The sequence below is a fragment of the Nicotiana tabacum genome, chromosome 13, assembly GCF_000715075.1.
Source record: "Nicotiana tabacum cultivar K326 chromosome 13, ASM71507v2, whole genome shotgun sequence".
Taxonomy (NCBI): domain Eukaryota; kingdom Viridiplantae; phylum Streptophyta; class Magnoliopsida; order Solanales; family Solanaceae; genus Nicotiana; species Nicotiana tabacum.
This window is the reverse complement of record NC_134092.1, coordinates 39,190,016-39,262,104: the sequence shown is the minus strand read 5'-3', so window position 1 is coordinate 39,262,104 and position 72,089 is coordinate 39,190,016. Positions and strand designations below refer to the sequence as shown.

The window sequence follows — 72,089 nt, the reverse complement described above, 5'->3', positions numbered from 1 at the left end:
AAAGAATATCATGATAACAAAAAAGTTATCACTTGTTGTGCAACAATTTTCTTCATAGATGATGACTTGCTGCTGGGGTCTAAGCCACATAACAGACCTTTGTTTGTTGTAGGGGATATTCAAGAACAACATCTCAATTGCATACGTATTGATGATGGATCGGTCGTCAATATCATGCCAAAGATGGTGATAAAAAAAAGCTTGAGATCTCTATCAATGAGCTATCCAAAAGTAACCTAACAATCCAAGGTTTAAACAAAGGAGGACAACGAGCCATAGGTATGATCCGCATGGGATTATCCATTGTTGATATGAATTCAAACACCCTGATTCACATCATAGATGCTAAATTATCATACAACTTGTTGCTTGGACGTCCTTGGATTCATGAAAATGGAGCGATATCGTCTACTTTGCATCGTCTGAAGTACAGAAGGGATGGAGAAATAGAAAAATTGATGCAGACATCAATTCTTTCGTTGAGACAGAGTCATACTTTGAATATGCAAAATTCTACCTAGAGTCTTGTGAATGGAGAGTGGAGAAACCATCATCAGTCGACAAAGCTGGTTTCAATTCAAATGAAGAAAGTGAGGCTCAATGGACTACCACCAAGTTGTCTAAGAAGACAACTGAAAAAGTCTTTGTTAAACTATCATCATCTGAAGGTGACATCCAGACAAAGACTGATAAAGAGCATCCAGTTTTGCGCTATGTTCCACGTGAGCGTCGAAAGAAAAGGCAACCTTTGTTAGATGAATGTACTCCAAAAAGGCAAATGAGCCATGAAGCTCTCCAAGATTTGAAGAAGCATATGACTGTCCCAGTTGTACAAATCCCATCTGTGACTTGTAAGTCTACTAAAGAAAATCGCCAAGCTGATAAAATAAAAGGGCACTTTTATCCTAAGGCCTTCATACTGCTGGAAAAGTCTAGTTACGACTTCTCCAATCCATCAAATTAGGATAACTCAAAGATGAAGTCATTCGTGTATAGATACATGGGTTTACTGAGTCCCAAATAAGGTTGAGAAAGCAAGGGCACTACGTCGCCACTCTTAAGTTTGGGTTAGGATTTAGTTTGGTAGAGCCTCTTCGAATTTTATCTATGAGAGGAAAAGAGATAGCTTCATCACAACACACCTCGGTGAGATGAAGGAAGTTAAAGAGAAGAAAATAAAACAACGGGCTTCAGTGTTTGATCACATAGGAGGCACTACACCTCGTGTCTCGGTATTTGAAAGGCTAGGTCACAAAAGTGAACGTGTATCTTCTAAACATCTAAAGTGAGTGACCGCTATCTCAAAGACCTTTGTTTTTTGTCGCCTAGGAACTACAAGGAAGTCACCATCTAGAAATATGTTGTCGAAACATGAGGAGCAAGATAATTGTGAAGTTGTTGCTGACAAGGAAATCTGTAGTGCTTACCCATCATGTATGAAGAGGAAGTCCATTTTATCAATATCTACAGATGGTTCGCTGAAGGTGAAAAGGAGTACCATCAGTTACGCTTTCCATCCTCATAGAGAAACAAAGAAAGAGGAAGAAACCATGTCGACCATCCAAGAAAGTCAAAGAGAAAAGTCAGAATTTGTGGAAACTTCCCATCACATAACAGTAGAAGATAGCCCATGCCTTGACATTGACGATGGAGACCAAGAGGCTCCCTCTCAACTAGAAGATGGCGGGAAATGAATTGTAGATGAGCTTATAGAACTCAATTTAGTCACTCTGGAAGATCTACGTCCAACCTTCATTAGTACGCTTCTTACGCCTCAATAGGAGGAGGAATACTTCAAGTTGTTGAATGAGTACAAAGATGTCTTCGCTTGTTCATATAAATAAATGTCTGGCCTTAGTCTTAAGGTAGTCGTTCATCATTTGGGAATCAACAGTGGAGCATGCCCTATGAAGCAGTCACAATGCATGTTTCGACCCGAGTTAGTACCACAAATTGAAGCTGAAGTCAACAAGCTCATCGAGGCGGGATTTATTCGAGAAGTGAAATACCCATCATGGATCTCGAATATTGTACCAGTCAAGAAGAAGAATGGTCAAATACATGTTTGTGTTGACTTTCATGGCCTAAATAAGGAATGTCCGAAAGATGAATTTCCGCTACCAATTATTAAACTCATGGTTGATGCTACAATAGTGCATGAAGCTATGCCATTCATGGATGGGTCCTCTGAATACAATCAAATCAAAATGCCTCCAAAAGATAAAGAGTGTACTACTTTTCGAACTCCAAAAGGGATATACTGCTACAAAATGATGCCCTTCGGTCTGAAGAATGCTAGTTCCACTGACCAACGCACAATGAAAAATACGTTTGATGACATGCTTCATAGGAGAGTAGAATGCTACATCGATGATTTGGTGGTAAAGATAAAGCATAGGCGCTACCACCTTGAACACCTTCAAATTATTTTAGAAAGGTTATGAAAATTCGACCTGAAGATGAATCCACTTAAATGTGCATTTTGAGTTACCTCAGGAAAGTTGATCCCACAAATATTGACGCCATTCAAAAAATGCCCGAGCCAAAGAACTTGAGGGAGCTTCGTAGTCTCCAATGAAACTTAGCATTCATCCGGAGGTTCATCTCTAATCTGGTCGTACGGTGGCAATCCTTCAATCATCTATGGAGGAAGGATATCCCTTTTCACTGGGATAAGTCATGTCAAAATGATTTTGAAAGGATTAAAAGGTACTTGCTAAATCCACCTGTGTTAGGGGCGTCAATGCTTGGGAAGCCATTGATACTCTACATTGCGGTACAAGAACGTTCACTTGGGGCACTACTTGCTCAAGAGAATGTGGAAGGAAAGGAACAAGCCTTGTACTACCTCAGTCAAACTCTAATAGGAGCTGAGTTGAACTACATGCCTGTTAAGAAAATATGCTTAGCGTTACTTTATGCAATAAAGAAGCTAAAGAATTATTTTAAAGCATACACTATCAAACTCATCTCTCGAGCAGATCACGTGAAGTTCATGATGACTCGACATGTTCTTTATGGACGCCTAGCAAGATGGTCCATATTGTTTAACCAATATGAGATCACATACACACCTCAAAAGGCTGTGAAAAGACAAGCACTTGCCGATTTTCTAGCTGATAACCCTCTTCGGGAGGAATGGGAGCTTTCTGATGAGTTTCCAGATGAAGACGTCTTTTCATTGAAGAATTGACACCATGGACAATGTTCTTTGATGGATCTGCACATCGTAACGGTGCAGGAGCAGGTGTTGTGTTGATCTCTCCAGAAATACAAGTCTTGCCATTGTCCTTTGTTTTAGGTTAAACATGCTCCAACAATGACGTAGAGTACTAAGCTTTGATCATCGGTCTCAAAATGGCATTAGACATGAAGATTTTACAATTGGATATCTACGACGACTCTAAGTTGATCATCAACCAACTCTTAGGGAGTTACGAGGTAAAGAAGGAAAATCTTTTGCCATACCACCCATATGCTTCTTGTTTACTTGAAAGATTTGGCCAAGTGTTCTTAAACCATGTCCCAAGGGAAGCAAATTGCATGGCTAACTTGGCCACGATGATGGCACTTGGAGAGAATGAGTCAACAAAGGTACATGTGTGTCATTGATGGGTCATTCCCAGACTTCTTGATCTTCAATTCAACGAAAGCCATCAGACATCCATTCGGGTGATTGAAGAAGAATATTGGAGGCAACCACTAATAGAATACCTTCAACATGGAAAGTTACTTGAGGATTCGCGACAAAGAACTTACATCAAACGAAGGGAACCACGATTCATTTTCTATACGGGCACATTATTTCACCACTCTTTTGAAGAACTATTCTTGCGATGTCTTAACAAAGAAGAAGCCCGCCAAGCAATAGAGAAAGCACATTCTAGCTCATGTGGAGCACACCAATCTGGTGCCAAGCTCCATTTTCGCATCAAGAGGATGGGCTACTATTGGCCGACAATGGTGAAGGATTGCATGGAACATGCCAAAAGATGTCAAGTGTGTCAATTCCATGCCAACTACATCCACCTATCTCCAGAGCCTCTTCATCCAACTATAGCTCCATGGCCTTTTGATGCATAGGAAATTGACGTTGTTTGACCGCTTCCAAAGTCATCAAAGGGACATATATACATATTGGCTGCTACGGACTACTTCTCTAGATGGCTGAAGATGTTCCACTCAAAGAGGTGAAAAAGGAAACTGTTGTCAATTTTATCAAGTCAAATATAATTTTTAGGTACGGCATGCCAAGATACATAATCATTGATAATGGAATGCCATTTGACAACAAGCTCGTTAAGAGTCTGTGCGAGAAGTTTTGTTTCAAGCAACATAAGTCTTTAATGTATAATGCACCCGCCAGCGGCCTTGCTGAAGCTTCTAACAAGACGCTTAGTAACCTTTTGAGGAAAGTTGTTGCAAATAACAAGAGAGACTAGCATGAGAAAATTGGTGAAGCTTTGTGGGCATACCGGACAACCTTCAGAACTGCTACATAAGCAACTTCTTACACTTTGGTGTATGGTGTAAAAGCAGTCATTCCACTGGAGAAACATATTCCATCATTGCGGATTGCAATCCAAGAGTGACTCACGCTCGAAGAGAATGCTCAACTTCGCCTAGCAGAGTTAGAGGCATTGGATGAGAAAATATTGGAAGTGCAACAAAAAATGGAGTGCTATCAAGCTCGACTAGCTAGAGCCTTCAACATGAAAGTTCGGCCATGATCATTCCAAGCGGTTGACTTGGTCCTAGCTGTTCAAAGACACATAATCCTAAAAAAGGCATAGGCGACAAGTTTACTTCAAAATAGGATAGGCCATATATTGTGAAAGAAGCATATTCAAGTGGCGCATACAAAATTATTGATGAGGATGGTCTCAGAGTTGGTCCAATCAACGGCAAATTTCTGAAGCAGTACTTCCCATAAAAGTCACCTATGCTTCTTGATGTATGAGCCTAAAATACATGTTGTTATACTCCTGGCCCGCATGAGTCTAAAGTATAAACCGCCAAAAAATAAAAGTCCGCTAGGTTGAAAACCTCGAAAGAGGCGGCCTAGGCAAAAGTTAGGATAAAAAAACAATCCGCTAAATTGAAAACCTCACGAGAGGCTGTCTAGGCAAAAATTAGGACATTTAAAAAAACTCCATCCCTCTGAACTACATTATTAGTTGATTCTCTTCACCGAGGTACGTAGGCATCTTAGAATTTCAGTCTAAGTTCAGTCACATGAGTTTCAAAAAAAATACATTTGGTGTTATGGGATCATCACATTAACTCTTCCAAGTGTAGAGGTATATATCTATGAGGAAAAGAAGATGATTTGCATTGAAGTATAAACGATGTTTTATTGCTTCAATATTACAAAAGTTGGTACATCCAAAAAATGTAGAGACGAAAGGGACTAGCCATTTTCGTATACAAAAACCTAAGTTATGAAAATGATCGTAACTAGGCTTTTTGTCAACTTGTCTTGAATGTTTCTTCCAAGTCCATATGAAGTCTCCACATTTAATACATTATCCTCAATGTACGTGTATCGTGCTTACTAGTTGTGATGATCTCTTAACCATCTATCTTGTTGTTAGGCCACGAGCATGATAGTTTGCTTTTCCTGTGCAAGTGTTGGTTGAAGGTCCCATATGTGAGAAGTCTTCTCTATTGAAAAACAAATTCAATCACCATGGGAGCCGCCATTGATGAACTTTAAGACTATAAATAAATCAAGTATAACAGTTGGTCAAAGTGTGGCTTCGCATGACGATTTATTAAAGTAATTCTTTCTTTCTCATAGAGATTTTGCGTGCTCAAAATTTCAATATATACGCATCTTATATGACACCTCAGTCTAATATCTAGACCTTTTGATCTTCTTTGCGAGCCTACAAAGGAAATAAATAAAGAGATAAGATTTATGAAGCATGATAGCTAAAGTTACTACATGCAACACAATAGAGCTAATTTCAAGAAAAAAACGACATTCACAGGACAACTCAGAGAGCATGGAGATGAAAAGCGAGCTCAACAGACGATAAGATCAACTTTGGAAAACTACTGCGATCCATCTAGAAGACATTCTGCCCCTAACATTTTTTTATGTTGTAGATTTGTATGTTTAGCTTACAATAATACAAACCGTTTGCGATTTGGAGGCTCCTAGCTCAAGATACATTTTTTTCGCCGGAACTACACGAATCTGAAAGTTTACTGCAACTAGGTTGACTTTGATAATTATCTGTTTCCAGCTCGAAAGGAGTATTGGCGTCGGAATTTCCCAAGCTCACCAACTGTGTACAGAGGATTTTGGTGAAGAAGATGACTCAAAGTCAAATGTCGATATGTCCAAAGACCGGAGCATTTTATCTTCAAAAGACCAAGTTAATCTTGTTCGTTTATTTGCTTCAATAGAAAGCACATCTAGGTCGTCCATTTGAGTAAAGAATGAAATAGAGTATTGAAAATCTAGAAGCTTCTTTTACCGTGTGTAGTGTATAGGTAAAATGTGTGCATATTAATTGCTTTGTATTCTTTCTTAAGATTCTATTACGTAGTTACACATAGACAAATAGTAGGACACTTGTACCTAGCATAACAGATTTTTATTCCTTTTGCCCTGTATAAATACTTGTACACAAAATGAATAAAATTGAAGAATATTCTCCATTTACATTCTCGTTTCTGTTAAGGAGTTATGCCATAAAATTCATGCTATTTTAGTTCTCCATTTTACTTTCTAACGGTACAAACGGATCGCAATTTGGAGATTCCCAGCTCGAGATATGAATTCTTCGACGGGAGTGCGCATAGATAAAAAAAAATGAGTATGGCAGACGTCTAGATCAATTTCAAGAAATTGTTGTGGCCATTATGGAAGGAATACTTCTATGATATTTTGAGAATTTTCTTATTGCTAAGTCTTATTTCTATAGCATAGACGGCTCGCATTTTTTGACGTTCCTATCCCAAGATATAATATTTTTATCTAAAGTGCAAAAATCCGAAAATTGAGTGCGGCAGATGTCTGTAGCAATTTCAAAATATTATTGTGGACGTTCTGAAGGGATTTATACTGTGGTATTTATAGATATTTTGGGTTTCCGAATTTTCTTTCCAATAGTATAAATGGCTCACGATTCTGACACTTGTAGCTTGAGATATGAGTTTTTCCACAAAAGTGCGCAAAGATAGATCGATTGATAGTGTATACGGTTAAAACCGGGCCCATACGATTTTGATGTTTGACCGAGACCGGGAGTTTGCATCGAAGTACGACTCCAAAGTGGATCGGATCGAGGCATGAAGATAAGGTACCGAGATCGAGATTAGAGGCACCTGCCAAGATCGAGGCCGACAACAATCGAGACCAAACGAGATAGGCATCGAGCAATACCGAAGAGAGTGTAATAACGGAAAAGTGAGATATCCGTGACTGGTCGAAGATCATGACGGAAATATCTGAACGAATCAAATCAATAACGGTTGTTTAGTTAATCATGGGATTTTCTTCTGTAATTAGAAATTGTACCATATATAGAATTTCTCTACTATATAAAGGGAGGTTCTAACCATTTGTAGGGACGACTGATAAAAAAGACATATAATTTTCTTTCTCGCTCACGCTCTTATTTTTCAGCTTATCGTATTTTTATTGTCCTTGCATCAACCAGTTCGAGGGCACTCTAATTCAACAGCTGAGTTCTATTCAAACACTGGTTTGATTTGCCTTATAGTTCAATTATGTCTTTAATCTTCATATTTATAAATTAATATTAAGTGAAATCACATATCCTTAAATCCACATTATAAGTTTAGTTATTATCCACTTTTGAGGGTAAACAGTTTGGCGCCCACCGTGGGGTTAAGGATAATAGTGATTGCTTAATACTGATTCTGATAACACATACTACTTTACGCTTGTTCTTGTAAGTGTTTTTGTTTTCAGAATAAAACATGTCAAACTCACAAACAACACCCGCACATGGTGACGACGGTTACGGATTTCACGGGGAGAACGATAATATAGCCGCCCCAGGAATCGAGGTGCCTCAGGCTGATCTCGATGGAGTACTAATTGCAAACCCCATCAGCGTCAGTTCATATATCGCCATAAATACAAATTTGGGCGTTGATCCCGAAGGTAGCGTACGTAAGGAAGGTCGATCAGGTGGTCGAGGTACGCAGGGCGGAGGAGATAGTGGAGTCAGCCTCCAATTGATATTTGAAATGTTACAGGCTCAACAAGCCACTATAGCCCAACTACAAAATCAACATCGAGTGCCGAGTGGGGTAGAACCAGAAGTCGTCCACAGGACAGAGCTAGTGCCAAAAAGGTCGAATGTCAATGAATCGGGGACTGACCCCGTCATTATGAAAATGCTCGAGGAGCTCACTAAACGAATTGAAACTGGAGAAAAGAAAATCGAGGCAAATGACAAGAAAGTAGAAACATATAACTCATGGGTTGACCAAATACCGGGGGCACCACCAATTTTAAAAGGTATGGACTCGAAGAAGTTCGTGCAGAAGACGTTCTCCCCAAGTGCGGCTCCGAAGCCCATTCCGAAGAAATTCCGCATACCGTAAATCCCCAAGTACAATGGGACTACCAATCTAAATGAGCATGTCACCTCCTATACATGTCTGATAAAAGATAATGATTTAGAAGATGATGAGATCGAATCAGTTCTACTAAAGAAATTTGGAGAAACTCTATCGAAGGGGGCAATGATATGGTATCACAATCTGCCACCTAATTCCATCAATTCCTTCGCCATGCTTGCAGACTCTTTCGTAAAGGCACACGCTAGAGCAATAAAGGTTGCGACTAGGAAGTCAGACCTCTTCAAGGTAAAACAGAAAGATAACGAAATGTTGAGGGAGTTCGTATCTCGATTCCATATGGAACGCATGGAACTACCACCAGTCACAGACGATTCGGTTGTTCAAGCTTTTACTCAAGGTTTGAACGATCGGAGTTCGGTGGCCTCATGACAGCTAAAACAGAATTTAATTGAATACCCAGCGGTAACCTGGGCTGATGTACATAATCGATACCAGTCGAAGATCAGAGTCGAGGATGATCAATTAGGGACCCCTTTCGGTTCCGCTTATCCGATCAGGCCCGTTGAGAGAACTCAGAGAGATATCGACAGAGAACCTCGGTCGAACAGAGACCGATATCAACCATACAAAGCAGATCATAGAAACAGCGGCCCAGGACGCAATCCCATCCGAAATAATCGAAGGAACGATTGAGGACAGAGCTCTCGAGGGCTCATGAGCAAAAATAATTTTGATAAACATGTCGATCCCACAGAGGCACCACGATTATCAGAATACAACTTCAGCATCGACGCATCAGGTTTTGTGTCAGCCATTGGGAGAATCAAATATACTAGATAGCCCAGGCCCGTACAGACCGATTCATCCCAAAGGAACCCCAATCAAATATGTAAATACCATGGTACGCATGGTCACAGAACCGAAGACTGCAGATAACTAAGGGAGGAGGTGGCCCGTCTATCCAACGAGGGTCACCTTCGAGAGTTCTTGAGCGACCAAGCTAAAATTCATTTTAGAAATAGGGATGCAAACAGGAAGAACGAGCAGGAAAAACCATAGCACGTGATTCACATGTTCGTTAGTGGGATTGATATTCCACAAGGGCCCGTTTTCAAACGCACTAAGGTATCGACTACCAGGGAAAAATGAACTTGAGACTATATACCATAAGACACTTTATTATTCAATGATGAGGAAGCAGAAGGGATCTCACAACCCAATAATGATGCATTGGTAATCTCTATCCTTGTGAATAAAATTCAGGTTAAACGTGTTTTAATTGATCTAGGAAACTCGGGCAATATTATTCGACTGAGGGTTGTGGAGCAGCTCGGCCTACAAGATCAGATCGTGCCCGCAGCTCGGGTTTTCAATAGTTTCAACATGGCAAGAGAAACGACTAAAGGAGAAATCATTTTACCAGTAAATATAGATGGGACTATTCAAGAAACCAAGTTCCATGTGCTCGAAGGCGATATGAGATACAACGCCCTGTTCGGAAGACCCTGGATTCACAATATGAGGGCATTCCTTTCAACACTTCACCAAATACTGAATTTTCGAACACCGAATGGAGTAAAAACGATGTACGGGAAATAGCACGCTGCCAAAGAGATGTTCGCGGTCGACGAAGTGATACCGATATTGGCACTTTCGTCAACAAAAGGATCAGAGGTATACCTGGGAACGGGGTTAACCCCCTAGGATTCCGATGCCACTAAATTGACGGTCGAGGAGCTGGAACAGGTCGTACTAATCAGGCATCTACCCGATAGAAAGGTATACCTGGGAACGGGGTTAACCCCCGAGCTCAGGGAAAAACTCATTAAATTTCTTATCAATAATATGGATTGTTTTGCTTGGTCCCATTTATATATGACAGGGATCCCGCCAGAAATTGCTACACATCGACTGAGCTGGACCCGAAGTTTTGCCCGGTAAAACAAAAGAGAAGACCCCAGTCCGAGGTAAAACATGCATTCATCAAGGACGAGGTAACCAAACCTTTCAAAATAGGATCCATTCGGGAGGTAAAATATCCCAAATGGTTAGCAAACGTAGTCGTAGTCCCTAAAAAGGGAAATATACTTAGGATGTGCATAGATTATAAAGATTTAAACAAAGCATGTCCTAAAGACTCTTTTCCTCTGCCGAATATCGATCGCATGATCGATACCATGGCCGGCCATGAGATCCTTAGTTTTCTCGATACCTACTCCGGGTACAATCAAATACAAATGAACCTGGAGGATCAGGAAAAGACTTCGTTTATCACTAAGTACGGTACCTATTGTTATAATGTAATGTCGTTTGGACTAAAAAATGCTGGTGCCTCTTATCAACGCTTAGTAAATCGAATGTTCGAAGAACAAATAGGTAAATCAATGGAGGTTTATATTGACGATATGCTAGTTAAGTCCCTGCGAGCAGAGAACCATTTGACACATTTGCAGGAGACCTTCGATATACTAAGGAAATACTACATGAAACTCAACTCGGAGAAATGTGCATTCGGGGTCGGCTCGGGCAAGTTCCTCGGCTTTATGATATCAAATCGGGGTATCAAAATCAACCCCGATAAGATCAAGGCGATCGAAGACACAACCATCGTGGATAATGTTAAGGCTGTACAAAGATTAACAGGGTGCATAGCCGCCCTAGGCCGATTCATCTCAAAGTCTTCAGATAGAAGTCACAAGTTCTTCTCGCTGCTCAAAAAGAAGAACAATTTTGCATGGACCCCGGAATGCCAACGAGCATTGGAAGAGTTAAAGCGGTACTTCTCGAGCCCGCCACTGCTTCATACTCCAAAAGCAGACGAGCAACTCTACTTGTACTTAGCAGTCTCGGAAATCGCGGTAAGTGGAGTCCTAGTTCGAGAAGAGCAAGGTACGCAATTTCCTGTTTACTATGTTAGTCGAACTCTAGGCGAGGCCGAGACCCGGTACCCATACTTAGAAAAATTGGCGCTTGCCCTAATAAGCACCTCTAGGAAATTAAAATCATATTTTCAATATCACCCAATTTGTGTGGTGACCACTTATCCTCTTCGCAATATTTTGCATAATCCCGAACTCTCGAGTCGATTGGCCAAATAGGCCGTCGAAATCAGCGAGTCGATATCGAGTATCAAACTCAAACGGCCATCAAGTCTCAAATCTTAGAAGACTTCGTGGCCGACTTTACGCCAGCCCCCGTACCTGAGGTCGAAAAAGAACTATTATTAAAATTGGGTACAGCATAGGGGGTATGGCCCCTATTCACAAACGGCGCTTCAAACGTGAAGGGGTCCGGGCTAGGCATCGTTTTGAAGCCGCCCACAGGTAATACAATTAGACAGTTTATCAAAACTTCCAAATTAACTAACAACGAGGCCGAGTATGAGGCCATGATTGCAGGTCTCGAGCTAGCTAAGAGTTTGGGAGCAGAGGTCATCGAAGCCAAATATGACTCCTTTCTTGTGGTAAACTAAGTCAACGGAACCTTCGAGGTTCGAGATGATCGAATGCAAAGATACTTGGATAAACTACATATGACACTACATCGGTTTCAAGAATGGACCCTATGGCATGTACCTCGAGAGAAAAATAGTGAAGCCGATGCCCTTGCAAATTTGGGGTCGTCGGTCGAAGACGACGAAATTAGCGCGGGTACTATCGTGCAACTTTCGAGGTCAGTGATCAAAGAAGGCCACGCCAAAATAAACTTCATAAGTCTGACCTGGGATTGGAGGAATAAATATATCAAGTACCTAAAGAACGGAAAGCTTCCATCGAATCCTAAGAAATCGAGGACTCAAGATGGAACACTATATAGAAGGATGTTCGATGGACCATTGGCAATATGTTTGGGTCCCGGAGACACCGACTACGTCCTACGAGAAATTCACGAGGGAACTTGCAAAAATCATTCCGGTGCCGAATCATTGGTTCACAAAGTCATCAGAGCAAGATACTACTGGGCCAATATGGAAAAAGATACGAAGGAATTCGTTTGAAAGTGCAAAACGTGTCAAAGATATGCACCGAGTATCCACCAACCCGTGGAGCAACTCCATTCGGTCCTATCCCCATGGTCGTTCATGAAATGCGGAATGGATATCATCGGCCCTCTACCATCGGCCCCAGGTAAAGATAAATTCATTTTATTTATGACTAACTATTTCTCTAAATGGGTTGAAGCACAGGCCTTCGAAAAAGTCAGGGAAAAAGAAGTTATCGACTTCGTCTGGGATCACATTATATGTCGATTCGGAATATCTGCCGAGATCGTATGCAACAACGGAAAGCAATTCATCGGCAGCAAAGTAATAAAGTTTCTTAAAGACCATAAAATCAAAAGGATCTTGGCAATGCCATATCACCCCAGTGGGAACGGACAGGCAGAATCAATGAACAAAACCATCATTCAAAATCTAAAGAAAAGGTCGAACGACCTAACGGAAAATGGAGAGAAATGTTGCCCGAGGTCCTTTGGGCGTATCAAACAACGTCAAAATCCAGTACAGGGTCAACATCATTCTCTTTAGTATATGGCGTGAAGCTCTAATCCCGGTCGAAGTTGGGGAACCTAGCGTCAGGTTTCGATATGTAACGAAAGATTCGAATCACGAGGCTAAGAATACAAGTCTCGAATTATTAGATGAAAAATGAGAAAGCGCCCTCGTTTGAATGGCCGCACAGAAGCAACGGATCGAAAGGTACTACAACCGAAGAGCTAATTTTTGACATTTTAGAACCGGGGACTTAGTACTGAGAAAAGTCACCCTCAATACTCGAGACCCAAACGAAGGAAAACTCGGCCCAAATTGGGAGGGACCGTATTAGATCCTCGATATCATCGGAAAAGGATCTTACAAACTCGGCACGATGAACGGCGAACAATTGTCAAATAATTGCCACGTGTCACTCCTCAAACGATATTATTGCTAGGTATGACCTTCTCTGTTTTCATTAAAATTTTATGCTAACCAATTACAGGCGTTCTATCGGAGACATCGGAGCATCCTTCAACATGAATCCCTTAGGTCTGAAAGCACGCGTTGCACTCTTTTTCCCTTCGACCGGTTTTTGTCCCAAATGGGTTTTTCCAGCAAGGTTTTTAACGAGGCAACCATTGTTCGTGCTAACTTAGAGCAATTCAACAGTATCTGAGGCTCCTTTACAATCAACCTCGAATACTGGGGGGCATCACCCTCGAATAGCTAAAAGAAAAATACTTCATGTCAATAGGGTCTCGATAGGTAAATATTGTAGAGGACCAAATGGTCAAATGAACCGTGTCCATGTAGATTACTCGATCCCTAAATGGCAAAACATGTACGTATGTATAATCTATTGGAAGAAGTATTTTTTAGTTACCAGATGCTCCATGCTTTAGAAAAATTTATACTTTACAATTTCATACATGATCTATGGTGGAAACTGGCTCAAGGGCATCACAATCCTCAATTTTATAGGCCACGGCCACCCCACTCGGGGACTGATACTTCAAACAAGTTCGAAATATAATAGGGGAACAAGCCTAAAAGGCGAATCCCAAGTTAAAGGCTACGGCCAAATCAACATAGTTTGGAGACGTCTAGTTTTCGTTATTAAACAGGCTTTCGAATATTTTCACAAACCGGTTAAAAAGAAAACCCTCGGCTAACTTTCTAAGGGTCTCGATAATATTGAACCTCGAAAACCTTAATGGATACAAAGGCGTTTGAACTCTCGAACAAATCCTTTATTTTATGCTAAGGCATTACGAAACAAAAGGTCTCGATAATATCGACCCTTGAAAATCCTAATGGGTACGGAACCGTTCGAATTCTCAAGCAAATCCTTTATTTCTTGTTAAGGCACGACAGAATTCATATGATTAAATGATAAACTTTTCAAGCCGAAAAGGGAAGAAAGCCATTCTTTTTGCCATGGCCATATCGGCCTAATTCAAGAGCCTAAAGGACCAGTTTATTTTTGAGTTCGAAGAAATCATCCAAACTCAATTAAAACCTAAGGGTCACCCTATTCCGAGTTCGAGCAAGTACTCACTCGATTATAAAAACTACACTAGTTCGGTTTCGATCAAAATGCCTAAGCCTCGAACTTATGAACAAAACTTTCACAAGGCATAAAATAAATAAAGACAGGTCGGAATCGGAAATAAAGACAAGTCAGAAAAGAAAGAGATCTTTATATATATGAATATTTACAAGGTCCGATCAGGATCCTATACAAAAGATCAAAAATGAACAATCCTAAGGTTCCCAATCTCCTCCAGGGGCAACTTCTTCTACATCGAGGTCCTCCCCATTCTCGAACCCGCTCTTGCTTCCATCATCATTATCATCGTTGGAAGTGGCCAGCGCTCCAGCTTCAGCTTCATGCTCTCTAGTCTTTGCTATCACGTTGGTAAGATCGAAACCTCGGGCGTGAATCTCCTCGAGGGTTTCCCTCCGAGATTAGCATTTGGTGAGTTCAGCAATCCAATATGCTCGAGTTTGAGTGGTCTCGGATGCCTCTCTTGCTTGGACTTGAGCGGCTTCAGCATCGGCCAGATAGACGGCCACGATCGCATCTGCCTCGTCCTTTGCATTTTCGGCTTCAGATTTGGCCTTGGCAAGTTCGGAAGCCAACTGAGCCTGGAGCTCCTCTATTTTCCTTGCTTGGGCCGAGCTCTTCTCCTTCATGCCTTGAAGTTGACTTTCGACCAATGATAATTGGGCTCGAGCAGTCTCTTTTTCTACAGCAAAACGGTTCATACCTTCTTTCCACCCCAAGGACTCCGCCTTTATCGTGTCGACCTCCTCATGGAACTTCTCGATCCTCTCGATCTTCTGCTGCAGATGTGAGATTGAAATGTTAGCCCACCGTTCCCGAATCGAGCCCATGAGCTTTTAAGATTTTCATTACCTTCTCGATCAGGTTTGTATGATCTTGGTGAGCCTTGGCCAGCTCGGCTCGAAGATCTTTGATCTCTTCCTCTTTGTGCCTACTAAGAAGTTTGAGGGCATTTCTCTCCTCCAAAATCCCTCGGAAGTCAGCCTCACATCGGCTCAGCTCTGCTCGAGACTTGGAAAATGCCTCCTGATGAAGAGCTAAAGCCTATATGAAAAAGATAAAAAGTTAGGCAGAAAATGGAAGAATATGACATCAACAAAAGGAATCGAGACTTACCCGATTCAAGGCTCATTGATCATCGAAGAAAAGACCCGATGCTTCACTCGGGTTGGCAGCATCCTCGATATCTATAAACAAATCACGGAAGGGGTCCTCTCCCTCATGAGCTCCGTCTACCTCGAGGGTCCCCAAAGCTTGGGCTTCCCTAATCATCCCTTCGGAAAAAGCAGGGAGAGTGGGTGAGTCTTCGATTACTATTTCCCCAAGTGAGTCACTTGGGGCGTTCTCCTCAATTCGAAGAGCTTGAGTGCCTGTCCCTTCAGATATACCCACCGTTTGTTCACTTTGGTGGGAGGCATCCTCGATCTCCAGCGACTCGGGGACTTTGCCCTAGTCCTTCTCCGATACCCCCTCAGTTTGAGGCGGAGCCTCATCAACCACCATCGATCCGGTTGTCTTTGGGGCACCGATGGTTTTCTTCACTCGGGCCACCAGTATGGAACCGTCATTTTCTTCTTCTTTATCTTCATCCCTTAGACACCGAACCAATTCTTCGGTTAGAAGGATGGTGTTCTTCCTCGGCTTACGATCCGTCCTTGCCTTAAGTTCTGGGTCCTAGGAAGCCGAGGCCCTTTTTCTCTTGTTGTCCTTTGCCGGTTTCGGAACCGGGGTCGAAGTCTCTTCCTCACCAGATGGGGGCCTCATGACCGCATCTTTGCTCAGGCCTACATGCAAGAAAATTGGTTAAGTATAAGAAAGACATTTTGATCGAATCGTCAAAGACATGGGAAAGGGGCTTACCATGAGTTTTGGCCTCCCATCGGCCCTTTGATAAATCGTGCCATGAGCGCTCAACGTACGTAGAGGTCGAGGCCAGGTCTCGAACCCAGCTCTTGAGGTTAGGAATTGCATCGGGCATCCAAGCGACCGCTACATCACGGAAAAGGATATCGATAAGAAGAAGCAAAGGGGCAAAATAATAAATAAGAACTAACGGTGGGATTATACTTATGCTTCATATTCCATTTCTCAGGAAATGGCATCTTCTAGGCCGGGATTAGGTCGGAAGTCCTCACTCGAACGAACCGGCCTATCCAGCCTCGGTCCGTGTCCTCATCTATGCTCGAGAACAGCACTTTGGTGGCCCAGCGTTGGAGTTTTATTAACCCGCCTCGATAGAGGTGGGGGCTGTATAACCTAATGAGATGGTCAAGGGTGAAAGCCGTCCCCTCGACTTTGCTCATGAAGAATCGGAGCATAATAACAATTCGCCAAAAAGAAGGATGGATTTGGCCTAGGGTTATTTGGTACTGAAGACAAAAATCAACGATGATGGGGTCAAGGGGGTCCAGCGTGAAAGTGTAAGTGTAAACGCTTAAAAACCCTTCCACATGGGTGGTAATGTCTTCTTCCGGGGTCGGGATCACCACTTCTTTGCCTTTCCAGCTGCAGTCTTTCCTTACCTGCTTAAGGTACCCTTCAGTTATAGAGCATATGTACCTCGACACTGGCTCGCATCGACTAGGAATCGATGAAGCTTTATCGATTTTGAAGTCAGAAATGATAACACACACCCCGGGAACACACTCTTCAGGTCGTGGCTCCATCGATGTTTTGTCGCCGGCCGGCCGCGATGAAGAAGCGTTTTCCTTTTGAGGAAAAGTCTTTGATGTTTTTGCCATTTTTGTATAGAGTTGAAGTAAAATATAGATGAAGATGATAATATTTGGTGTTTTGAGAAGATGGTAGCAGTGAAAATCGTGGATTTGCAGATGAAGAAATTAAAAGATATAAAAAGCTTTGGAGATTAAGAATCTGAAAGTAAAAGTTGGAAATGGTGGAAAGAGGGGCTATTTATAAATTTCACAACGACGGTTCAATATTGGCAGTGGCCGACCATCGACTGATACGCATTTAATGCCTAGGAAACTGTACAGATGGGATGTTTCAGTCACTTCCGTCGCTTACGTCACAAGGATGACGTCATGATAGGTCAAGGTAGAAAATTGAAGGCTCAATTCGTTTCTTATCATTACGCTCTAAAAAAATGAGGGGACTATCTGTATACGGTTAAAACGGGGCCCATCCGATTTTACTGTTTGACCGAGACCGGGAGTTTGCATCAAAGGACGACTCCGAAGTGGATCGGATCGAGGCACGAAGACAAGGTACCGAGATCGAGATTCGAGGCACCTGCCAAGATCGAGGCCGACAGCAATCGAGACCAAACGAGACAGGCATCGAGCAATACCGAAGATAACATAATAACGGAAAAGCGAGATATCCGCGACTGGTCGAAGATCATGGCGAAAATCTCGGAACGGATCGAATCAAGAACGGTTGTTTAGTTAATCATGGGATTTCCTTCTGTAATTAGAAATTGTACCATATATAGAATTTCTCTACTATATAAAGGGAGGTTCTAACCATTTGTAGGGACGACAGATAAAAAAGACATATAATTTTCTTTCTCGCTCACGCTCTTGTTCTTCAGCTTATCGTATTTTTATTGTCCTTGCATCAACCCGTTCGAGGGTACTCCAACTCAAGGGCTGAGTTCTATTCAAACACTGGTTTGATTTGCCTTATAGTTCATTTCTGTCTTTAATCTTCATATTTATCAATTGATATTAAGTGAAATCGCGTATCCTTAAATTCACATTATAAGTTTCATTGTAATCCAATTTTGAGGGTAAACAAATAGATATCGGTGCCCATGGCACGAAGCTTTTGATTCTACATGGTTGTTCAACAGTAAGTTTCAGTGCCAATGGCACAATGGAATAGCGCTCCAACTCGTGATGGTGAATTTAGTGTCACTTCAACGAGGCTTACTGACGCGTTGCTTTTTTTTTTCTGGCAGCTTTGTCTTCGTTGAAAATTGAGTTAGCAATAATCTCAAGCCTATTAATGATGGAGCATGCGTCAATTTGAAGCTCATAACTCCTCTGTAATCATTGTTGTTGTTGATGCCTTGGCCATGGACTGAATAAATTTGGTACTCCACTATGTAGTTATAAAAGCCTACAAAATGTGTTATGAAAAGAAAGCATGAGAAAGAAAAGGATTACAAATGCAAAAAAGTGTCGTATATCTTCTATAAGTGTTGGCCGGACTATTCCTTATTTGCAAAGTCGATCATCTTGGTAGACTTGAAGAACAACTATTCTCCTTTTATAGAGATTGAAGGGCCGTGGACATTCTTTCCGTAAGAGGAGTTCTAGAAGGTCACAAATCCTAGTTCCTTCACAGCTAAGGAATTTTACTTCTCCTACAATTACATATATATTTGCATGGTGAAGTTCTGGTGGATAAGGAGTAATCCAAGATTTTTATTTTAAAATACAATAAAACAATTGGATAGCTCCTATCATTTCTCAAACCAAATTATGAGAGCAAAGTCCAGGAAAGAGCCAAAAAAGGGAAGGAATGGCTTAAAGCCACGTAACCACTGTGTTGTTACTGACTTACTATGAAGAGTTGTGATGTGTACTAAAGATATATTGTTTTTTTCTTAAAATCAAGTGGAGCCAAATTCTCTTATTTAGAAGTTCCTAGCATTCTCTTAATAAAGTCCCTACAAATAATTCTAAAGTGGAATATGGACTTTCATATACGTGCATATATGTGCTAAACACATGGATTGTATTTGGGACTTTTGCCAATTTCTCAAGGAAAATTCCACCGAATTATTTAACTGAGTGCAATTTTAAAGTGCCAGTTAATGAGAAATAGAGTCACGCAAATATCTGAACAATAAGGTTCTTGGCTCTGGCGGCACTTCAAATCTCGATTTTACAGTTTATCAAGTCTACATTTCAACCAGCTTTGAAGCAGGAGACATCTGTAGACATATAAAATTTATTGAGTCTAATTCATATAAAATTTAGATTAAATTTAATTGGGTTAAACAATTAATTTGCACTCTTTTATTATTTTCAAGCCCAAGATCTATTTCATCTTAAAGCCCAGACTCATGCCATATGTCAAGTGACATGTCATATCCGCCAAACTGCAAGCCAACAAGATGACGCCATGTGTAAATGATATGGCAATCCCAGTCCAAAACAGTGACCAATCAAGAGTTGCCAAGTGTCTAAAATGACATATCTTGACCAATCACAAGCAAGCTTATCATATAGCTTATGTGATAAGTTTGATGATCCACATGATCCAATCAGAATCAAGCAAAAAAGAGTTCATATGTAGTTGGATTGTCCATCCAACACAACTATAAATAGAGGGGTTACATAACTCTCTGGAACCATTCAAAGTTGGAGAAGAGCATTCCGCAATTGGTGAAAGCATCCGCAGACAGAGAGATCAATCGTCAAGTGTATAGTTCTTCAATAAAGGAGTTATCAATGGAGTTCTTCCCAGAGATAAACCCGAAACAAAAAAGTACTGCTTGATGTTGTTGGCGATTAAATACATCACAAGGAGGTCTATATTGTCCTACATTCGAGAAAAACGCTTCTCAAGCCCTCAAATCAAGGAAAATTTTAGAGAGGAGAATCAGAAAATACATAGAATTGTACTCACAAATATTTATCAATAAAATCTCTTTTCTTCATATTTTTGTTGCAGTTTATTTTTCGTACCACAAAAATTTATTGCAAACAGACCTGATCGGTCGTTTTAAGCTTTAGCGTTCCATTCAGTGGTTCGAGGTCTTGAGTGGCTTCATATTGTGTATTATAACTTGCATGTGTGGTCGGTTTCGGGTTTAGGGTTTAGGGTTTAGGATTTTTTTCGAGAGTTCCGTGATTTTATTTGGAAGAATATATTTCATTTGAGAAGCTTAAGTTGGAAATATTGACCGAAGTTTGACTTTTGTGAAAACCAATTCGGAATGGTATTTTGACGGCTTCGATAGGTTCGTATCGTGATTTTACACTTGGGCGTATGCTCGAAATTAAATTCGGAGGTCCCTACGTTGACTTGGCTTGTTCTGCCAAAGTTGGCAATTTGAAGGTTTAGAAATTCCTTTGGTTTCACCATGGTTTGACTTTATGGCTATCGGGTTTGAAATTTAATTTTGGGACTCGGAATAGGTCTGTTTAGTTATTTGGAACTTGTTTTCAAAGTTTGGCGTCATTCCAAGTTGATTTGATAGGGATCGGATGCATGGTTGCGATTATAGAAATTCTTGAGTTTTATTGAAATCTTTATGTGTTTTGAGGTCCGATTCGGGGTTTCGGATGTTATTTGGTATTTTGATCGCATGAGCGAGTGCGTATGATGTTTTAGACTTGTATTGATGTTTGGTATGGAGGACCGAGGGCTCGGGTGAGTTTCGGACACGTTTCGGAGTGTTAGAAAGAGTTTTAGTTTTGCTGGTTTTTGGACAGGTGCTTCAGATCTTGAAAATGGGAGATTTTGTTCGCATTTATGATCTCCACTATTGGGAGATTTGCTAGGAATTGTTAGGTTCGCATTTGCGACTCTTTGTTCGCTTTTGCGATTGGGGGGCTGGGCTAGCTAGTTCGTATTTGCGATCTCATGGTCGCTTTTGCAAAAGGCCTAACTTCGTATTTCCGAATTTAGTGTCGTATTTGCAACATTCCCTGGGTGCATCAAGAGCCGCATTTGCGATGGTTTATCCACATTTGCGATATCTGCACCTGAACAAAAGGGATAAAATATAACATCTCGTACATTCGGACTAGGTATGGATATGTTAAATGGCTATTAATTTGATATATTAGACATATGAAGTCCTAGTGGGATGAGTATGGGTGAAAATAGTTGTTTTGGAATCAAGGCGGAGAGTGAGATGCATAAGATTCGATAAAATTGAGTGAGTTTACAAACGATCTGTCTTGTATCAGGAAGTAGTGACAATGTGTAAGGAATTTGAAAAAACTCAAAACACAAAAGTTGTAGCCCTTAGAAATATCATTCCAACGATATATTGTGGATCCCAAACGGATCTATGTGTGAAATGTTATGTGCGTTTTACAGAGCAGTGCGAAATATGCGCGCCCAGGTGCGTGCCCAGATGGTCACGTGCGCGGCCACACACTTGTGGCAGTACTACTGCCATTCTGTGCATTCAAGTGCGCGGTCAGGCCTTCAGATACGCGGGCGCTTACCCCGGGGGTCATTTTTAAAGCCCTACTTCATCCCCCACACCCCAAAACACAAAAACTTGCTTTAGAAAGGGAAGCTCTCAAGAACCTAACTCCTCAAAGGTCCCTCCACCATCCAAGGTAAATTCTAATGGCTATTCTAAGTTAATTTCAATTCTCCAAAACTTTATTAATATGGGTAAACCCTCCAAATCATTAGATATTCGATTGGGGCATTATTATTTAGAGAAGAAATCCTAGAACTCGAATTCAAGAGGATTGAACGTCAAAAGGTAATATCTTCACCCTCTAATTGGTTATAGCATTGGATTAATGATTATAGACTCTAGGTTCATGAGATATGAGTTGATGGGTTTGATAGAAAAATATGAACAATTATATGTTTGGTTATACGGTTATTCAGCACGTCAATATTATCATTTCAATTATCGATTATCAGTTATCACTTATCATTTCAGTTTCAGTTTCTATAGTTATCATTTCAGTTATCAATTATCAATTCTCAGTTATCAGCTTAGTTTCGGTTTCAGCATTTATAATTTTTTCTTTCAGTTGCTTTACATGCCAGTGTAATTCAAATATACTGACGTCCCTTTTGCCCGGGGCCTGCATCTCACGATGCAGATAATGATTTACAGGTTGACGATTCAGAGCGTTAGGATTCTCGTACCCTCTATTTGGTAATCCCCAGTTCTTTCGGGGCATTATCATTACCTTACAGTCTTCAGTATTTTCAGGCAGTCAGTATTTTCAGTACTTCATTAGAGGCTTCATAGACTAGAGTAACAGTTAAACAGAGTTGCAGGGTTTTCATGTTAAGCTATGTTGGCGACGAATATGCTTCGGAATTAGTATTTCCGTACTTTGATTTATATCATTTAGACTTTCAATATATAAATATGTGTAAGTTTATCTTCCGCATTCAGTATGTTATGATATCACATGTTAATTTAGCCAGCCAGTTGGTTCGCTTGGTAATAGTAGTCAGGCACCGGGTGTCGTGTTACGTCCATGTCTAAGTTCGGGGCGTGACATGGAAGACGGAATTTTAGTCTCATTTTCATATCTTTGAACCCTAGGCTCAGTAGGAGGCGATTTGGAGAGGGGTTTTCACAAACAATCATTGGGTAAGTGATTTTGATCAATTTTTAATTATATTACATAATTTTATATGAGATTTAACATCTAAATCGTGGGGTTTGAAGGGAAATCTTGGGATTTTTGTCTATATTTTGAAAAATAAAAATTTTAGAGTCGAATTGGACTCGGATTTGAAAATAAAATACATATATGGACTCATGGGATTATGGGTAGTCAAGATCTACCCTTGGACTCGAGTTTTGATCGTGCAAGCCTGAGGTTGACTTTTGTTGACTTATGGGGAATTTTGTAAAGATCTTAACTTTATTTATTTGAATTGGTTTCTTTTGCATTATTTGATGTTATTAAGTCGATTTTGGTTAGATTTGAGCCAAGCGGAGGTGAATTTTAAAGGAAAAACTATTTTTGAGTATTGATTGAGAGCTTTTGAGGTAAGTATCTTGCCTAACTTTGTGTAGGGGAACTACCCAGTAGGGATTAGTTTTATGGCACTATTTGAATTACGTGGAAGATGTATATACGAGGTGACGAGTGTGTACATGGCCTTATATATGGAAATTTGACCGATTTAGACTCTTAGGTTTCTTATATACAATTATTAAAGTTTCCCTATCATGTTATATCCTCCATTGTTAAATTTACTCTTACATGTTTTATTTAAAGTTGTTAGTACACGTTCTACCTTTTATTATCAAATATACTCTTGTATGCTTTAATTGAAATTGTTGTCTCTTTTATTGTCATGTTATCTCTTTCATTGTTGAGTTATTCTTATTTGAAGTCGTTGTTACATGTTATCTCTCTTGTTGTTGAGTTATTCCTATTTGAAGTCACTATTACATATTATCTCTTTCATTGTTGAGCGTATTCTTTTGTTTCATTGTATTGTTGCAATTTGTGTATTGATTTACTTTCCGTACTCCCGTGTCATTGTTGTTGTTGTTGTAATCAATGTTGTTGAACCGAGGGCTATGTGTGGTTGTGGTATTGGAATTATTGTTATGGAAATATTGTGGCATATGGGTACGTGTGGTGCGAGTTGTTATGTTAAGTTATTATGTTTTTGGCACATGCGGGATTGTTGAGAGGATTGTAGGGGTGTTTGCATACGAACAATCAGTGCTATTGTTATTATTGATATTTGCACATGCGGCGAGACAAGGAGGGAATTTACTTTATTGTTGCTCACGCGGCGAGACAAGAGGGGCCATGTCGGGGATGATTTGTGATGGCCTGGGGGCATTATCATTGATGATATTTGTGTGATGGTGCGACTATCTTGTGTGAGTCATGCATATTACGGGTTTTTGTTGTGTTGTTTCCAATGTGCTATTCGGTGTCACTGATATTACTTGTTGACTTGGGTTGTTGTGATAGTACACCTGCACAAGGATACACCATAATCTGTAACATGTTGTCATGCCCCAGCCTTGGGAAGTGCGACCGACGCTCAACCGAGTGAACCCGATCGAGCAAGCCTGTTAGATACTTTCTACCCAACTCACCCATGATCAAGAAAAGACATGATTTCATTAATTAGACAGTAGGAAGTTCATACATACAACGTTAACCCGTTTCATTAGTTACTTCACTATTAAGTCTCAAAATACACAACATAACTTGTTTGACTTTTCTAGTACCCATGTACAACTCACATAGTGTCTACAGAGCCTCTAAAAGATACAAAAGAGTGTTATGAGAGTGCCGACAACAAGACCCCGGCTATACCTTGAGACATGATAATAATAGGAACAAAAGATACAATACGTAACCTCGGGATGAAGTAGGGATCACCAAGTCTGCTGGGAAGAGGATGTGCTACTAGCGCTGATCAACACTGCCTGCTATGTAACCAACTGCATCCATTTAAAGATGCAGCGCCCCTGGCAAAAGGGACGTTAGTACCGTCGAATAGCACTAGTATGTATAGCTAAACACCATCTCAATAGAATGAATAATAATACAAGGGAAACAGTCAAAAATTCAATACGAGCTTCAAATAACATTAAAACATCAAGTTTAAGATCACATAAGTTTTCAAGTCAATTTTCATGTTATTAGGTTGGGTGATCTTTATTACCGATATTCCATAATTCACAATACCACCATATTCTTACACGGAGTCCGATCACGACCCGATCGGCTTGGTCGTCTCACTTGAGACATCAACCATAACCACAATTTTAATTATCATTTTCAGCACAGTCACCACTATGTGTGTGGCATGGCGTCCGATCACGGCCCGATCGGCTAAGCCATCTCACCCAAGACGTTACCTTTTTCAGTACATCATACTTCTTTCATATCTTCCCGATTCATTGGCACTAGTGATCATAATTACAAAGTCATTCTTGGCACTTGGCCGTATTTCATAGTTCCAGTTTCCTTTTCCACATTCAAATATCATTATCATTATCAACAACAATAGGGATTCCTATTCAAGATATTAAATTCACACATGAGCAATTTGGGAAATCTTAGGCACATAGAGGCCTTCATACAATTTAGCATAACAACCTTTATTTCAATCTTGACATGAATTTTTAACATTTCTAACACATATTTCATATTTTGAACACATTCTCAAATGGCAAGATGGCATGATGAAGCATTTAGAATAAATATTGAACATACATCTTTCAACACGACCACATTAGGAATAGCCAATTCAATAATGATCAAGGACTTATTCTAATTACATGAACACCACGGGATACGATTCTAAGAAGAAGGGGGTTTAGCCAACATACCTCAATTGAGCTTCTCAAACTCCAAAATGATCCGGAATTCTTAGCAACTTCAATCTATTTTAGAAATGTAACGAGTTGAACCAAAAATTAGGAAGATGGTCATGGTTTTAGCTCATTTGAGCATTTTATCAAATACTAGGTGTGCATTAAGGTTCTAATGCCCTTTTGTGGAAGATTCCATCATTTCCCAACCCATTCTCTACTATTTTTATCTCACAACCTTTCTACATACTTCAAGGATACATGCATGCAAGACAACAACCCTCACACCCAATAATGGCCTCTCTAATTACCCCATTTTTGTAAAATTTTGAAATTGAGAGCTAGGACATAGATTCTTACCTTTAGGGTGAAGACTTCCTTTATTAATCCTCAATGGTTGAGCAAGAATTGAAGAGTAATTTGATGAAGATCACTTTCTCCCTCTAGGACTCTCTCTCTCTCTCACTCTAAAGTATCAGGTTTTCTCAAAAATGGCCCCTTACATCTATTTTAACGAAGTAGGGTCGGATTTTAAAAACTCAAAAATGAACCTCCGAAACAGGTTTTGCGGTCGCATATGCGACCGCATAATGGTTATGTAGTCCGCGAAATTGGGGTGCCAAAACTAGAAAGGAACTTACCAGGTCTGCGGTCACTATGCGGCCCGCAGACCTGTTCTACGGTCGCATAATGCACCGTAGAACGTTCTGCGATCGCATAGTGCACCGCAGAATCTCCCTCCGAAAAATTTCAAAGCGGGATATGCGACAAGAGTGCGGCCCACGAAATTGTTATGCGGTCGCATAATGGGCCGCAAAAATGACATTAAAAATGGCCCAGAAGACTGCTCCACTTTGCGGCCATTCTGCGGTCCGCATAGTGGTTCTGCGGTCGTAGAATGGGCCGCAGAAATGCCTACTTCTACCCAATATTTTCCTTCAACTCCCCAGCGCACTGTTCAATCCAAAAAGTCCAAACCGCAGCATGCAAGTTCTCCGTGAAGAATTTCTACTATTATTAACCTGTACGCCTACTTCGGCATCACGGAATCCGGGTTTTTAGGAAAAACAATTTTACGGGACCTTACACATGTATCAGTCCAGGAGTATAAATCTTGATGTTCATTGATCATGTATCTGTATTCTTGTATACCCACCTTCTATGTGAGGACTGGACTGTTTGCATGTGAATTGTCCGTACGGATATGAGATATTGTTACTGTTGGCACGTGAGTTGACCGTGGGATATGAGATATTATTAATGAAATTGGCACGTGAGATATCCGTGCAGTTGTGATTGATAATGTGGGCACGAGATACCATATGATTATGATTCGTGATTTGAGACTCGTGATTCGGGATTATGAGGGTGGTACTTCGGAGTGATTCTTGTGTAAACCTTGTGAGAGGACGGTTAATTAACTGGTTGTCATTGTTTTCCTTAATTGGTTTCAATGGTACTTTAAATGTGTTCTGATTACTCGTTGCATTATCATTTAGTTACTCCTGGTCGCTATTTGTTGTTTCTTTCATCCATTGCTAGTGTTATATGTTATTCTTTTAATGTTTAGCTTTACATTGAGTTTGTTCCTCTGTTAGCATTATATTAATATTTTGCACATGTTATTATGTCTAGTAGGTGTCTTGACTGTACCTCGTCACTACTCCACCGAAGTTAGTCTTGATACTTGCTGGGTATCGCTATGGTGTACTCATGCTACGCTTCTGCACATTTTTATGCAGATCCAGGTACCTCGGAGCGTGGTGGTCGTTAGTTAGCTCATTGTGAGTTGCTGCGGAGACTTCAAGGTGTACCTGTCATCGTGTTCGCAGGCCTCAGAGTTACCTTTTGTTGTCTTTCATTACTATTGTTTATTGTTATTCCAGAACAGTATTGTATTTAGAGTTTCTAGTGAACGTGGCAGAGCTTATAACTTCGTACCTCTGGTTTTAGGATATTGTCCATTTGTTGATCGTTGTTGGCTATGCATGGCATTTACTGGTTCATGTTTAATGGCTAAATGATTTAAATCTGTTGATAACTCGGTATGTGTTAGGCTTAACTAGTCTTAGGGAATAGGTGTCATCACGGCTATCTAAAGCCGGATTTTGGGGTCTCCACAGAACTACAAAAAAGGTAGTGGATCCGAGATGGAGAAAGCTTCAGAATGCTTGCCGAGAATTAGAAGTGGATTAGGAGTTTTCTATTAAAGCGAGAAGCTGATGGCTTTGAGCATGCAAAGCGAAGGCTATAACTGGAAACAAATTTTTATCCATCTTAAAACCAACATATTTCAGATTATACAAGTATGTCCCTTTTTTAATAAGATAAACCAAACATTCATCAAAAAATGCATATACACCAAAACAATACCGTGATTATTAATTACATTATTACAATCTCAATATTTTAATCCCTGTACAACTTTATCCAGTAACTAAACAACCTGTATAGATTATTTGAGGTAAAAGTACTTCGACTTTTTATTAGTAATTTTGGGAATCCCATAAAAATTATGAACTGGATCAGATCGCAACAGGAAGGAAAGAGGCGCTAAAAGAGAACAGTTTAAAAATCGATCAGGATCTCTTCTTTATATGTTAGTATGTTACCTGTAAAACCTAGGCTGCTTACCTGGTCACTTGAATAGCAACAATAATCACACAAAAGAAATCAATAAAAGAAACTAGAGTGCATGATTTATTGCTGGACTGAATGTAAATTTCACATTCCTGCTTGTCATAAATGTTAAGCTTGACCTTGATGTAAAAGAATATACATAGAAAGCAATGGTTAAGAAAAGGTATCTATCTAGTAACATTACATTGCACCAGTGTATGCCCCCGAGACTTCTAAGTTCCGCCATTGCAGTAATGCACGCCATTACTAACTGTGTCATAGTGTTTCATGTTTACTTGATTCATGCCCCATATGCGAATAGTATGATCATCACTTGCAGATGCCAACATATGAGGATTTGCTGGGTTCCAGCTAACACAGTTTACTGTACCAGAATGTCCAGCCAATGTCTCAATGAGTTCTCCTGAGCTTCTATGCCATATATAAACCTGAAAATATACTATCAGATCAAAACTTAACTGCTTTCACGGGTGTAAATGCAAGAGTAAATCTCAATATGATAAAGCATCACAGCACATTAAATAAACAGAAGTCAAAGCAAGGATAATTAAGGGGTCGCATGTCCCTTTGCTGATGATGGAATGAAAGGGACCCTGAAAGTTGGACTTGGATTTTAGAATTGATGCGGAATTAGGGGATGGAAATGAGCAATGAAACAGAACAAACTACAAATTTTCTAAGAAAGCCATTTCATACAAGAAATATTATCTCGCAAAATAATTATGTCTAATCTCTATTTGTAATTTCAACGGAAGCAACACTGTAGTACACATAAAAGTTACATTCTAAGCACAACAATGCTCTATCAGTTCCAATTTACATGATACCCTTTTCATTTCAGGATATTTCAGACTGTTTCACCAAATTTAATCCTATACAACTTCTAAGATTTCAGTCCTGTTAACTGCTCTTTAAATTTCAAACTTTGAAGCAATATCTTTTTTATTACTTCTCAACCATTATCCTGAGCCGAGGGTCTACCGGAAAGAGCCTCACTACCTTCCTATAGGTAGGTGTAAGGTCTGCCTACACACTACCCTCTCCAGACCCCACTTGTGGGATTACACTAGGTTTGTTGTTGTTGTTGTTGAACTTCTCAACCATTACAATAAAATTTTCTACTGCTACTAATATAATAAAATCAAATTAACAACTTAGAACTTTGTTTCCAATCAATCGCTATCATATGCAAAGGATGGAGTAATATTGTTTGTGCTAAACTTTACATTGAAGAACACGCCTAACAAGATCATCTATTAGGTTTTCACAAAAATAAATCTCTTCATTCCTTTTTTTTTATGACCGAGAAATTCGTCTAGAGCCGACCCTTTGAGCCAACTGCAGCCCTCGAAACTCGTCGAAACTCGGGGATGATGGGCCTGCCGCTCTACCCCTCTCCACTTAAATACCAAAGTTAGTTCGCTTGACACAGGGCTTGAACATGTGACCTAAGAAACAAGTCCCTCAAGCTTTGCCAATTGAGATAACCCCCGAGGGCAAAGACAGATCTCTTCATTCTCAAATTGGCATTTTTCTATTGCTCTTATTCCTTATTGAACAATAAAAGGATCAAAGCACAAACTGGATCATTTTCATCTCGAGACCTTTAACCTTTTTAATAATGTGTGATTAGAATTAATGTAACCCAATTCCTAATAGATTCACCCCACAATAGCATACCTTTCTTGGGTATTACTGCCAATTACTGTTCTGATGTGCAAATAAGAAATTTGATATTCTGCGCATGAGGTAAGTCGTGGAAAGTAAATTTATATTCAAAATGACAACTTAGAAATTTCGCAAGATTAATGGAGTTAGTGTTTTTCTTGATCAACAAGAGAAGCAGTACCTGTGAGTCCTCACTTCCACTGGCAACAAATGCTTGACCCAGTCCGCCAAAGCAAGACCTTACAACAAAGCGTGAACGTTTATGCCCTTTATATTTGGATATGAGCTTTACAGTTCCCTCTATATTCCACAGATGGATTTCTTGATTCCAAAGACTAACCAATAAATACTTACTGTCCATGGACAATACAAATGAAGTTATTGTTTGATCCTCCTGAATTACTTTCTCTGCTTTTGATTCCCATCCAAATAGTAATATCATATTATCTTTGCAAACAGAGACTATATGCTGCCCATCACTAGTTATCCCCAAGTCAGATATTCTAATAGTTCGATGGCCTTTCCAACACTCCAACTCTTTCCCTTCCAGATCCCACATGCTAATGCTCTTGTCCGTAACACCGCATAATATCCTTTTGCCATCAGGAGCCCATCCACATGAGATCAGACCAAGACCATTTTTCTCATAAATATGTGTACATTCACCTGATTCAATATCCCACCGTCTGACAACTTCCTCTACTCCACAAGTGAGAAGCTGATGGTCATCAGGACTCCATGACATATAGGAGACAGGTTTCTGGTGACCAGAAAACTGGTGCTTCATGCAGAACAAACCATCCAATTTCACCTACAAAGAACAGAAAGCTGAGAGCTGAAAAAGAACACTAATACTTTATGTTTAACACAATAGCATCCTAATAAGCTCCGATTACAAATAACACCACCTACATACCCAGACAGCTTTCTATTCTCTCATCCCCTGTGTTTCCTCCATGACCCCAAAAACAGCTCCCCGAAAAAAAAATCAGTTCTCTCAAACTTTACAAACATGGAACAAAACATGGAGGAGAATGAACCTTGCACACCATACAAGTCAAAAACTAACTCCATCCAACAAGAATGCATGAAATCATATGCTGAGTATTGTGCCACATGACAAACCAAAAGAGCCAATACAAGTACCAACTCTTTTTACGAGTACATATCTTAGTGCTGATTTCCACATACAAAGCTTAATACCTTTAAACAGCAAAAGTATTACAGCGTCACTAGAAATAAGATTTTATAGATGTGTATAAATACGGAAATAGATAAACACCGAAAACTAATGACAATCAAGCTGCACTAACATTACTTGAAATACTATGTTATGTTTCAACAAAGAACAAAACACAATGAAAAATAATCTGTCTCTTTACCAGAAAAAATATTAATCCAGGATATACTTTTAGTTTCCTCTATTCAAATGACCAATTACTAGACACCCTTACAAGATCTGCGAGAGACTATGATTTATGAATAATCAAGCATGATTTCTTTTAGTAGACTATTTCTCAAGCTTAAGAGTTCATAACTGTGAAATGGATCACGAACTTATTCACACTAGTGAAGAAGATTGTTACTGTAATTATGTATGTTTCCATGTTTAGGGTATTTCTGAACTGTGTTTTATCCCTATAGCTTGAGGAAATAACAACAGACAAACAACAACAAATCCAGTGAATTCCCACAAGTGGGGTCTGGGGAGGTTGAGATGTACGCAGCTTGAGGAAATAATCAAGTTAAAATATTTTCCAAAACTTCCACTGCTCTTCTTTTTCACCACCCTCAAGTGGACTTAAACTCACCTCCCATATAATCACTGAACAATCAGCAGCTGACGAGGCTAAGTATTTTCCATCATGGGAGAACTGCAAGAACCATACTTCATCACTGTGATTTCGTAATATCTGGTGCATCAAAATCAATGAAAGAAAAAATTACACACCCAAGTGCTAACAAAAAATTATATCTGCAGAAATTAAACTCGAGTTAATCCACATATCAGTGAAGTTTAAATAAATCATAAACGTGGGAACAAAGAAATTGGTTCTTTTTTTTATTATAATAGAGAACGAAGAAAATTGGTTATCGGAAAAGCAAATATCGATGCACATAGATAGTAAATGGGAGCTAAGGAAAAGTCAATGAATTTTAGGATGACTTCTCTAGTCACTAGCCATGCAAAAGGACACTTTTAGGCGCCTTCGGTATCCATATCAACAATGTGGACAAACACTTCCCCAACAACAATTCCTGCTAGGAAATGAGAACATCACATCTCTCCTTGTGCCCATCTCTATGAATCCTAAAATAAGTGTGAGACGCTCTGCTTATAAAGTAGTTCCCCTAGCTTTGGAGTTCCCATATCTCCTTATCATGCAAGTTTCGTCTAAAACTTGGATCACATACAACTCTCTCTTGTACTCATCGGACCTGTTACACTGTCATCTCTGTCTAACTCAATGTTAGGGAATGGATGCCTCAGCATATTCTCTCCACAGCACCTGTGATTCCAAAAGCTTATCTTGCTACCATCACATATCCGGAAGGTTACTTGGTCATCAAAGTCTTCTCACCATTTCATGATGTTTCTCTATGAAACACATTCGGGCAGACGCATGATGTTCCTTCTCATCCACCCATCCCCTATTATGCCGTACTTTTCTTCTATCACCCCCTCCATAACGATAGTTCCTCCAAACCAAATCTCCAAAACATTTCCGAGTTCTTTCACTTTAAGTTTTCCCTATTTTCTTGTGTCTTGACAATCTTCCAACTCACAAAAGAACCTCATCGCCATTTGCGGTATTCCATAAAAAACTCATCTGGAGTCTCTAAAGTTTTTCAATCACGCTCACAGCCGCCTACATTAGTGACATACAGTGCGCAAGGATGCTTGAAAGTATACTCTTAACCAGTACGCCCTTCCCCTTTTGACAAGTACCTCTTTTGCCACCTGCAAGTCACTTGCCAAACTCTTTCAACCACCTGGTTCCACTGTGAGATCCTTGTTCGACGCACAACAGCAAACTAGGTTAAGTGGTTGGTAAAGCTCCTACATTACAATAAAAAAATCTACAAAGATGTCAATGTTATCTACTTTGCCTATCGATATAATCTCGCATTTCCCAAGGTTAATTTTTAATTCTAAACAACCTAGACTAAAGTATCATCTGCAAATAATAAGTGTGGCCCTCCCATTGCTTAGTTGCTCAATTAATGCAGTAAAGCCCCTCATGATCCTTTTGCCACACCTCTGTGGCTCTGTCCATTATATTATTCAGTGTTTTGATCACCAAATTTACTAACATTTGAGATCACAGATCCCTGCCTCAACCCCCTCGAGTTGCCGAAAAAATCACAAGGACTTCCATTCACCGTGATAGAGGACTTGATCAAAGCAATACAAAAAATGGTCCACCTCTTCTATTTCTTTCCAAATCCCATCTTCATCATGAAGAAATCCAAGCACTCCCAATTCACATGATCATATGCTTCTCAAGATTCAACTTGCACGAATTTCCCGGTTCTCCTTCTTCCTTTAAAAGTCAACCACTTTGTTTGCCACCCAAGGCCACATCTACGATTTATCTTCCTTCCGCTAACACATAGTAAGAAGTAGAAACTATCTCGCACAAAACCTTCTTTAGTCTATTGGAAAGCACCTTAGCAATTACCTTATAGATGCTTCAAACAAGACTAATAAGCCTAGTCTTTTAGCACTCCTTACCTCCTGTTATTTTGGAGTGATAGCAATAAAGCATGCATTGAGGCTTCTCTCAAACCATCCTGTTTTTTGGTATGCAATAGTACTCCAACACCTCCCCTTAATTGCTCCAGCATTGTTGGAAGAAAGCAAGTGTAAAACTATCAAACCTAGGGACTTGTCTACCGCACATTTGTCCATCGCCTCCCTCCTGAACAACGATAACGGTAGAATTTTTAGGTTGTGCTTATTAACACAACTTCCTCCTTAAACAAAAGATTTTCCTATCTAATAATCCTTTTTCTTACTGCTTCCCTTCAAAAATCTCCATCACTTCAATTCATCTCGTGTGTGTCGAGGCCGAACTCACCAGCCCTATTGCTTCTCTTATGTCATGTAATCGTTTTATTCTCCACTTTAACCAAAAATTTGAGCCTCGGAAGTGTCTTATCACGACTTGAATCAAAATAGCTCGGTCCCATCTTTGAGTTCACTTCGGGCTCTTCCTCTTTCAATTGCAACAAGCCCCACACTCGCCTCATGTTCAGAATATTCTTGGCCATATCTATCTCTCCATCTCCTCGGCCTATCTTCTCCTCGTAAAGCTTTTAGACTTGCCAAGTTTGCCCCTCCCATCAATCTCACATGGTTTGAATTTTGAATTATATCTGTCTTTGCCATGTACTCTTCTACACATTTCTAAGCATCCAATAAATCTATGTACTTAAAATGACATCAGCCATGTATTTCCTTATGGAAAAATATCTGCATGGCAGCGACCAACAATATCCTTCTCTATTGGTGCCTTAATGACTTAAAAAATCCTGCAACTCAATGGAAAATAAGACGAGGCTTGGGGCAAACCCAAGAAAAAAAGATTCATGCACCAATTGCCTTTACTCATCAACATTAACCTTTTCCATCAGTATCCAAAACTAGGCAATACTAACAGAAGAATCAAATAGAAAGAAAAATTGCTAACTTGGAAGCAATAATGGAAGATCTACTGAAGTACTCAGCCACAAAGCTACTTGAATTAGATTTGACCAATTTTGGATCATCAAGTCACTAAGCCAGTGTAAGATGAAGTTGTTCTTGCAGGTATCTAGGGTGCACAATTATCCCAACATTGATTCCTTTCTGTTATCTTGACTCAGGTTATGATTGTGGTACGAGCAATACCAGCTACACCAGAACTTGACAATATGACAACCGGATAAGACCAAATCCCAGCAACTTGCTAACAGAGTAAAACTCTAGCTCAAAACCAACTAAAAAAATTATAAAACGATTCCACTATTAAGAACTTTAACAATGTCTACCGGAAACAGCTTCTCTGCCTTTTTAAAGTTAGGGGTAAGGTCTGCGTACACACTACCCTCCTCAGGCCCCACTTGTGGAAATATACTGGGTTTGTTGTTATTGTTATTAAGATCTTTAACAATATAATTGCACAACCCAACGTTAATGCAATTGACTAGGTACACTGTATACACTAAAGAGCTATGCATATTGTAACAATATCCACCCTTATAAAACTAGGATTTCCAAATAGCATATTAGCCTATATACTCCTTAGCCATGCTACAATTCAATACTCTTACGTTTAAATACATAAATGCTAGCTTCCCAGTCTTACAGTAAAAGCTCTAAAACGCTTCATATAAAGTTTCAAGGCACCTTTTGACAAGACGTGACTTTAACATACAGGGCATATTAAAGACTTGTCTTTATTAAAACATAAGCATCAACTCAATCAGTGGTTTGACGCTTTCCACTGTCAGAGTGTGTTTTACATTACTCAAACAGTGATAGATTAAATGAAGTGAAAAATCCTTTAAATTAACATTATTTGGAATATAAAGTATGAACTTGATCAACACTTCCCATCGTGAACATTTATCATCCGTATATATAAACCAAAACACAGATGATCTAAGTTATAGGTGATTATAAGGTGCATTAAGCATTTCTACGAACAAATACTGGAATGGTAAAGCTTGAACAGGTTAAGAAACTATCAGGATTGAAATGCAATCTAACCTGCAAAGTTTGAGAAGGAATTTGATCCCTTCCGCACTGATGATCAGTGAGCAAAGACATCTCACCTACCAAAGAGTTGTGAAACCTACAAGCATCTAGTTGCAAGTCAAGAGCCTGTTCAACAAGACGTATCAATCTTTGTTCAGGAATTATAACTGTTGGGGGAAGCAATTTTTGCAATTCCTCTAGTAGCTTTCTTCGTGGCTTTGCTCTCACAACAACTTGACCTGACACCACAGCACGAACCTGCTGCAAAGGTGATAAAATGCACAAAGAAAGCTCACGGACTCTATCAGTGTTTATGCAAAGAGGTCCAATCTCAGTCCTCAATGTCTTCAAAGCATCCTTGACTTTTTTTTCATCTAACAGTTCAAGAAACTTCTGTTCCAATATCAGAAATGATGCCAATTGAACAACCTTTTCATCCACTACACCGATTTTATGTAATGTGGCTACACTTTCATCCCATTTACCATCAAGGATTTGCTGCATAAATAACTTTACCACAGCAGATTGCAAAGGTATCCCAGACTCTTCTTCTAGATGTGCCCCAGTTTTGTTATAACCAAGAGAATATAATGCCTCAGCTAAAATTCGCACAAATTCAACTTTCTTGATGACCCCTTTTGTACCAACAACCTCATCGTCCCCTTGACAAACCAGGGGGCGAGCCATCAAGTCATTCAATGAGCAACTTGCAGGATCTCTAGGAAATGTGCCGTTTGAAAGATCTCCTGGTTTCCCAGAGGATACTTTCACACGTTTGGATGGTGGTTCAGCATCCTCTGCACCTCCCATAAATATATACCTCAGCCCATATATATATATAACAGGGGGAAAACAGAGCTTCAAGTTGAAATCGCAATATAAGTCCTTCAACAATGAAAACTAACACCCTGCATAGCACCACAAAGGGAAACAACTTCAAAAATTAAAGTTCAAAAATTAAAACAGAACAGCTAAAATAGAACGAAGGACCAAGGCAGAGGATTCAATGCCTAAAAAGTTCCAAGATAAGAAAATGATAGTGGAGGGACATAGGTGAATGATAAAACCTATGATTAACAAGTGCATAAATTAGTACCTATGTTACACAAATTTCTTCAATCTATTAGTATATACTAGTTACTTGGGATCGATTATCAATATAATCATATGTGCTGCCAATCCAGTCAGAATATTAATATTTCCTCCTTTATATCTTCTTAGCATGGATAATCAACACCCAAAGGTAATGGTAAATATTAATGCACAATTCCCTCCAATATGTTAAGCTCTTGATGTTGAAAATCTAACAAAAGCAAGCAACCAAAGTACATTAGCCACTATCAACTTGCTAGCTCCAGCTATAATTACCTGCCACTTAGAAGAGTGTGACCCACCTATGCAAATGGCTTGAGGCTATAAATACCAATGGTGAAGCTGGAGTTATCAACACAATCTCACTCTGTTAGAGGATAAATCCTTGCAAGAGTTGACTATAAAAACAATCAGTCTCCTGCAATACTATATGACTCAAGTGATACCCTACTTCCAATACAAAATTTAGCATCCGTTGAAATAGGTTGGAGCAACAAAAGCTCTTCTTTAAGCAAACATATGACCATGACTGTGATAAGTCGTTAGCCCCTTAAGCCTAGTAAACGTTATTCACTCTCTTTTAATTCCATTTGCATCACCACACCTCAGTTTCCAAACTAGTTGGAGTCGACTATATGAATCCTCTATATCTATTTTTAGACCCATCCGGTTCCAACACAAATAATTTGTTTTTTGGGGAAAAAACATAAGTAGCCAGCCAATTAGTCAATATAATTGCTGCTAGCCCTAAAAAGTGATTTACAGTCTAAGTTGCTCGGACTCGAGTGCGAGTGTCCGACATAGGTGCGGATCTAGAGGTCTGATCCTTCGAGATGTAAATTCTAAGATTCAGGGACACAGATCCTAGTACGGATACGGGTGCAGGGATCTGGCTAAAAATAATTTTAAAAAATAAAAATTTAAAAATATCTCTAAATTATGAGAAATTATATGGAATACTTACATATAGCTTGTAAAGTGTGGATTTATTTTTTATTCTCAAGTTGTAGATAAGTAAAGGATTGACCAGATCCGGTGCGTATCCCGTACCCACACCCATACAAGTGTCGTCTCGACACAGGTGCGGCACCTAAACTGTCGTGTCGGAGCAACTTAGTTTATAGTAAATAACCCTAAATTAGTCGAGCCATATCACTTAGGATCACTGAATAGAAATCCGTCTAAAAGAAAAAGGGGCGTAAAACTCGCTCATTATGATTAATCCATGGATACTATGCAGATCTTTTAGGCGACTCTAGCAAAATCAAACCCAAATAGACCAAAATCGTGAATCAAAACATTCTCTAAACGATTTCTATCCAATATTTAAAAAACTTTGGCGAGAAGCGGTATAAGGATTTGCAGATTAACCATGGAACTGTTAAAGTTCTGCTATTCTACAAGGGGGAGTAGTACAAGTGAATACAGGTTTTGCATTCACTATCCCACTCCACATTGTGTGGTACCATGACTGATCTGCAAATCCTTATGCCGCTTCTCGCCAAAGTTTTTGAATTTTTGACAGATATTCGTTTAGAGAAAGTTTTGGTTCACACAATTTTTGTTGGAGTCGCCCAAAAACACTTGCACGCTATCCATGGATTAATTGAATGAGCGAGTTTTTTCGTCCCCTTTTCTATTAGACGATTTCTATCCGAGGATCCTAAGTGATATGACTAGATTAATTTAGAGTTATTTCCTACAAATTTTTAGGGCTAGGGGACTGTTATAAGGACTAATGGGTGGGCTACTTATGTCTTTTTTCCTTGTTTTCTGAGACAAATTAGGGGTTCTCCAAAACTAGAGATTCTCTACATCTCACATTTATCCCTAAGCTGACCTACAAGTCTCTAACTCTTGGTAGATTCTGTATTCATTGAGGGATTCACATTTTGTCACAACAGTCCTAAAGTTCAAACTATGCATACAAAAATATATAAGTTGTTAAGAGCATAATCCTCTTAGTTAAAGACCAGATTACAATGATCACCCAAAACCCACAGGAGAAGGAAATAAATTTACATACAATCCTTAAATTAGCATCAGATAATCCAAAAACAGATAAAGATTCAAAATTCAGGTTCGGCAACCAACAAACAAAAGCCCCATTTCTGTAAAAAGTAAAAAGGCAGGAAAAACAAAACTACAAATTACCACAAATAGAGTATCAAAAAAGAAGCCGGTGAATTAGATGGATAAACACAAAAGAAAGAAATAATAGAATTTTTTCCTCTTCTTAGTGGGTAAGCATATGATGTAGAAAGTTAGGAATAGAAACAAATGAAGATAGCTAAAGAGAAGTATGATTAACTGTTGGGTGGTGAGGTCTGAGAAGCATGTGACATGTAGATATTGGCCCTTTGTTAATGGCGGTTCGGTGGAGGGACAGATGTGAAGAGAAATGGTGGAAAAAGGGGAGAAAGGGGTCGGTTTGTATTTATGTTCTCTGTGGGTAGCAAAAGGAAGTCATATCTTGCGTGTTGTAGCCTTGTAGGACACCTCGAAGGGAAAGGTTAATCTTGAAGGGAAATAGTGAAGGCCATTTGATAACACGTTGTTTGGATGGTTGTTATGCATGCTTTCATAATGTATTATATAGTATTATTGTATTGTATTATTTTGATGTATACAATATATTGTATTGATTGTTATCATGTACCAACAATATGAAGAATAAAGTTGCAATATTATAAAGAAAGAGTAAGGTACGAGGTAGAATTATTATATAAATAGGTAGGGTAAAGGATAAAATAAGATTATTTAATAATAACAAAGGGCAAGATGAGAAAGAAAAAAGGTAACGACGCGACCACACCAAATCGATCGTTCCATAAAGTGGCATTTTTCGTCGTTACATAACGACGAATTTAACGATACAATACAATAAAATTTAAGTAACAATCGGAACAAATATTGTATTTAAAGTAATAATATGATACAATACAACAGGTAACAACCATCCAAACTACATTTTATATTAGCTTCTCAATATCTTCAATTAACAGTGTGAGACTTTATTCGCATACCCAATAATCTCCACTCGAACTAAGTTTCATATGACCCATCAACAAGCCCCGCAATAATTGGCCAATCAACAAGCCCCTCGAACTAAGTTCCACTTATTCGATTATTATGATTTTACGAATTAGTTTTCGAGATCCACTATGTGATACCCACGTAATCGAGCATTTATGGCCACTGAAGCTTAGAGCTAGCGTTTTCTTGAGCATGTGCATCTCCAAGCTACTTTTGGCATGGTAAAGGTAGTAATCAAGTAGATGTCATCACTTTGCCATCTTCATACTCTTCTCGCTAAACCATGAGCTTTGATACTAGTTGTTGTTAAGCTAAGTTAGTCCATACTCTTAACATAATATGATATTATTCACTTTCGATCAAGCCCGCACAGTGTAGCGACTTGACCTGTCGTTTCGAGCTTTAGCATTCCGTTTGGCGGTTTGAGGCTTTGAGTAGCTTCACTCGATGCATTATGATTTGCGTATATGGTTGGGTTTGATTTCTGAAAGGTTCGGAGTTGATTTGGAAGAATAATTTTCTATTCGCAAATATTAAGTTGGAAGAGTTGACCATGGTTTGACTTTGAGTAAACAGCCTTAGAATCGGGATTTGATAGTTTTAATAGGTTCGTATGGTGATTTTGGACTTGGGCGTGTATCTGTCGATTTGGATTCAGAGGTTCCTAGAATATTTTAGCCTTGTTTGTCGAAAGTTGGTAAGTTAAAGAATTAGAGAGTTCATAAGTTTGATCGGGAATTGGATTTGGTATTATCGGGTGGTGTTCCAGGACTAGGATAGGTTTATTCTATTGATTGGGACTTGTGTGCAAAGTTTGGTTGTGATCATATATGTTTAAGTGTGAATCGAACAAGTTTGGCGAAGTTTGAAAGTTAAGAGAATGATTTGGTCTTCGATTCTTATTTTGGATGTTATTTATGGTGTTTCAAGCCATTGGATAGGTTTGGTTTATGTATACAAACTTGTTGGCATATTTGGAGGGGGTCCCGAGGGGCTTGGGTGAGTTTCGAAGTGGTTTTGGATCATTTTAAACCACTTTAAGGTTGCTGATTTTTTGGTGTTCAAGCATGCATCTCAATCGCGATTGGTTTCATGCGATCGCGGAGTAGGATTTTGAGGCAACTAGTTTTTGGTCTTAGCATTCGCGGTCTCGGTATCGTGATCACGTATGGCATAGGAGTTGGTATGCGCGTTCGCATGTAGTGGTCCACGTTCGCGAATTTGATTAAAGATTGAAATTTTATTGTTTGGAGTTCTTTCCTATGGCTTTATGTGACGTTATTGAGTTGTATTTGACTAGATTCGAGTCGTTTGGTATTGTATTTGTACGGAAAGTTGATTTTTTGTTGATTAAAGCTTGTCAGACGGAGGTAAGTCTCTTGTTTATCCTTGTAAGAGGGAATTCTCCCCATATGTGATATATTTGCTACTTGATTCATGATTTAGGAGTCACGTATATGCGAGGCGTTGGTCGTATATGCGTAGCTAGGTCTTGACCATATTCAATATTGTCGACTTGAATTGTGCTTTGTTGGATTATGTGAAGTTGTTATCCATATTTAATAGTTCTATGACTACGTGATAATTCATATTCACGACTTAGGAGCATGCTTAGGGTTATGACTTGTTGATTTGACATGAAGGAATATTTTTCCATGTTGAGCTTATTATTAATCCGTAGTCATACACTTATATTATTTGCTCTATAATTTTGGTGGTTCCATGGACTAATTGACTCATGATAAATAATATTATTAAGCTAAGACATACTAATAACTTATTGAGGCATTGTGATAAATTGAGTTATATGATTTGCCATAGCCATCTTTTAGCCATATGAGCTTTTTATATGCATTCTTATTATCATGTCAGGTGCCCTTTTATTACATCATTTCAAATACATATGTCTGAGTTAGAGAGTTGTATGCTATTGAAAAGTTGAGGAATTTGGAACCTAGGACATTGTGAGAGGATATTGATTATTGATGGTATTATGATTGGAATGGGTTGCACGCCGCGACGATTGGTAAATGATCATTGATTGTAAAATGATCAATGGTTGGATATGGATCCGTCCCTCCGGAGTCAGGTGATTACCCATATTACTTTGGGCCATGTGATTATATGTTACCTTGGGCCTTTGAGCGTAGGCACCTGTGATTATTTTGGTTCTTGTTGGACACGTGTGTCATGGGCCGACTTTCTTACACTCGTCAGCGGCACCGAATAGCTCGTGCGGAGCCTGCACTTCCCCTCGCTGCAGGCCAACCTATCTTCTTTCCCAGGTTTTCCAAGCACGATCTTGTGCCTGTGGTGAAGCTTGCCTAGAAGGTCTGCTCCAATTGTGCCACCCGTATGAAGTCAAGGCTCTTGGCCTTGACTTAGCTATGGCGCTTCTCCTCTTAGGATCATAATCCATGCGCTCCCTGGGGGTTGGCTAAGGACATGTCTTGTCCCTCGCCCAAAACTGAGCATCGCTCTCGCATGCACAGTCCAATCCTCAAGCTTGACACTCGCCTCTTGCATCCGCACCCAGCTTGTGCCTTGCCCAAGTAAGAAAACCTTTAGTCCTTGGCCATTGTCATGTGCGTATTTCGTGCCATGCTCATACATAGCCCTCGCGACATACTTCCATCACGTCTAGTGTAGTGTCGCCCCACAACTGTACGTTTAGGCCAATGGACCTTGCTCGCATGGCTGAACCTAAGATATGCTTACAAGTCGACACATGACGCCCCTAAAATAGGTGCATCATGTATCCAATCGGCACACAGGTCGTTGTCCAACATTTCGGTAGCCCGCGGGGCATGCCGTCCTACACGTCGAGCCTCCGGCGCCCGTTTAGTGCCCAACGCTAGCCCGAAGGCGTCGCGCCATCCATAGAGTTCCCTAACTGGTATGGATACCTAAGACACTCCTTTGAGTCATCCAGATAGACCCTTGAGGTTCCCTCTCAAGGTCTCTCATTTGATACGTCTTGGTGGCAGCACGTATGGGGGAGGCAAGTTGAGCTTTCAACACCTATACCCCCCTTATATATGCTTAAAATTTAAAAGTCCAAGTTCCCTTAGTAGACAGGTCTATGTCAGAAAATCAGAAGAGCCTTTTCTCACCGAATCTACACGAAGTCACAACCCCAAAATGCGGGTTGTGACATCCTCCCATACTCATTATGTCATCGTCCTCGATGACACATCAAGGCCTATGACATTTCGGAGTCTGCCCCCCTTATGTATGTACTTTGTGGCTCCCTTAATCTTGTGGGTTGGACTTCCTTGAAGTCTTGCTCAAAATGAGCCGTGCCCCATGCACTTCTCCCCCAAGTATCTTTCAAGCATGCCTCTGCACTTCACCTCCTTTCGGTGTTCACTTGGAAAGTGCCTCCGCACTTGCACCCTCTGGTGTCTAACTTTGTGATTGACCCACACTAGTCAACCACACCATGACCCACATATCCTTCATGTCTATCTGAATCTATTTCCTCAAAGGTAAGCACTTCATTATGCTTTCTGGCGCAGCTCCCATAGCTATCGTGCTCTCTGGCATAGCTCCTGTAACAATCGCTCCCGTAGATTTTTCCTTGCCTTCATTACCTTTGAAGATGTGTTTGCTTCCGAACTCATAATTTTGCCCTAATGCCTCTTGCATAGGCGGATCCTCCCACACTCAATGTAGAGGATACTTCTTAGCGCACACGTCCCACTTGGCATTCGGCCAGCTCTTGGTACGTACTCTTAGTGAGTACTACATTCTCAAAGTCATAGCATCGCCACATTCACGAACAAAGCTCTTTGTTTTCCAACTATCACTTCCTCAGCAAGTACCCAATGTTCCCGGTAGTACGTCTGTACTCGCCCTATAGTCAGATACTCTCTTGGTCCTGCTAGCACGGCTTCCCGGTCCGGTTGTGTCTCGCACTTGGACTCTCAACGGTCCCCGATCATTCGGCGTACCTCTTCCAAAATGACACCTTCTAACTTGGAAATATGCCTAATTCTGAAGCTTCGTTATTTCCTTTGAAATCGTTTCCTCACCTTGTCAATGCCCTCAGGTACTCTACAAGCCTATCCCATAGGAAAGACACTTAAGTGATGCACTGCATGCATCCTTGGCAAGATCTCCACTGCGATCATGCCCAATGTTTATAGTCCATGGCTCCCACTCTTTGAAATATGGTTGCTCGACCTTGCAACCATGGCCTTTTCTTGACCATCTGACTCATCGGCACATCACCATATTCAATAGAAACCCAGACTTTCAAAAGAAAGTGGAATCACCCATTTTTTTCTTCGACCAGTAGTATCGGGTTCTCAATCTCTGGTGGCATATAAACATCAATCTCTGCTTTGACATGATCTCCGCACTGACATCCAAAATGCACTGGCCATCTCCACTCTTTGCCTTGACATTGTGTCATGGCATAGTATGGCATTAATCGTCTCTAATACCACGTATTACAGGCCGACTTTCTTATACTCGTCAGCAGCACCGAATAGCCCGTGCGGCGCTTGCAGTTCCCCTCATTGCAGGCCAGTCTATCTTCTTTCCCAGGTTTTACAAGCATGATTTTGTGCCTGTGGTAAAGCTTGCCTAGAAGGCCTGCTCCAATTGTGCTGCCCGTATGAAGTCAAGGCTCTTGAACTCGACTTAGCTGTGGCGCTTCTCCTCTTAGGATCATAATCCATGCGCGCCCTGGGGGTTGGCTAAGGACATGTCATGTCCCTCGTCCATAACTGAGCATTGCTCTCGCGTGCACAGTCCAATCCTCAAGCTTGACACTCGTCTTGTGCATCCGCACCTAGCTTGTGCCTTGCCCCAGTAAGGCAACCTTTAGTCCTTGGCCATTGTCATGTGTGTCTTTCATGCCATGCCCATACACAGCCCTCGTGACACACTTCCATCTCGTCTAGTGCAATGTCGCCCCACAACTCTACGTTTAGGCCAACGGACCCTTGCTCGCATGGCTGAACCCAAGCTATGCTTACAAGTCGACATATGACGCCCCAAAGATAGGTGCATCATGTATCCAATCGGCACGGAGGTCGTTGTCCAACATATCGGCAACCCATGGGGCATGTCGTCCCACACGCCGAGCCTCCAGTGCCCATTTGGTGCCCAACGCTAGCCCGAAGGCGTCATGCCATCCATAGACTTCCCTAACTGGTATGGATACCTAGGACACTCCTTTGAGTCATCCAGGTAGGCCCTTGAGGTTCCCCCTCAAGGTTGCTCATTTGATACGGCTTGGTGGAAGTACGTATAGGGGAGGCATGTTGAGCTTTCAACACCAATACCCCTTATATATGCTTAAAATTAAAAAGCCCAAGTTCCCTGAGTAGACAGGTCTATGTCAGAAAATCAGAAGAGCATTTTCTCACCGGATCTACACGAAGTCACAACCCCAAAATTTGGGTTGTGACATCCTCCCGCACTCATTATATCATCATCCTCGATGACACATCAAGGCCTATGACATTCCGGAATCTGCCCCCCTCATGTATGTACTTTGTGGCTCCCTTAATCCTGTGGGTTGGACTTCCTTGAAGTCCTGCTCAAAAGGAGTCGTGCCCCATGCACTTCTCGCCCAAGTATCTTCCAAGCATGCCTCTGCACTTCACCTCCTTTCGGTGTTCACTTGGAAAGTGCCTCCGCACTTGCACCCTCTGGTGTCTAACTTTGTGATTGACCCACACTAGTCAACCACACCATGACCCGCACGTCCTTCATGTCCATCTGAAGCTATTTCCTCAAAGGTAAGCACTTCATTGTGCTTTCTGACGCAGCTCCAATAGCTATCGCGCTCTCTGGCATAGCTCCCGTAGAAATCGCTCCCGTATCTTTTTCCTTGCCTTCATTACCTTTGAAGATATGTTTGCTTCCGGACTCACAATTTTTCCCTAATGCCTCTTGCATAGGCGGATCCTCCCACACTCAATGTGGAGGATACTTCTTAGCACACACGTCCCACTTAGCATTCGGCCAGCTTTTGGGACGTACTCTTGGTGAGTACTACATTATCAAAGTCATAGCATCACCACATTCACGAACAAAGCTCTTTGTTTTTCAACTGTCACTTCCTCAGCAAGTACCCAATGTTCCCGGTAGTACGTCTGTACTCGCCCTATAGTCAGGAACTCTGTTGGTCCTACTAGCACGGCTTCCAGGACCGGTTGTGTCTTGCACTTGGACTCTCAACGGTCCACGATCATTCGGCGTACCTCTTCCAGAATGACACCTTTTAACTTGGAAATCCGCCCAATTCTGAAGCTTCGCTATTTCCTTCGAAATCGTCTCCTCACCTTGTCAATGCCCCCAGGCAGTCCACACGTCTCTCGTAGGAAAGTCACTCAAGTGATGCGCTGTACACATCCTTAGCAAGGTCTCCCTTGCGATCATGCCCAATGTTTATAGTCCATGGCTCCCACTCTTTGCAATATGGTTGCTCGACCTGGCAAACATGGCCTTTTCTTGACCATCCGACTCATCGGCATATCACTACATTCAATAGAAACCCAGACTTTCGAAAGAAAATGGAATCACCTATTTCTTTCTTTGACCATGAGTATCAGGTTCTCGATCTATGGTAGCATATGAACATCAATCTCTGCTTTGACATGATCTCTGCACTGACATCCAAAATGCACTCGCCATCTCCACCCTTTGCCTTGACATTATGTCACGGCATAGTATGGCCTTAATCAGCTCTGATACCACGTGTTATGGTACGACTTTCTTACGCTCGTTAGTTGCACCGAATAGCCTGTGCGGCGCCTGCAGCTCCCATTGCTGCAGGCCAGCCTATCTCCTTTCCCAGGTTTTCCAAGCACGATCATGTGCAAGTGGTGAAGTTTGCCTAGAAGGCCTGCTCCAATTGTGCCCCCCGTATGAAGTCAAGGCTCTTGGCCTCGACGTAGCTGTGGCTCTTTTCCTCTTAGGACCATAATCCATGCGCGCCCTGGGGGTTGGCTAAGAACATGTCTTGTCCCTCGCCTAGAACTGAGCATCGCTCTCGCGTGCACAGTCCAAACCTCAAGCTTGACACTCGCCTTGTGCATCCGCACCTAGCTTGTGCCTTGCCCAGTAAGGCAACCTTTAGTCCTTAGCCATTGTCATGTGCGTCTTTCATGCCATGCCCATACACAGCCCTCGTGACACACTTCCATCCCGTCTAGTGCAACGTCACCCCACAACTGCACGTTTAGGCCAACGGACCCTTGCTCGCATGGCTGAACCCAAGCTATGCTTACAAGTCAACATATGACGCCCCTAAGATAGGTGCATCAAGTATCCAATCGGCATGGAGGTTGTTGTCCAACATTTCGGCAGCCCGCGGGGCATGCCATCCCACACGTCGAGCCTCCAGCGCCCGTTTGGTGACCAACGCTAGTTCAAAAGTGTCGCACCGTCCATAGAGTTCCCTAACTCGTATGGATACCTAGGGCACTCCTTCGAGTCATCCAGGCAGGCCCTTGAGGTTCTCCCTTAAGGTCGCTCATTTGATACGACTTGGTGGCAGCACGTATGGGGGAGGCAGGTTGAGCTTTCAAAACCTATACCCCCCTTATATATGCTTAAAATTAAAAATCCCAAGTTCCCTGATTAGACAGGTTTACGTTAGAGAATAAGAACAGTCGTTTCTCACCGGATCTGCACGAAGTCACATCCCCAAAATGCGGGTTGTGACACATGGCCTATGTTAGGCATATGGATTTATGTTGTGAGTATTGATATGGATCAGAGGCATGCATTGGAAGCTTAGACTCATGCATTGGCTCTTATGTATATTGATATTGGATCAGGGGCATACATTGGTAGCTTAGACTCATGAATTGGCCCTTATATATTGATAATTGATCAGGGGCATGTAGATGCGAATCTAGGATTTTTATAAGAGGGGTGCACCACTAAACAAATGAGAGAAAAGGAATTTAGTAGGAATTGATCCTGCTCCTTTAGGTAAATAACTCTGCATTCAACTAAGTGCACCATTTAGCCTCTATGGAGCATGGGTGCCAATAAAAAAATATTAGATAAATTCTAGAAAATATGTATATAAAATACCTAGTTTGGTAAAAAGATCATGGGTTCACGTGCCCCATATATAAGCCTATAAGTCTGCCCCTGGAGGCATGCATTGGTAGCTTTGACTTATGCAATGATTTGATATAAATGTTCTTGACATGAATCATGTCTTGTTACGAGGATCAAGGTGTTGATATCTTAATTTCTATCCTTATCTGTTAAGCATGCCTAAATTCTGTATGGCATGTGTTTCTTTGAGTTGTCGTATTCCTTTGATGATAGCATGCTTATTTTCGTATTTTACTTATGCTTTACCTGATTATAGGACAGATAGTGAGTGTCGATGTCGACCCCTCGCCACTACTTCTTCGAAGCTAAACTTGATACTTACTGAGTATCGTAGTTTTGTACTCATACTACACTTCTACACATTTTGTGTATGTGCTTAGACTAGTATTAGTGGTACCATTAAGTTGAGTAGGAGCACTATATTGGAGACTTCGTGGTGAGCTGCTATACTTTTTCTAATTCATAGCACATGGAGTCCCCTTCCTTAATTGTCTATTTCTGTTCATATATTCTTTTTCGGAAAGATGTATTTATTCAGTTGACTCTAGTTACTCTTATTAGATGTTTGTGATGTAGTGACACATAGTTTTGGGCAGTTGTTAGATAGTTGTGGTCGTATTTAAACCCTGTCATGGATTATGTACTCATGTTATTAACTTGAATTTATTTCACTTTGTTATTTATATTGTGAAAACACTAAATGGCTTAATAATTGGATTTTATGGCTATTGTTGTATGTTCACTTTCCTAGCAAGTGGGCTAGGCGTCATCACGACCTTTGATGGAATTTTGGATCGTAACAAGTTGGTATCAGAGAAGGTTCACATAGGTCTCACAAGTCACGAGCATGCCTAGTAGAGTCTTAAGGATCGATACAAAGACGTCTGTATTTATCTTCAAGAGGCTATGGGGCTTAGGAAACTTTCCATTCTTGGTTCCTTATCATGCAACTTTATTCTGCGTGAAGCCCAAGTCTTTAATTTCTTCCTATTCATTTATATGCGATGAGGGGTACTCGATATTAGTTTCTTGACGGCGAGTGGTGTTGATGTTGTGGATGTGGTATGGGATGATTTCCCCCGTGTTTCGAGGACATATTACTATCGTCGTCTTGTAATGAGGTTTTCCATTTATAGCAGCCTCGGTGTTGAACACCCCTATGTTCAGGGCCTTATGCAGTGCATCATAATGATTCGCGCATGGGTACTCGATACGGTGTTGGTCCAGAATAGTATAGTGGTTGCCTATGAGTTACGACAGTTGAAGCCACATGAGCATAAGTATCTGGTTCATGATTTGGAGTTTTTGCATTTGTTCCAGCGAAAAAGGGGCATGTTGGGCTATAAAGGTTCCGACCTTTTTTTATAGATTTGTGAGATCAGGCATCTATGAGAATAATGGAGTTCTTGCTCATATGGTTGCACGACTATCTTTGTTTGAGTGCATTAAGTATCGTTAGTATGATGGTTTCCATTTGCTTATCATCAAGGACATGGTATTGCGAGGTAGTTCTAAGGAGGTGGCCCTTAGTGTGGGTGGTATGCTACGAATTCAGGGTAGGATTTGTGTTTTAGTGTTGATGGTTTGACGGAGAAGGTCCTTGAGGAGGTTCATAGTTGTGGTATTTCATTCATACATTTAATATATGGACGTATCGTAAATTGAGGAAGCATTTTAGCCATGTCTCGCGGTATGTGATCATCAGCAGGTCGAGAATTAGCATCAGAGACTGAGTGGCTTACTTCGGAAGGTGGCTATACCTATGTAGAAGTGAGGGCGTATCATTGGGGGTTTTGTGATAGAGTTGCCACAGAGTTCGAGGAAGGTTGATGTTATTGGGGTCATTATGGACCATTGAGGGCACTTTATATTGGTAGTGACTTCTTATGTTGTGGGAGTTTGAATTTGGTGAGAAGGGTTTGCTCAAGCTATTAAAGGATTATGAATGATGGATTATCATTTTGGTGTGCAATCTGGTCTAGAGCTTTGGAAGTGTTGATAGATCTTGCAGTTGTTCATTAGTGGAATAAAGCACACTCTTGCAGCCTATGGACGAGTGTGAACTCGAGAGATTTTGTTGATTAGTTAATGGTTGTATTCATGGTAAGGTCATAGGAAGATGTTGATATGAGGTCACGTAGGTGGGCTATCTCCCATGGGAAAATTCAGGGGTTGTATAATTTCTTATGAGGTTTCTATGAAGAGTTTTACCTTCTACCCAGTGATATGCATGTACTACGATATGGGTGTGGGTTGCTTGAGTGAGATGGCACGATTGTTACAAGGTTGAGTGTGCATTTAGCTAATAATTTGGGATGTGTTATGGATAATGCAACATGAGCTTATGAGAGATTCAACTGAGTACAGTGAAAGATCATGCTAGTTAAAGAGGTGCAGCCATTATAGGTTCTTGGATTATGTGATGGTGGTTTAAAGCTTGGGTCATCTAGTTATGTGCTGCTATAGATTCTGAACTGAAGGACGCGTGTGGATCAGGTATGACTTAAAGAGGAGGACTTCGAGGATGTTTCGAGCAAGAAATTGTTGGATGCTTGTTGTATTTCACCTAAGTGGTATATAAAGGTTGTGGAAGGGCTCATGTTCGATATTTTTCTGTGGGGATAGTGTGCAGGGGAAATGATTTGCTTGGTTGTTCTCTTTGGAGTATTCATGTGTTAATGGAGCACTAATCTTTCGGCATGGTCGGCTATGTATTCAGGGCTAGGACTGAGTGAGTGACTCTCGATAAGGCTCTAATGGATTCAAGATTCGATATGTGGCATCTAAGGATAACCGAATTTGTGCATGACTAAGGATTCGAGAATTTCATTAGATTGTGAAAAAGATTTGGAGAATCTTTGTACCATTATCGATTCTATGAGGCAATATTTGAATGATTGAAGAAGCAACTTTAGCTTTCTAGAAGGTCTCTTAGAGCGGGCATTTTGGTTTGAGGTACTATTAGGTGCACGAGGGGGAATAAAGTGGCTAACAGGTCCAGGACGACATGGTTTCATGTTGGGATTACTTGGGATGAGTTTTAGATTGAGGTCTATAGTGTACTGAGAATGAGTAGTGTTGCCTTGAAGGTGAGTCATGGGTAATATGAAGGAGTTGGGTCAGCATAGCAGCGGTTTGGTTCAGCATAGTAATGCAAATGATCAGTTCCTTTGTTATGATAGAGCTCTGCAAGTGCTTTTATGGAAATACTTCTTGAGTTTGGCAATCTGCGGGACTTGGTTGATTTAGAGGGATTCAGTTTTGATGTCTTGGTTATGTGCAAATGGGTTCCGAAGAGTTTACGATGATTTGACCAAGACTTAAGGTTGATGTCTTCTATGGGTTTGGGAAGTTCATCCCATGTTGTGATTTCCCCCTGAATTGAGCTTAGATGAAGGTTTTCGGTCGATCGAGTATGTATCCTATCCGTGATTTAGAGTTGATAATGGGATCCTCGTATTTTTGCATTATAGCATGATAGATACGGTGAGCTGTGGAGAATTGGGATTGGATGGACAAAGTTGCAGATCAGTTTTAAAAAGGAATGTCATGAGTTCGGGACATCATGAGAGATTTGAGACGTTTAAGAGTATGGTAGCACTATCTTATATCGCCTGAGAAGGGTGTGTTGTGTGGAAGGTGTATTGTGTACTATTTCAGTGATGTTTGACTAGTACTAAAAATATTGCATGCTAATAATCGTTGGTGCCCCGATCTGCTACTTGACGCGAGAGATTTATGAGAGTATTTCTTATGATGTGATTGTGTATGTATGATGTGTTAGTCATTTAAGTGAGAAGGTTTGAGATCATATATGGATATTCCAGTGCTCTCGCATTTTAGAGATTCTATTTCGAGAGGCAAACTATTTCTCTAGTTGCAGACTATGAAAGTGTGTTCAAGATTTGACAGTTGATTATATGTATCATGGATTGAGTCACTTTAGACTTTTTGAAGGCTATTGTCCTACTTTGGAATGATCTGAATTAGTTTGTAGGCCTACCATGAGAATGTGAACTCTACATTGGATTGGATTTGCTCATTTAGTGTAATATTTTCTATGAGTGTGTCACCGGGCACAATATATGTTATTCATGCCCTGATCTATTTCATATGTTATGATGGGTTGTGAGACGATTTTGTTATTCACACGCATTTTATGGCAATATTTAGGCCGTGTGGTGATATATGGGCGAGATGGCTCTTGAGATGTTGATTGCTTATTGCACCATAGAAATGCTTGCATTTTTGTAGGACATTATGCTATCTGTCTCCCCATGGTTATGTTTACACACTTTAAGTGCTTGTTGTTGATATACATATTTTGGGAGTATGAGAACTGTGGCCCAATGGTCATTGATGAAATTATTGTGGATCGGGTAGCATGCTGCCACGGGTACATGTGTGGATTGGGTGGTATGCCTTTATGAGAATATGTATGGATCGGGTTGCATGCCGTAACGGAGTTATGGTGGATACGATTCCTTGAGATTATTTCATGTGTTTTGCTTCTCCTATGTGGGATGAGTTCATAACATTATGCTTTTGTTGTTATATCTTCTACACTTGCTGGGAAGTTCTTGTACTTGGGTTCCCTCTCCACTACTAGTCATATTCACACAGTTTCTTATTGGGTGTACGGATTGCATCGTATGAGATTCTTCATGGTATATAATGTGGTTGTCGATCAAGCAATTTATACTGGTGAGATGAGGTTATAAAGCCTGGAATCAGTGCAATCGCATTTACGTGAGTCATATATGGAAGGGGAAAATCCCTATCAGTGTAGAATTTGGCAATGGTCCTTGTCGAGCGAGAGGACTCCATGACTTGTTATGTTGATGGGTGATTATGAGTTCCTATACATTTGTTTCTCCATTGTGGCATTACAAAAGTTTGTAATAAGGTTTTGTTTGTTATGAGGTATATTACCAGTACCAGGTTTGGTAACGAGCAACTGTTGTGGTCAAAAGATATCGGTATGGGCATATGAGTTATACGGTACATCGTGTGGTTACATCTTGGGAGTATACTTATGAGTTTATACAGCTTGTGGGGATTTGGTATAGTATAAATATACAAGAATCAAATCTTATAGGGAGTTCTGGATGTTGGAATTCAGTTTTAAGACTTATGGATTCAGGTTGAAGGAAGAATCTTCAGTACAGATCATGTTAATGGGCTTATATGGTTTGAGGTGACATGAGATCACCCCTGGGTATGTGTATGATAATTTATATAATGATTTGGTAGCTTTGGAACAAATCTTGGCACGTTCGAGGATGAACATATGTTTAAGTGTAGGAGAATGTGACAATCTGACTGGTCGTTTGAGCTTTAGTATTTCGTTCGGCAGTTTGAGACTTTGAGTAGATTCACTTGATGCATTATGACTTGAGTGTATGTTAGGTTTTATTTCTTAGAGGTTTAAAGGTGATTTGAAAGAATAATTTTCTATTTGGAAGCCTTAAGTCGGAAAAGCTGACCAAGGTTTAGCTTTTGAGTAAACGACCTCAAAATTGGGGTATGATGGTTTCAATGGGTTCATATGGTGATTTTGGACTTGAACCTGTGTTCGGATTTGGATTCAGAGGTTCCTAGAAGATTTTGGCTATATTTATCAAAAGTTAGCAAGTTGAAGAATTGGAGAGTTCATAAGTTTGACCGGGAGTTGACTTTGGTGTTATCGGCTTTTATTGGTGTTCGACTTCGGATAGGTTCATTCAGTTGATTGGTACTTGTGTACAAAGCTTGGTTTTGATCTGGTATGTTTTAGTGTGATTCAAACGAGTTCAGCGAAGTTTGGATGTTTGAAAGTTAAAAGAATGATTTGGTCTTCGATTCTTGCTTTGGATGTTATTTATGGTGTTTCGAGACTTTGGATAGGTTGGTTTATGTATACATGCTTCTTAACATGTTTCGACAGGGTCTCGAGTAGCTCAGGTGAGTTTCGGAGTGATTAGAGTATTTTAAACCACTTTGAGATTGTCGGTATTCTGGTATTCAGGCATGCATCGCGATCGCAATGGGGTCCACGCGATTGCAGAGTAGGATTTTGAGGCGGCTATTTTTTGGTCTTCGTGTTCGCGGTCTCGGTGGCACGATCACGTATGGTGGAGGAGTTGGTCTTCGCGTTCGCATGCAGTGGTCCGCATTCACGTAGAGGATGAGGTCAACTGGGGGTTGTTGTTCGCGTTCGTGAGGTACACAGCGCGTTCACAATGGAGGCAGAGCTGGAGAGCTTCGCGTTACTCCTTCCGTTTTAATTTATCTGAATCTATTTGACTGGGCATGGAGTTTAAGAAAAAATAGAAGGCTTTTGAACTTGTGGTGCAGAATAAGACACATATATTTTGTGTGGTTGTAAATTATTGCATAAAGGTAAATTATTTCCATATATGGAAAGGGGTCAGTCTTTTTGGAATGAACTAATAAGGAAATAGATTCACATAAATTGAAACGGAGGGAGTATATTTTGGGACATTTGCCTATTATTTCATATTTTGAGCCCTAGAGTTTGAGAGGAGGAGAATTTAAAGAGTAGTTTCACTACTATTTTGGAGGTAAACAATTTTCACTTGGATTTGGCTTTATATCTTGATTCCCCGTGGATATCTACATCTAAAACTTGGAATTTTAAAATGAAATTTGCGGGTTTTGTCTACAACGTAAGAGGATGTATTTTGGGGTTTTGAGCATTAATTTGATCTTAGTCTTGGAATCTAATCATATATTTGGACTCGTGGAGTTATGGGTAGCCGACATCTATCCATTGACTCAGATTTTGACCGCGTGGGCCTAGGTTGACTTTTGTTAACTTTTAAAATTTTGATTAAAGATCAAAGCTTTATTGTTTGGAGTTGTTTCTTATGACTTTATTTGATGTTATTGAGTTATATTTGACTAGATACGAGCTGTTTGGTGTTGGATTTGTACGAAAAGGTGATTTATTATTGTTTAAAGCATGTCAGGTGGAGGTAAGTCTCTTGTCTATCTTTGTAACAGGGAATTCTCCTCATATGTGATGTATTTGCTACTTGATTCATGATTTAGGAGCCACCTATATGCGAGGTGAAGATAGTATATGCATATCTAGGTCATGACCATATTCGGTATTGTCGACTTGAATTGTTCTTTGTTGGATTATGTGAGGTTATTATCCATGTTTAATAGATTCTACGACTATGTGATAATTTATATTCTTCACTTTGGATGTAACGACTCGACCGGTTATTTTGTGTAATTATGCCCTGTTACCCCTTTTATGCTTCACACATGTGTGTTTATGGTTTTATGACTTGCGAGGTTGGTTAGTTTCGTTCCGAAAAGTTTTTCGAGTTGATTCGAATCCCTTGATTCTTGACTTAGAAGTTTAAATTAGAAATATTGATCAAACTTTGACTTTTGTAAAAATGACCCCCGGAATGGTGTTTCGATGGCTCCGATAGCTACGTATCATGATTTCGGGCTTGGGCGTATGCTCGAAATTGCTTTTGAAGTCCGAAGGTTGATTTATGTTGTTTTCTCAAAATTTGGCAATTTAAAGTTAAAAAGTTAGACCGTAGGTTGACTTTTAGCTATCGAGCTCGGAACTTGATTTTGGGACTTGGAATAGGTCCGTTATGCTATTTAGAATTTATATGAAAAATTTGATATCATTTGGAGTTGGTTTGATAGGATTCAGACGTTTAGCTGTAAATCTAGAGATTCTTGAACTTTACTTTGAAACTTATGCATTTTATCGTTCGATTCGTAGGTTTAGATGTTATTTTTCTATTTTGATCACGCGAGTGAGTTAGTATGATATTTTTAGACTTGTGCAGTTGATTGGTTTGGAGCCCTGATGGCTCGGATGAGTTTCAGACATGTTCCGGAGTATTTTGGACTGAAATTGCAGAATTTGGTGTGGTGATGCTTCAGGTATCGCATTTGCGAACACCAAGTTCGCAATTGCGAGCTTAGTAGGGGTACCTCAGCTATCACAATTGCGATACCAGGCTCGCAATTGCAAAGTGGTCTAGGACTTTGGGTAGTTCGCATTTGCGACTAAATTGTCGCTTTTGCGAAGGGGGCAGGGTTCACATTTGCGAACCCATTGATCGCAATTGCGAGGTCCCAGTAGGAGGGTCAGTGGCCGCATTTGCGATGTATTCTTCGCAATTACGACATCAGCAACTGATCAAAAGGGTTGGACGTTGGAATTTCATCTCATATTCTCTCATTTTAAAACCCTAGACTCGGTAGAAGGCTATTTGGAGGAGATTTTCATCTACAAACTTTGGGTAAGTGATTCTAATCTATTTTTAATCATATTCGATTAATATATCTTAGATTTTAACATCAAAATCATGTGAATCAAAGTGAAAATTTGTGAAACTTTGTCAAGTTTTTGAAAAATAAGAATATGAGTTTTGAGAGTCAGTTTGGACCCGAATTTTTAAGCTAATCATATATATGAACTCGTGGGGTTCATGGGTAGTCAAAATCTACCATTGGACCCGGGTTTTGACCGAGCGGGTCCTGAGTTGACTTTTGTTGACTTTTTTGAAAAAATTATAAAGATCTTAGCTTTATCTATTGTAATTAATTTTTCTTGCATTGTTTGATGATATTAAGTCTATTTTGGTTAGATTTAACCCGCGTGGAAGCGGAATTTAGGGAAAAAGCTATTTCCGAGAGTTGAATTGGCCTAGTTGAGGTAAGTATCTTGCCTAAATTTGTATGGTGGAACTACCCCCTTAGGATTAGTATTGGTTAATTCGTTTGTGCTATGTGAAAGACGCGTATGCAAGGTGATGAGTGGGTACACGGGTTGTGCGTGGTATTTGACCAGTTTAGGCTACTTATACTCTTTCCATTCTTTAACTGAAATGTTATATCATGTTCTAAATTCTCATAGTCAATTTATTCTTACTTGTGTTAGTCTATCCTTATACCTTAAATGACTTGTTTAACACTTGTTCTACATCCTGCTTGATAAATTTCTCTCATGCTTTAGTTTAACTTATTGCCCCTTTTATTGTTACATGTTATCTCTTTCATTGTTGATTATCATTACTTGAAGTCATTGTATGTGTTATCTCTTTCATCGTTGATTATCATTATTTGAAGTCGGTGTTACAAGTTATCATTTTCGTTGATATTATTCTTATTTGAAGTCATGTTATCCCTTATATTGTGTGTTATTTGTATTTAGTTCGTGGTTACACATTATCTTCTTTATTGTTAAGTTATTGTTGTTGAAGTTGTGAAAGCCGTATCACTTTGAGGCGAAGTTGATAATTGTTGAGAATTTTACATTCATTATTATTGTTTATATTCTTGCATACATTGTGATGGAGACATGGTCTAAATGTGTGAAAATATTGATATTGTTGATTGATGGAAAGTTGTGATATATGGGCACTTGTGGTGCGAGTTATTATTGTGATATGATGTTGACGCACATGCAGCGGTATAAGGCTTGGGGTTGATGTACATGCGACGGTATAAGGTGGGAGTTATGTGTGTGTTGCTTGTAAGGGAATTACGTGAAGCCACGCGACATCATAAGGTAGGCTAAAGTACGTGTAGCTATTTCGGAAAAACTGTTTTCAAAACCTATTTAAATGTAAGGCTCACATGGCGGTATAAGGAAAGATTGTGATTGAAATTGAGAAATGTGAATACGAGGCGGTACCTCGGTTGTAATTCTTGATTTATACGAGGCGGTACCTCGGTTGTGATTTTTATTGTACACGAGGCGGTACCTCGTTATGATTCTTGTTGTTTTATTTTTTCGTGTTCTATCAGTTGTTGTCCGTACATGAACATTGTGGTTCTCTTTAATTGCTTCCCTTATGTTATTTCCATGCTTAAAAATTCCGGTATTAGTTCATGCTATTAACTTGTTTTGTATCAGTTATTTCTTCGCCTTCCATTATTATTCGTTCTTATGTTTTCATTCTGTTTATTTATATCCTAGTAGGTGTCTTGACCTATCCTCATCACTACTCTACCGAGGTTAAGCTTGATACTTACTAGGTACCGTTGTAGTGTACTCATACTACGCTTCTACACATATTTTGTGCAGATCCAGGTACGTTTGCACGTGCCGGACACTAGAGTTGATTTGAGTTGATATTCTTGGAGACTTCATGGTATACCTGCTCCACGTCCGTAGGCCTCAAAGTCACCTTCCTTTATCTTTACTTCATGTTGTATTTTTATTCAGACAGGGATGTGGTAGATATTTTAGATTACTTTGTAGAGGTTATGACTCAATTCCACCGATTTTGGGGAGTGTATTGTTGAGATTCTATTTCATGAGATTATATCAGTTTATTATACTTGTTTAAGTATTTTATTAATTATTTTTATCAAGTTATTATTTAATGTTAGCTTACCAAGTCGTAGAGACTAGGTGTCATCATGACATCCTCCGGAGGGAGATTGGGATAGTGACATTAGAGCATGCCGAGGGTTATGACTTGTTGGTTTGACATGAAGGAATATTTTGCCATGCTAAGCTTTATTATAAACTCATAGTCATACACTTGTCTTATTTGCTCCATGATATTGGTGGTTTATATGGCCAAATTGACTCATGAAAAATAATATAATTAAGCTAGAACATGTTAAATACCCATTGTGATAAATTGAGTTTCATGATTTGCCATGACCATCTTTTAGCCATATGAGCTTTTCATCCGCATTCTTATTATCATATCTGGTGCCCTAATATTACATTATATATATATATATATATATATATATATATATATACACACACACACACACACACACACACACACGCACACACACACACACACACACACGCACGCATGAGTTTGAGAGTTGGGTGTTGTTTTGAGGAAGCACCAAGGACAATGTGAGCGAAAATTGGTCATCAATTATTGATAATATTATGATTGTAATGGGTTGCGCGGCGCAACAAATGATTGATGATATTATAATTGGAACATGTTGTGCCACAATGATTGATTGATGATCATTAAACATAAAATGATCAACACTTGGATATGGATCCATCTCTACAGAGTCAGGTAATTATCCATGTTACCTTGGGCCCTGTGAGCATAAGCACCCATGATTCTTTTGGTGCTTGTTGGACACGTGAAATGTATCAGACAAATGGAGTCCTGTGAGTTGTTGGTATGGATCAGGGGCATGCATCGGAAGCTTAGACTCATGCGTTGGCTCTCATGTATATTGATATTGGATGGGTTTCATGCATTGATAGCTTAGACTCATGCATTGGGTCTTATATATTGATATTGGACCAAGAGCATGCATTGATAGCTTTGACTCATGCAGTAATTTGATATAAATGTTGTTGACATGAATCATGTCTTGGTATGAGGATCGAGGTGTTAATATCTTAATTGCTCTCCTTTTCTGTTAAACGTGCCTAAATTCTGCATGACCTGTGTTTCTTTGAGTTGTCTTATTCATTTGATGATAGCATGCTTATTTTTATATTTATTTATGCTTTACCTGATTATTGGACGGATAGTGAGCGTCGTGTCGACCCCTTGCCACTACTTCTTCTAGGATAGAGTTGATTCTTACTGAGTACCATTATTTTGGACTTACACTACGCTTCTGTATATTTTGTGCATGTTATGGGACTAGTATTAGCGATACCATTAAGTTGAGTAGGAGCGCTATATTGGAGATTTTGTGGTGAGATGCTATACTTGATCTGATTCGCAGCACATGCATTCCCCTTCCCTACTTGTTTATTTTCTGTTCATGTATTCTTTTCTGGATATATGTATTTATTCAGTAGACTCTAGCTACTCTTATTAGATGCTCATGATGTAGCAGCACCGGTATTTGGGCAGTTGTTAGACAGTTATAATCGTGTTTAGACCCTGTCATGGATTATGTACGCATGTTATTGATTTGAATTCATTTCACTTTGTTATTTATATTATGAAAATAGTAAATTGCTTAATAATTGGATTTTATGGCTATTGTTGTATATTGGCTTGCCTAGCGAGCGGTTAGGCTCCATTATGGCCTTTGATGGGATTTGGGGTCGTGACACATAGTTTTTCTCAAAAGGGCTCATACCATTAAGAGTATATCTATGCATTTTATGTCGCTTTCTAATTTTTACAGCTATTAATATGGGATTTTATTCGTACACCTAATATTTGTAAACTCTCACTTTAATTTGTAACTAATAAGGTTAAATTATTTTATTTGGTGCAAATACCAGGTGCGAGTAAATATTTACCTTATTCCTTGAGTTGTTTGGTTGTCTAGAAATATCTTGGCAGTCTGTGTCTACTGCATGTATGGTTAGGACCGTTTTTGGGTGGATAATTATGTTTAACAGTTTGTCTTATCGGTTATCAGCTTTTAAATGTACTAATCCGCTAGCCAACCGATAAGATATCGATTGGTTCGGTATTGCGTTAGTAATTATGGGGCGGTAATCAGATAGTGTATCAACTAAATCTAAGAGAAAATTAAAATTAAAATTACAATATATAGTCCAGCTTCCAGCGACGAAATGAAAATCACAGCTTCCAGTTCTTTTGTACAATTGCTTTTGCAAAGATAAAACAACGAATCGTTTGTATGTTGTATAGAAAAAGCAACCAGTAGAATCTTATTAACTGGCACAACTACTAGTGCCTAGTTCTTTTGCACAACTCTTTCAGTTATAAGACTGAAACCTTTGCGACATTTTATCACTGGCAACAACGAAAAGATAAAACATAGACAAGATATAAATAATGATAAAGGAGTGCACCCGACAGAGTAACAATTTATGAGCAATTGTAATATAAATGGGACTTGTGAGCATGTATTTTTTTGCCTCACTTAAAATTACTCCTAAAATAACATTTAGTTTAGTAATTTAGTTTTTATTTTACTTTAATAGGGTTTTAGGAATTTTTATTTATTTGTTTGGCATTTTAATTGTCTTTTTTACATTTTTAGTCGCATTTTAAATTGCATAAAATCATTATTTTTTGTCTTTCTATAATTAGTTTAGGATAATTTATTATATAATTAGATAAATAATTAGGTCAATTTCAATAAATGCTTCCATGCAACCTACGTCGAGTTTAAAGCTTACAGAACCACTAATACCTATCAAACCTATTTCATTTCTACATGGTGAACTATTGATTCAATGGACTAGTTTAGAAGTTAAGAAGATGAACAATATTGAAAACCTAGATTTTGCAATTGTAGGAAAATTTTCCCCATGTTTGGCCGGAGATCCATGAGTTACGCAAATTGATTCCCAATCAATGTGGGATTAAAGGTGAGGTCCAAATTGGTTTATTATGTTACATGCATGTTTTAATTAGATGCACATTGCTAGAAGATTATGTTAATGTCATGTCAAAGGGTGCATGCTATGTTAAAGCAAAAGATGATTATGAATAACAAATGAGGCCATTGAAATATGATATGTGGTTTAATCCGGATGAGGAAACTTCAATTGCCATGGGTTGGATATCCTTTCCAATATTGCCACCTACTTTCTTTGTCAAAGAATCATTGTTTTCATTAGCTTCAGCTTGGAAAACCATTACATGTTGATCTTGGTACACAAAACAAAACTAGACCTAGTTGTGCACCTGTGAAGGTGGAGGTTGATTTACTTGCAAAACTGCCTAAAATAGTCCAAATTCAGGTTATTGTTGAAGCTAGTGGAGAGGTGAGATCAAAGTGGATCAAGATTCAATATGATTACATGTCCAAGTATTGCAAACAATACAAGTTTCAAGGTCATTGTGAAACTGATTGTAGGGTTTTACACCCAGATTTAGTTCGAGACGTGGAGAATGTAGAAGGTGAAATTAATGACAAGAAACATGAGAAGTTGAACAATATGGCACAATCACTAAAGGTACTAGCTAGTGGTAAGGTAGATGGTTACCCTAATAGTAAGTGGACTGAGGTTAGAGATAATAGACCAAAGAGGAATAATGATGCAAAGGGAAAAAAGACAAATGATAAGGAGGCAGCTGGGAAAGAAGTGGCGAATGTGGAGCACCAATCCAATGTTCCAGTTCAAACTACAAATAAGTTTGTTTTACTGGAGGAAGGAGAAGTGGAAGAAGTGAATCAAAACAAGAAGGAGGCAGTGGTGATTTTGGAGAACAAAGATAAGGCCGAGGAAAACAAAGAAAGAAGTCCAAATCCTACAACAACTAAGAGAACTAGTCCAAGGAAAACTGGAATTCCAAATGCGGCCAAGGAGATACTTTCTAATCCTAATGTAACAGGGATTTGAGGAGGAAAATAAAAAGGAGTCTACAATTGAATGTGTGCATAGGAGATTTGGTACGAGCAAGGAGGAGTTGAAACAACTTAATGTGACTATCAACCATTCGTGTCAAGATGTTCCTTCATAGACCTTTGATAATTCTGCCAAGAACAAGGAGGCTAACGATGAAGTAATGTTTGGTAGTTATTTGTGGAGTAATGAAGTGGACAATATTGAGAAGAACAATGATGAAAACAATGTTGTAAAGATTGCACAAAGTGGAGGAAAGAGGAACCAAATAGTTAACCTAATTCCTGCAGCTACAGTAAACCCTAGTGAGATTCAAACTAGGGTCAAGGATAATTTGAGAAGCACGATGAAGTTAGGGGAGTTGCATAACTTGAAAGGTACACACATACATGTAGAACAAGGTCCAGGTGGATCACAACAATAATAATCTATAGATAAGGAGGAATCCAATGGAACGATAAACCTTAGCTTGCCTGCTAGGGTGAACTATGTATTAGAGAATGATTCAATAGGCGTAAAGGGTGCTGGGAATGTTCTTAGTGGTCCTGACAAGGTCATTGAGAATACAATAGCTTCAGGCAACCAGCTTGAATCAAGTAGGTCACCGGAACCAAATGGAACAGTGAAAACAGTGTCCAATGAAACAGTAAACCCAAGCAGGCAAGAAGTTTCTACTTTACAATTTCAAGGGAATGAACATGTATCTTCTAAGGGTACTACAAGACATATAAAAAGTTTGGGCAATGAGAATATGGTGGTAAAGGATGGGATAGGAACTAACTTTAAACTGTCAAACCTTAAGTGTGATGATCTTGGTATTTTAGCTGGAAAAACTTTCACTGTGACAAGTGGTATTCTAGCTAAAGGCATCTTGATTAATTAGAGAGGCTAAAAGGAACTGGGAATGATTGCCAAGAATCATGAACCTAAGCCTTTGGAACTTCAAGTGGTTAATGATGATCAGCCTGAACATGAAGACCTAGGTGAGGATATTAAAGAGGAGTCTACAACAGCTAATGTTCAACAAGGTTTTTAACAAGGAGACCTATCTCCTAGAAGTGTAGATAAGAAGAAGTCAGGTTCTACGCAAGCTAGGAAGCAGAAGGAGAAAACAGTGCATGTTAAGGTACAACCAAAGAGGAGTGACTTTTCTAATTCCAAATAATGTCCATTGATATTGTCTTAGTCTAGAATATGAGGTCAATGAATACTCAAAAAGCTTTTCAAAGGTTAATTAACCTTCACATGAAGTACAATTTCTATTTGATTGGTCTTGTGGAACCTTGGCAAGACATTAACAAACTTGAATTGTATAGAAGAAGATTGGGAATTAAATCTGCTTATGCAAATGTGAATGGAAAGATATGGGTATTTGTAGATGAAGACATTGATGTAGAGGTACTAATTTATATGGAACAACAACTGAGTCTAAAGTTGTTCAATAGGGTATTAAGTAGAGAATTGATAGTCACACTAGTCTAGGTTAAGTATGATGTTATTGAAAGAATTGAGTTATGGGATTCATTGTATCATCTTGTATCAGACATGATGGTTCCTTGGCTTGTTGCAGGGGACTTTAATGTCATCTTGACTGAGAAAGAGAAGTATAATGGATTGACAGTATATCTTAGTGAGGTTGAAGAATTTGTACATTGTATTGATACTTGTGCTCTTTATGATCTTGGATTTAAAGATAACGTGTACACTTGTTGGAATGGAAGATTAGATGGTGCTTGCATTTTTAAAAGACTGGATAGGTATTTGGCTAGCCAACAGTTCCAGGACCTATTACCAGCTTTGGAAGTGGATCACCTCATCAAACATGGATCTGATCATGCTCCTCTTTTTTAATCATGCAATGTGAATAATGTTGAGGTAAATAAGCCATTTAAATTCTTTAACTTTTGGGTGGAAATTGATTTTTTCTGGAGGTGGTCAAGGAGATTTAGAGGTCAGATGTTATGGGCAACTCTTTTATCCCTTTTCAACAAAAACTCAAGAATGTGAAGAAGGTGTTGATAGAGTGGAGTAAAGAGACTTTTGGAGATATTTTCAAATAAATTGCTTCACTTGAAGATGTCATAAAAGTTCTTGAGGTCGAATTTGAGCTTAATCCAACTGCTCAAAATAGGGCAAAGCTTCACAAAGCCCAAACAGATCTCACTAGATACATACACCTAGGGAAAGAGTTTTGGAGACAAAAATCCAGGATGCAATGGTTTAAAGATGAAGACAGAAATACAAAGTTCTTTCATGCACATGTTACATGGAAAATAAAGAGGTTGCAAGTGTCCAGAATACTATATAAGAATGTCAATTGGCTTGAGTCACAAGAAGACATAGCTAAGGAGGTTGTTAAATTCTTTCAAGCATAATTCACTGAATAAAGGGTTCCTAACAACTTTGATATTGTCAATCACGTTCCTAGGATAATTACTGAAGATTAAAATGCAAAGATATGGGCAGAACCTACTAAGGATGAGGTGAAGCAAGCTGTCTTTGGATTGAATGGGGACAGTGCAAATGGTCCATATGGATTCACTAGCCAATTTTACCATTCATGCTGGGAGATTATAGGTGGTGATGTGCTAGAGATGGTTAAATCTTTTTTTTTTGTGGATCCGAATGGCCAAAGTTCATAACACACACAAACTTAGTATTGCTGCCCAAGAAGAAAAATGTGGCTACATTCTCTGACATGAGACTCATAAGTTTGAGACACTTTTCAAACAAAATAATATCTAGGGTACTACATGAAAGGTTGGTGGATATCCTTCCTATATTTATCTCACCAAACCAGGCTGGATTTGTGAAAAGAAGGAACATAGTGGAGAACATCTTGCTGACAGAAGAGATTGTTACTAACATTAGAAATAGGGGCATACCATTCAATGTGGTAATCAAATTAGATATGGAAAAGGCATATGATAGGGTGTCTTGCCTGCTTTTGACAAAGGTATTGAGGCCGATGGGATTTGGGGAAGTATTCATCGACATGGTGTTTAGATTGGTCTCCAACAATTGGTACTTAGTGTTGTTGAATGGACAGGCTAATGGTTTCTTCAAATCAACAAGGGGTATCAAGCAAGGAGATCCCCTATCTCTTACATTATTTATATTGGCAGCTGAGGTGTTAGGAAGAGCTCTTGATGTTTTGTTTGATAATCCAGATTTTACAGGGTTTGGTATGCCAAAGTGGAGCCACAACATTAAATATCTCTCATATGTTGATGACACTATCATCTTTAGTTCATCTCACTATGGTGCTATTCAGTTGATCTTGAATATTAAGACTATGAGGCTGCTTCAAGACAAAAGGTTAACAAGGAGAAGTCTTCTTTCTGCATGCATGAAAATGTATCTCCCGAGGAAGCCCATATTATCCATCTTATCTCTCAATTTCAAAGGCATTAATTCCCCTTTACCTATTTGGGATGACCTATATTCTATAGTACGAAGAAGAAATATTTCTACAAAGGTATTATCTTCAAGGTGCAGGAGAGATTACAATCATGGAAAAGGAAGTTGTTGTCCATAGGGGGAAGGGCAGAGTTGATAGCACATGTACTTGAGAGTATACCCATTCACCTATTGTTTGTTGTGAATCCACCAATATGTATGATTTTTGAGCTACATAAAATGTTTGCTAGATTTTATTAGAGCAATTCAGGTAATGGCAAGGCAAGGCAGTGGGCTTCTTGTGATACATTATGTTTGCATAAAGATGAAGGTGGCTTAGCTTTAGATCTCTACATGATGTATCTAAAGCATTGTTTGCTAAACTATGGTGGAATTTTAAAACTAAGACTACATTGTAGTCTACTTTCATGAGGAACAAGTACTGTAAGAAAATCAATGAAATTCTAGTGCCTTGGAGGGCTGGATCTCAGGTTTGGAAAAAGATGATTGAATTGAGAGAATTGATAGAGCATCAAATATGGTGGCAAATTAAAAGTGGCGGTGCATTCTTTTGGTATGAAAACTAGACATGTATGTGATCACTTTACCATGCTTTTGGTCCTGATCACTAGTGTGATGAGTCCATTATACATGTTCATGAAATTGTACAAGATAAGTAATAGAATGAAAACATGCTGAGGAACTTCTGCCTGAAGAACTAGTTGAGCACATTTTGGAAAAGATCTAGCCACCTCAATACCATGACTTGAAGGACAAACCTTTGCGGAAACCTAAATCAAAGGGGCATTTTTCAGTGAAGTCAGCCTGACAGTACATTAGGAAGATAAGACATGAGAACAAACTTTACAAGTTCATTTGGGTGAAAGGATTATCATTCAAGGTTTGTTTTTTCATGTGGAGGTTATGGAAGGAAAAATTGCCACTTGATGATATTGTCAGAAGGTGGGGATACATATTTCCATCTAGGTGTTGGTGTTGTGAAAATCCTAAAGAAGAAACCCTAGCACATATGTTCTTTAGATCTCCGGTGGCTAGATTTATATGGAAGTACTTCAGTGCACCTGCTGGGATTAACATTGAAGGGAAGTTACTGATTCAGGTAATCAATGAATGGTGGAGGAGTCCATTCAACACAATCCTCAAAGAAATATACTAAGCAATGCCATCATTGATTTTTGGGCAATTGTGGAAAAGGAGATATTCAGGCATGCATGAAAAGAATGTGTCTATTAACATGCTAATCTATCAGATTTCTTCCTTTATTCATATGCTTTTGAAGGTTAGAAGACCTACATGCTCAGGTGTTACTGGCAATTGGTCGGGTTTACATGATAAGTTGAAGTCTCATGTACCAAGGTTGAACTACACTTTGGATAAAATGCAACACAAATGGTGATTGCAAAGGTGGTAATGGTAGAGATTCATATGCCTTTTGTATTAGGGATGGAATTTGTGGCCTAATCTATGCACATACAGATGAAATTGAGGATGCTACCAATAATGTGGCTAAAGCTCAGTCAATTCTGGAGGCTCTAAGGTACATAGATCAATCACATTTTCCTCCTTGTTTGATTGAAACTGATTCCTTGTTGTTGAAAAGAATATTGGATGAAGTGTGGGAACCTCCTTGGAGTCTTATCAATCAAGTGGGGGATATGAGAACCCTAATGGCTAAGGGTGTGTTCCAAGTAGTACATGTGATGAGGGAAGACAATAAGTTAGCTGATCATTTAGCTAACATGACATTAGAACAACATGCCATTGTACAGGTGAATTCCTTTGCGGATTTGGACACTCAAGGAAGGAGAATACTAAATAGTGAAAGCTACAAATACCCTACGTTAGGGTAAAAACTGCTAAGCCAAATTCTAGATGATGAGGACATGCGATAATATGAAAAAGAAGTGGTGGATGATAGTAGTAATGTGGAGGGTGATGAGGAGCTTTGGAGGATATGTGAAGGCCACTGGAGAAGGAGTACAAATTAGACTTCCTGCTCAAATCCATTTGGAGGAGAGTAGAAAGATATCTTTTACTAACATAGTTTTCTGTTTTGCAGTACTTTGCTAAGGACTGGTCCCTATGCATTGGCCAAATCTAGAAGGGTGGTATTAGTATCTTTGATGCTCATTCCATTTAAATGCAACCATGGTATAGGCCAGTCCATTTTTCTGGTCCAGGAACTCAATCTAATTGGGACAAGGCAGTCGCACACAAATGGTGGCACAAGCTTAGTGGTGAACTATGATGAGCTAATGAGTTTGGCAATAGGTGTTGATTCTGACTCATCGTGATGAAGCTTAAATAAGCAATTTTTGACAAGAATTTTATGAAGACTGTGACAAATTACACCCGTAGAAAGAACAAGCTGCCACATAGGGTTTGCATCGCATTTGCGGGTTCCTGTGGTTCACTTTGGAGCATCGACCAAGAATATACAACATATATGCCACATGCAGAAGGTAAATATGTTTGTCTCGTACTCTCGTGCATATATATACAGGGAGGGGTCACGATTTTAGGAAGACAAAGCACTGTACCAAAAGGATGGCCTTGAACTGGACAGGATTGTTGGCTCGATTTTGCGCATAGTTTAATTAACTTTTTTTTGCTAAGCCATGTGTAATTACCAATGTTTGGCATCACAAGGAGCTAATTGTTCGAATGGATATGAAGTGCTCATGGTCACATCCACACGAGAAGCATGGATACACTTGTAATTCTTGGTCGACTCTTTGGGATAGCTTTTTTAATGTCCTTATATGGCTTGGATTTACAGTTTTACATCTTAAGTATGCCATAGTTCAAAGTGTACTATCAAGGTTGGGTATATTACTCAACTTTGGTAATAGGTGTGATGTATTTTCATGTTTTATTCTCCAACATTTTGTGAGACCTTTTGACACTTTGTTTTTGGTTTTTGATATTAAAAAAAAATACCACTAAGCACACAACTAAGTGGTATATTTGCTTAAAAGAATTTAGGTCAATGAGTGAACTAATCGGTTAATTGCTTAAAAATTATTTAATGAGGCTATTAATGTAGATTAGGTTTAATTCATAAATTAGTGAAGTTGGCTATTTGTTTAAAAGGGAGAAGTTAAAAAGAAAGATGTTTTAGGTAAATTGGACCGGGATTAGGTGAATCAGACAGGCCCAAAGTACGTGGCCTAGAACACTGACCGGTGCGTCGCAGATACCGCAAAACGACGTAGTATCCACTTAAAACTACTTTATTTTTCTGCTATTGCTTTTTTAAATAAGATCTCAATCTTAAAGATCAAATTACGCTGCTCGCCTCACCTCATTCTCCTCTCCTCAAATCCTTCATTAGTTCCCCCTGAAACTCTACCAATCACTACGAATCAGACTCCAAAAATTAAAACCCTGGGCCCACTATCCCTTTTTCAATTTGAACTCAACCAAAAGTTGTGTGAGCTTAAAACTTGTATCATTAAATAGATCTTGCTATAATTTATTGATTGGCACTAGTTTCAATCATTTCATGGCGGTCAGCTCCGTTGACCGGCTGGAATCCTTTCTTCCTTTAATATTCCTGTTCTTAGAAGCCATGTTCATATTTAGGTCTGGCCGAATATGAAATCCAAGTCAGTGCTTGTGTAGATGACCTATGCTGGCCGGAATTCAGTCTTTTCGGCTAACAATAGTGTAGATTTGAGAAGAAGAAAAAGCTTCTTGTATTTTTATGTGTTTCTTACATCCTTAAGCAAAGTATTATACACTAGGTCCTATGACTATTTTAGGAAGGGAAATAATTCACAATCAATCCGAATAAATCAAATCTCAATTAGAATCAAATATTTCCTAATAATTAAGTCAATAAACAAAATTAAATCTTTTCTAATAATTAAGCCAATCAATACTACCCCTCAAGTTGGTAAAACGATATCGCACATGCCCAACTTGCAAATCAATGTATGAAAAGTCCTTTTGTTAAGACCCTTGGTAAACACATCAGCTAGTTGCTTTTCTGGTGACACATGAAACAAACTCAAGACACCACTCATAACTTTTTATTTGATGAAGTGTTAATCAATTTTAACATTCTTTATTCGGTCTTGCTGATCTGGATTATGAGCTATGATGATAACAGCCTTATTGTCACAATATAAGGAATTTTTCTGCTTTTCAAAGAATATCAATTCCTCTAGTAATTTTAGTAACCAAAGAAGTTCACAGACACATCAGGCCATAACTCTATATTCTACTTCTGCACTTGATCTAGAAACTACACTTTGCTTCTTGCTTCTCCAAGTAACCAAATTTTCTCCTACGAGTGTACAATAACTGGATGTAGATCTTCTATCATCTAAAGATCAAGCTCAATCTGCATCTGTATAGGCTTCTACCTAAAGTTGACCATGTTTGAAGAAAAATAGACCTTTACCTGGAGAAGACTTCAGATACCGCAAAATATAAAGGACAACTTGCATATGAGGATCTTGGGGATCATGAATGAACTAAATCACCAAGCTGGCTGAATAGGCTATGTCAGGGGTAGTATGAGAGAGATAAATGAGTATTCCAACCAACCTCTGATGCCTCTCCTTATCAACTATCTCTCCAATTCCTATTTGTAACTTGTGATTACTTTCAATGGGCGGTTCTACTGATTTGCAACCTATCACACCAGGTTTTTTCAAGAGATCCAAAATATACTTTCTTTGATAAATAAAGATTTCTTTTTTTTGTCTGGCAACCTCAATTCCCAAGAAGCACTACAATTTTCTAGATCCTTGATCTCAAATTCATGTGCCAATAGCTTCTTCAATTGGGTTATCTTCTCTTTGTCATCTCCTTTCATTACTATGTCTTCAACATAAACTATTAAGAGTGAGTTTACCCTTTTGATATCTTATGAAGAGAGTATGATCAACATTGCTTTGTTGGTAGCCGAATGCGATCATTACTTTGCAGAAGCTGTCAAACCAAGCTCTAGGGGATTGCTTCAGACCGTGTAGGGATTTCTTCAGTCTGCACATCTTTCCTTGACTTTGTTCAGTATCAAATCCAGGAGGAACTCTTCTTCTATATTTCCATGAAGAAATACATTCTTCACATCAAACTATTGTATGTTTTAATCAAGATTAGCTGCAAAAGACAAAATAATCCTAATAGTGTTCATTTGTGCAAGAGGGGCAAATGTCTCTTGATAATCCACTCTATAAGTCTGAGTGAATACCTTAGCCACCAATCTTGCTTTGAATATTTCAATCGAGCTATCAGATTTGTGCTTCACAGTAAAGACCCATTTGCAGCCAACCAACATTTTTTCTAGTGGTAAAGTGGCAAGTTTTCAAGTCTTATTTTTTGACAAGGCCTTTATTTCGTCAATCATAGCTTGACTATATTTAGGATTTGCAAAAGATTACCTTCAATTCTTGGGAATAGACACAAAAGAAATAGACAAGGAAAATGCTCTATAGGAGGGAGAGAAAGAATTATAGAAGACAAAATTAGATAAAGGGTATTTGGTGGTGTAAGATTTGACTCTGTAAATATGTACATCTAACTCATTAGAAAATATAGAAAACTCACCAGTAGAAAATGGTTCGGCTTTGGTAGATTGCATGATGGCTTCTTCTGCTCTATTTCTCCTTGACTAAGTTTTCAAATCAGGCATATCCAAATGCCCAATAGTCTTCCCCTGAATTATTTCTCCAATTTCACTTTTCCTGTGATAATATCATCAAGAGGTCCTGGAATGGAACTAGGTAGAATCACCTCTTCCTCCTTACTGCTCTCCCCCTGAAGAGGTGGTAAGGTAATAATGAAATAGGGCTCAAATTCTCGAAAGATAAAATACATGCTACCAAAAGATCTCATAGAAGGAGGATAATAACATTCGTAACCTTTATGTGTCGGAGAATACCTAATAAAAATAAACTTTATAGCTCTAGGATATACTTTCCCAGAATTCCTAGTGTGGACAAAGCAAACACATCCAAATATCTTTGGGGGGAACAATATATTCATTCTTACCCTTTAAAGCTTCCAAGGAATTTGAAAATTGAGGGTATTATGTGGCATTCTGTTGATAAGATAAGCAACCGCTAAAATATCACCCCCCCTCCCTAGTAAGGTTTTGGTAGATGCATGGTGAACATAAGAGATCTTGTTACTTCTAACAAATGTCTATTTTTTCTTTCAGTGACCTCGTTTTGTGCACTAGTATAAGGACAACTAGTCGATGGACTATCCCATTGGACTCCATATAAGGACAAAATCTTTTATCCATGTATTCGCTGCCATTTTCAGTTCTCAAGTTTTTTATTTTGACATCAAACTGAGCATATATCATCTTATGAAATGTCTGAAAACAATAGAAAAATTCACCTTTAGCTTTTAACAAATATACCCAAGTCATCCTAGTACAACAATCAATGAAAGTAACAAACCATCGACTGCTAGACAAAGAAATAGTTTGGGTAGGACCCCATACATTAGAATGAATAGTCATAAATAGAGTTGTACTTATATTATTACTCATTGGATAGGAGTTTCTAGTATGCT

At 39.4% G+C, this 72,089-nt stretch overlaps 1 protein-coding gene across 5 annotated transcripts; it reads right to left on the bottom strand.

The window, feature by feature from the left end:
- Nucleotides 1-28,273: 28,273 nt before the first annotated feature.
- On the bottom strand, nt 28,274-39,303 carry LOC107807096 (WD repeat-containing protein 26 homolog). Of its 5 annotated transcripts, none has more exons than XM_016631389.2 (6): nt 39,051-39,303; nt 37,016-37,137; nt 35,660-36,555; nt 31,716-31,817; nt 30,086-30,715; nt 28,274-28,664 (listed from the first exon to the last, which is right to left on the bottom strand). In XM_016631389.2, the coding sequence occupies exons 3-6, from the start codon at nt 36,455-36,457 to the stop codon at nt 28,449-28,451; spliced, it is 1,746 nt and encodes a 581-aa protein (XP_016486875.2). In that variant the 5' UTR covers nt 36,458-36,555; nt 37,016-37,137; nt 39,051-39,303; the 3' UTR covers nt 28,274-28,448. The 5 variants fall into 5 exon arrangements, with proteins under 5 accessions (XP_016486875.2, XP_016486876.2, XP_016486877.2 ...); XM_016631390.2 differs by having other exon boundaries at nt 37,016-37,081; nt 39,051-39,257; XM_016631391.2 differs by lacking the exon at nt 37,016-37,137 and having other exon boundaries at nt 38,894-39,303.
- Between the last annotated feature and the right edge of the window lie 32,786 nt (nt 39,304-72,089).

Bases quoted from the DNA above. Each gene is read 5' to 3' on its own strand.
- LOC107807096 (XM_016631391.2), bottom strand. From the start codon at position 36,457: ATGGGAGGTGCAGAGGATGCTGAACCACCATCCAAACGTGTGAAAGTA. The intron at 31,818-35,659 runs GTTAGATTGCAT...TTGATGCACCAG, and splicing joins TTCCTTCTCAAACTTTGCAG to ATATTACGAAATCACAGTGA. The intron at 28,665-30,085 runs GTACTGCTTCTC...GTATATTTTCAG, and splicing joins GTGGAAGTGAGGACTCACAG to GTTTATATATGGCATAGAAG.